Source organism: Rosa rugosa, chromosome 2, assembly GCF_958449725.1.
Source record: "Rosa rugosa chromosome 2, drRosRugo1.1, whole genome shotgun sequence".
In the NCBI taxonomy this organism is placed as follows: Eukaryota; Viridiplantae; Streptophyta; class Magnoliopsida; order Rosales; family Rosaceae; genus Rosa; species Rosa rugosa.
Window position 1 is genome coordinate 45,093,647 of NC_084821.1, and position 70,479 is coordinate 45,164,125.

General features: G+C 38.6%; 7 protein-coding genes and 7 long non-coding RNA genes across 15 annotated transcripts in view; 5 read left to right on the forward strand and 9 right to left on the reverse strand.

The window, feature by feature from the left end:
- Positions 1 to 723, reverse strand: part of LOC133730834 (uncharacterized) — a 2,028-nt gene extending 1,305 nt beyond the window's left edge. Inside the window, exon 1 of the mRNA XM_062158348.1 lies at positions 1 to 723. This exon is cut by the window's left edge and continues 1,305 nt beyond it. Within this exon, the coding sequence (XP_062014332.1) occupies positions 1 to 723 (723 nt within the window).
- A 4,309-nt stretch (positions 724 to 5,032) lies between these two features.
- On the forward strand, positions 5,033 to 9,439 carry LOC133733954 (uncharacterized). The gene is made up of 4 exons (XM_062161612.1): positions 5,033 to 5,143; positions 5,457 to 5,513; positions 8,092 to 8,154; positions 8,883 to 9,439. The coding sequence occupies exons 1-4, from the start codon at positions 5,080 to 5,082 to the stop codon at positions 9,230 to 9,232; spliced, it is 534 nt and encodes a 177-aa protein (XP_062017596.1). The 5' UTR covers positions 5,033 to 5,079; the 3' UTR covers positions 9,233 to 9,439.
- Positions 6,220 to 7,386, forward strand: LOC133728175 (uncharacterized). The gene is made up of 3 exons (XR_009855660.1): positions 6,220 to 6,896; positions 7,023 to 7,096; positions 7,181 to 7,386. It is a non-coding gene; the product is annotated as an uncharacterized LOC133728175 (long non-coding RNA).
- Positions 9,440 to 13,891: 4,452 nt separating the features above from the next.
- On the forward strand, positions 13,892 to 16,793 carry LOC133734475 (uncharacterized). The gene is made up of 3 exons (XR_009858326.1): positions 13,892 to 14,466; positions 15,255 to 15,331; positions 16,401 to 16,793. It is a non-coding gene; the product is annotated as an uncharacterized LOC133734475 (long non-coding RNA).
- Positions 16,794 to 16,947: 154 nt separating this feature from the next.
- On the reverse strand, positions 16,948 to 19,449 carry LOC133734472 (uncharacterized). Of its 2 annotated transcripts, XR_009858323.1 has the most exons (5): positions 19,329 to 19,449; positions 19,176 to 19,241; positions 18,144 to 18,290; positions 17,376 to 17,452; positions 16,948 to 17,194 (listed from the first exon to the last, which is right to left on the reverse strand). It is a non-coding gene; the product is annotated as an uncharacterized LOC133734472 (long non-coding RNA). The 2 variants fall into 2 exon arrangements; XR_009858322.1 differs by having other exon boundaries at positions 17,376 to 18,290.
- A 331-nt stretch (positions 19,450 to 19,780) lies between these two features.
- LOC133734473 (uncharacterized) lies at positions 19,781 to 20,494 on the reverse strand. The gene is made up of 3 exons (XR_009858324.1): positions 20,285 to 20,494; positions 20,074 to 20,143; positions 19,781 to 19,808 (listed from the first exon to the last, which is right to left on the reverse strand). It is a non-coding gene; the product is annotated as an uncharacterized LOC133734473 (long non-coding RNA).
- Positions 20,495 to 20,556: 62 nt separating this feature from the next.
- LOC133734474 (uncharacterized) lies at positions 20,557 to 21,475 on the reverse strand. Its single transcript, XR_009858325.1, has 3 exons — positions 21,037 to 21,475; positions 20,849 to 20,909; positions 20,557 to 20,633 (listed from the first exon to the last, which is right to left on the reverse strand). It is a non-coding gene; the product is annotated as an uncharacterized LOC133734474 (long non-coding RNA).
- Positions 21,476 to 22,117: 642 nt separating this feature from the next.
- LOC133730835 (uncharacterized) lies at positions 22,118 to 24,151 on the reverse strand. The gene has a single exon (XM_062158349.1). It carries the CDS (start codon positions 24,149 to 24,151, stop codon positions 22,118 to 22,120), a length of 2,034 nt encoding a protein of 677 aa, XP_062014333.1.
- Positions 24,152 to 31,999: 7,848 nt separating this feature from the next.
- Positions 32,000 to 54,824, forward strand: LOC133730836 (SNARE-interacting protein KEULE-like). Its single transcript, XM_062158350.1, has 21 exons — positions 32,000 to 32,075; positions 32,701 to 32,759; positions 33,219 to 33,300; positions 33,556 to 33,634; positions 45,056 to 45,106; positions 45,199 to 45,295; positions 45,396 to 45,428; positions 46,354 to 46,479; positions 46,569 to 46,760; positions 46,857 to 46,940; positions 47,030 to 47,128; positions 47,223 to 47,293; positions 48,068 to 48,170; positions 48,675 to 48,800; positions 48,876 to 48,977; positions 49,064 to 49,174; positions 49,255 to 49,326; positions 50,167 to 50,303; positions 53,966 to 54,041; positions 54,153 to 54,242; positions 54,324 to 54,824. The coding sequence occupies exons 1-21, from the start codon at positions 32,000 to 32,002 to the stop codon at positions 54,381 to 54,383; spliced, it is 1,926 nt and encodes a 641-aa protein (XP_062014334.1). The 3' UTR covers positions 54,384 to 54,824.
- Positions 34,192 to 36,684, reverse strand: LOC133730121 (uncharacterized). The gene is made up of 3 exons (XR_009856608.1): positions 36,422 to 36,684; positions 35,672 to 35,747; positions 34,192 to 34,474 (listed from the first exon to the last, which is right to left on the reverse strand). It is a non-coding gene; the product is annotated as an uncharacterized LOC133730121 (long non-coding RNA).
- On the forward strand, positions 38,961 to 39,868 carry LOC133728761 (protein WUSCHEL-like). Its single transcript, XM_062156191.1, has 2 exons — positions 38,961 to 39,488; positions 39,578 to 39,868. Exons 1-2 carry the CDS (start codon positions 38,963 to 38,965, stop codon positions 39,793 to 39,795), a joined length of 744 nt encoding a protein of 247 aa, XP_062012175.1. The 5' UTR covers positions 38,961 to 38,962; the 3' UTR covers positions 39,796 to 39,868.
- LOC133730172 (uncharacterized) lies at positions 41,456 to 43,932 on the reverse strand. The gene is made up of 3 exons (XR_009856654.1): positions 43,670 to 43,932; positions 42,920 to 42,995; positions 41,456 to 41,722 (listed from the first exon to the last, which is right to left on the reverse strand). It is a non-coding gene; the product is annotated as an uncharacterized LOC133730172 (long non-coding RNA).
- Positions 54,825 to 64,417: 9,593 nt separating the features above from the next.
- LOC133730837 (uncharacterized) lies at positions 64,418 to 66,268 on the reverse strand. Its single transcript, XM_062158351.1, has one exon. It carries the CDS (start codon positions 66,266 to 66,268, stop codon positions 64,418 to 64,420), a length of 1,851 nt encoding a protein of 616 aa, XP_062014335.1.
- A 1,990-nt stretch (positions 66,269 to 68,258) lies between these two features.
- Positions 68,259 to 70,479, reverse strand: part of LOC133732513 (uncharacterized) — a 2,822-nt gene continuing 601 nt past the window's right edge. The window contains exon 1 of the mRNA XM_062160071.1: positions 68,259 to 70,479. This exon is cut by the window's right edge and continues 601 nt beyond it. Coding sequence (XP_062016055.1) covers positions 68,516 to 70,479 — 1,964 coding nt within the window. The 3' untranslated portion in view covers positions 68,259 to 68,515.

The window sequence follows — 70,479 nt, forward strand, 5'->3', positions numbered from 1 at the left end:
AAGAGTCGTTTTTAAGATACTCAATTCTTTGTAAATGCTGGCTAGAACAGCCGGTGCAAGCGCAATTCGAATCCCCCTAGCTAAACGAATTGCAATAGAAATCACAGCCTCTTTTACCATATTATGATGGTTGAAAACATACCTGGCCAACCAAAAGACAAGAAATGCTTCGTGCTCGAGTTCACTCCCACTATTCATGAATTTCTCCATCCATAATCTTGTGAGAACAGTCGTGCAAGTGTAGAGTCCCAGTCGCTTCTGCTCAAGTTTCTCTTCTACTTCCTTCAGCTCTGTGCTTTTAAGAGGGCAGAAAACAGAGTCACCCAGAACCGAAAAGCCTCCCAAAACCATAACATCCTCCAATGTGATGGTTGCTTCACCCCAAGGAAAGATGAATGTGTTGGTCTCACAACACCATTTCTCTGCAAACCCACAAACCAAATCCTTTTTCCTTTTGATTTCGTACGTGGAACTGAAGATGGCTTCATAAATACCAGCTTTCTTCCATGTCCATTGGTGAATGGGGGCCAAGCGTTCGACCCAAGTCTGCAAATCGTAGTGGTCGAGACGCCAACCGGTAAAATGAAGCTTCAATGGGCAGCCTTTTGGGTCAAAACGGGAAGGGAGGGAGGAAAAACAGAGAGGGAGCAGTTGAAAGTAGCCTTTTGAAAGGAGGTTCATCAATGGAGGAATAAGGGACAATGGGTTTGAAAAAGTAGGCATTTTTGCGAAATGGGTGTCCACCAGTTGAAGAAACCATGGCCGCGTCTTCTTGCTCTTCGACCGTCGCGGTGGAGTCTCCTTGAACAGAGAAAGCTTTGGCCTTTTGGACTGAGAGGAATGCTGGAACATTTCGCCGGAAAACTTTTGGGTTCAAAGAGAGGGTTTTAGTTGTCAAAAAAAAGAGAGAGAGGGTTTTGAGTTTGGAAAAGGTGGAAACTTGAAACTAGGGATGAAGTCTAAAAGAAACCAATTCGGGGTAAGCTGAAGATTGAAGACCCCTTTGTCCCTTTGCTATTGCTATTATAGTTTTGGTCCCAACTTAACAGCGCCCATGGGGAAGGTTTGATTTGTTTACATACCAAATTATTTGTTCATCGTACATTTGTACATACTCTTTCACCCTCTTTATATATTTTTGAATTTAAATTTTCTTTGTTTACCCATTTATACTTCTAGAATTGTCTTTTGGCGTAAAATTTCGTTACAACTCAAAAAAAAAATTGTCTTTTTTGTTCAATAAATTAATGCGATGTTTGGTAGCACCCTACAAAATAAACCCTTAGAGTTCAGTAAATGTTCAACAAGTGAATCTACAATGATAAAATCATCCAAAATGTTTGGCAAAACCACCAAATAATACAAAAAAGTTGGGTAGACTTCTACTGAATATTGTCATAACATTTGATGAAGTATTACCGAACAAAATGCAAGCTATAATATATTACGATTCAATAATCACAAAACACTGAAATTTTATGATGAATGTGAGAAAGATGGTAGAGTTTTAACATGAATAATGAGATTGAGAATGAATACTTAATGTAGGTGCGAATGTTTCTTAGATGTTATAGGCAAAATCTAATGTAATATTAACAAATTATTGCCCTTAATTATAATTTTATATTATGGTGTGGTAGCATTTTAATAAATGAAGCAAAGTAGGGTGACAGTAGCCGCACCATATTTTTTTTGACGAAAGGGAGGGCAATCTCACCCTACCTCAGTTTATTATTGGAATAGAAGCATTATGCCGCAGAGGGGACATATAACCTATACTCCGGGCTACATTGGAAGCCTTACAATTATCCTTATAGAGTGCATCCTGAATAATAGCAGGAGCCTCATCTAACCAAAACTCATCAACATATGAAAAACTAGCAAGATGCGCTAACCTGTTGGCTACTCCATTTGCTTCCCGGTAAATGTGTCGCACTTGTACAAAATTGAAAGCAGTAAAGTAAGACTTACAATCTTCCACAATGCGACCCACCTCAGAGAGATCATCTTCAGTACATGCAATTGCTGCTGCAAGAACCGCACAATCACATTCTATATCAACGTCATTCCATTCTTGGTGGATAGCAATAAGCAATCCAGCCCTTAAAGCTTCTGCCTCCATGTGTATAGCAGAAGCAACATAGCTGAAAGGCCTAGCCAACGCTGCCATGCAAGTACCTCTCTCATCCCTTACAACTACACCAATTCCACCTCTTCCATTATCACCCTGGAAAGCCCCATCCACATTAATCTTCAGCCTCCCACTTGGAGGGAATTTCCAGTGTGTTAATGGCCTTCGACCCTTGCTGCCTACAGGCTTATGAACTGCCTGGTAATCACCGAGTCAGCGTGTAGCCCAGTCAGCCACAGACCAAGGGCAGAAGACTTCATTCTTCCACACCACCTTGTTCCGCTCTCCCCACACCGCTCACAACATCACAAAGAAAACCTCCCTCTGATGTTTTAAGAGGGAGTCCATCAACTCAAAAATCCAATCACACACAGAAGCAGCCGGGTGATCGACACTATGCATAGCTAATGGACTGCTTAGCCATAGTTGCGACACCAACTTGCAGTATTTAAACAGATGCAGCTCATCTTCCACATGCTTATGACAAAAAGCACAACTCACCTCATTCAAAGGGACACGCTTATTCAGAGCTTTCCGTGTAGGAAGGATACCTTTTGGAAGCCTCCAAACAAATATACGCACCTTAGGAGGTACTTGAGTCTTCCAAACCCCCTTCCAATATCTCCCAAGAACATTACCAGACGAACTAGAAGCAGCTGTTATAGCCCTCCCCTCTTTCAAGTCCATCGTTCTAGCCATGTGATACCAACTTTTGACACTAAAGCAGCCCTTCAGATCATAGTGCCAAATATACCAGTCAACTGGAGTTCGTAGACTTAAAGGAATACTCAAAATGACATCCGCTTCCTCCCTTGTGAATAGTTCACGTATAATGTCTTCCATCCAATCATGCGACTTCGGATCAATTAAGTCCTCCACAAGCCATTGCTCAGTTCCTTCCATGGGCATAGAAAAAGGTTTAAAACTATGCGGTAGTGGCAACCAAGGGTCGTGCCAAACCCGCATGGCGCTGCCACAGCCAATCTAATACCGCAACCCCAACTTAAGGAGCTCCCTCCCCGACATGATGCTCCTCCATGTGTAGGACGAGCCCGGCATAAGTTCAGCGTCCAAGAAGCCTGATCTAGGATGATACTTGGCCCGAAACAGTTGTGCAATCAATGAATTGGGTCTTTGAATAAGTCGCCATCCTTGTTTTGCAAGGAGTGACAGGTTGAAGAGGTACATATTCCTGAACCCCAATCCTCCTTCAGCCTTAGGTACACAAAGCCTCTCCCACGCAAGCCAGTGTATCTTACCATCATCCATACTGTCCCCCCACCAAAACTTAGCCATCAAACGGTGCATTTCGTTACACAAATGCTCTGGGAGCTCAAAACAATTCATAACATAATTCGGGATGGCCTGGGCAACAGCTTTAATTAACACCTCCTTTCCCGCAACGCTTAGGGTTTTCTCACGCCATCCTTGAGTCTTCTTGCGCACACGTTCAGTTAATTAGGAAACTAAACGCTTCAGTCTTCGAATAGCTGAGTTCAGTTGGAAGCCCTAGGTATTTGTCATGCTTATCAACCTTAGCAACACCCAGAACTGCAGCTATACAATCCTGCCTCAAGCATGGAACATTTTTGCTAAACGAAATGCAGCTCTTGTCAAAATTGATGCATTGCCCGGATGCTTCCTCAAAGCTCCTGAATATATTTTTCTTTCTTAATATACTTAAGTTTATATATTGAATTTCCAGTATCATTTGGTCTAGTGTCATAAGTCTCCTCTTTATAAGTGAGAGGTTGTGAGTTCAACTCACAAGAGGATAGTTGTTGATATGAAAAAAAAAAAACAAAAGTTTATATATTGACTAATATATTTTAAAAACGACAAATCTTGAGTTTTTAAATGTTTGCAAAGAATTTCCTTTAGAGTCTTCTAGAACCATTCTCCTTGACTGCTTAGAGTCGGCTTGTCGTAGAGGTTTTTTATATTTTGTCTTTTATAGTCTTTTCTTATAAATAAAGAATCATATTTTGGCTTTATATTAGTCCAAACTTAGGTAGTAAGTTGATTTCGTACTCAGTCATGCTCGATTTTAGTTAGAATTCTCATTATTCTCCACCCTTAAATTCAATTCCAAACACAACTGATTACAAATGAATTAACTACCAGAACATGACCCAGCTTGAGGTTGAGTCTGGGTTTAAGAGCAACTCCAAATATAGGGTTCAAAACCAGATTTTGTTGAATTATAGGACTTTTCATCTCCAACAATGTTCCTTAGGGGGAGTTGGTCCTAAAATTATAGGACTTGGGTTCATCCCAAGTCTCATATTTGAGACTTTTCCAAGACCAAGACTTGGATACTGTTCATGAGGCCCAGCAAAAGGGTTATTATTTGCTTTTACTCAAATTGGCCCTATTTAATCTGACGACGGCTCAGATTTGAGCAAAATAAATGTGATCAATGGTTCTTATTAAATCAAGGGTTATTATTTCTATTTTGTTCCAAAATTTTTTTTAAAATTACCAAAAAATTGAGGGAAAAAAAATATACCCGTTGGAACAGTAAATTGTGGGAAATTCTATAAATACCAACCCATTTTTTTCTATTTCCTCACACCAAATATCCTCCATCTCCTTCAAAATTTTTCATTCATTCACCCATCTCATTCACACCAAATATCCTCCATATTCATTTAATAAAAAATTAATTAAATGAAAAGAATAATTTTTAAATATTATGATAAAATTAAAATTAAATTTTTTTTTTACCTTATTTAACTATATTAACATGCCCTAAGAGGCTATGTCCATTGTCCAATTCTTCAATATCGAGTCCAATCTAAAGATCCATTCCATTTTTACCAGCCCTATTCGGGTTCCGAATAATAGGAAGTAAATAACACCGACATAAGAAAAGAAAAAAAAAAAGTATATAAGAAACCGAAGGTTTTTCTTTTCTTTTGAGAAGAAAGAAAACGAAGGGTTTCGGCATGTCTCTCTGTGAGGATTTTACAGCTTACGAACGGCTTGGGGCCGACGGCCGCCACCCCGATGGTACGGTATGCATTTCGTTTTCTGTTTCTGTGTTTGAATCGTTTTAGTTACATTTGATTTTTGGTCCGGTGAGGAAAATTTTCTTGGGTTGAATTGGTTGACACTATTCACAACATTTGTTATTATTCAATGCCATTTTTGACTGTATTTTTGTTTGCTGGAATTTGCTTGAACTAATTTTCGAGGGGATGAACATAGATCATTTTGCATTGCAGCTCCTCATGCTTCATCAAACATTCACTTTTTTCTCTTCTTGTGGTTATTCAGTATCTCACCCAATTGTTTTCTTTTGTCTTTCCTTTTATCTGAACAGTTGCCGGCTTCCTGAAATCACGTGGCATTGTTATGGCAGACACTGGTGGTTCTCCTGGTATGCGTTTGATTTTTTGTTATTGCTTACCTGAAATTGACTTGGGATGTGTGTGTGTGTGTGTGTTATGTAGGAAACAAAATGTTAATGTTTTCGAAAACCTACAAACTATCCCAACTGTTAGCTTACTGACTTGGGACATTTTGACAGTTGCGAGTCAAATCTTTTTAAAGCATATAAAAACGTGGGGTGAATTGCAGTCTATTGCCCGACAGTTTTACACTCTTGTTTCCCATTTAATTAAACTGCCCCTCATGCTTTGCAATCTCTTGCAATCCTTTCTATTGTTAGAGAATCCATCCATAGTCTCCGTCATGGGTTCTAGAGTGAACAGAATATTTATATGAGAAGTGTCTTGCAGACATTAAGAAAGTCAGCATGCAAAACCTTGGTTTTTACAATGCTCCTAAATTTTTTTAGGGCAAATTACTGGTCACTCCCTCAACTTTTGGGGCGTCGACAGTTCAGTCCCTCGTATCATAATTTTAACAAATAACTCCCTGAACATTCAAATTTCACACAATTTAGTCCAAAATGACCATTTTACCCCTCACTTCCTTTTTTTTTTTTTTTAAATTCTTCTCTCTCTTTTTTTTTCTGGTTATTTTTTCTGCTTCTCCGCCCCCCTTCTCAGCTCAGAAAGACGATGCCGTCTCTCTCTCTCTCTCTCTCTCTCTCTCTCTCTCTCTCTCTCTCTCTCTCTCTCTCTCTCTCTCTCTCTCTCTCTCGCCAACTCGCCTGAGCCTCCCTCGTCGTCCCGCTGCCAACTTGATGCCAGAAGATCCCAGCGAAGCTGCCACCCGATCTTGCCACACCAACTCAAACCAATCACGGGGCCGTTTGTGACCCAGTCGAGCATAGGATGACTCCGATCTTGCTTGCCTGCTCTGTAGCCAGGCAGCCACCATTGCCCTTCATCGTCGGAATCTTCAAACAAATTAGAAAGCCTCATCATCGCCCCGCATCCTCTTCTTCGACTAGACTCATTGTTAGACTGGTATGTCTTTCATTGGCCTTGTTTGGTTTTCATTTATGCTGGTAGTGATCTAGTTTTCTTCTTTCCTCTAATAAGGACATTTCTTGATCCTTACTTTTTGCTATATATGCTGTTTATTGAGCAGAGCATAGTAGAAAGTTAAAAAATGAAGAGGACTTGTTATGATCATATGGTAGCAATTTAGATGGGTATTTCTCTTCTGCTATATAGGGAAAAGACTTATATATAGAATGGTATAAGCACACACGTCTTCTGATTAATCAGGGCCAAACACACTAACATTTTTTTTCCTACTGCAGGGAAGCAATTGGGAAAATTCTTGCACGTGGTCATAGTAGAGTCCCTGTCTATTCTGGAAATCCCAAAACATAATCGGCCTCTTACTGGTGGGTTAAAAACTATGACCCATCTTAAGTTCTTTTTTTTTGTGTGCAGGAAGTATGATCCTTGTTATCGGTAACAGCTGTTTCTAAGTGATGATTCATTTGGTAATTTTGTTGTGCTGAACATAGGTGAAAAGTCTCCTCACAGTACGAGCAGAAACAGAGACTCCAGTTAGTGCAGTTTCCATTCGTAGAATGCCTAGGTTTATCATTTTCCTCCTCTTCTCTTCTCTTCTATATCTGTTCTCTTTAGGAAAACATTAAAATCATATGCATGGATATCCCAGGGTTCCAGCCGATATGCCTTTATATGATATACTTAATGAGTTTCAAAAAGGAAGCAGTCACCTGGCTGCTGTAGTGAAGATCAAAGGAAAAACCAAGAATCCTCTACTTTTTGCTGATAGAGAGAAACTTGAGGAGGCCAGACCAACCAATGGATGTGTTGCCATTGATGTTGATAAACGTCCAAGGTCTCTGACAAACATGCCAACTGTTCTGGCATCAAGTTGGCAGCGGGACGACGAGGGAGGCTAGGCGAGTTGGCGAGAGAGAGAGAGAGAGAGAGAGAGAGAGAGAGAGAGAGAGAGAGAGAGAGAGAGAGAGAGAGAGAGAGAGAGAGAGAGAGAGAGAGACGGCATCGTCTTTCTGAGCTGAGAAGGGGGGCGGAGAAGCAGAAAAAATAACCAGAAAAAAAAAGAGAGAGAAGAATTTAAAAAAAAAAAAAAAGGAAGTGAGGGGTAAAATGGTCATTTTGGACTAAATTGTGTGAAATTTGAATGTTCAGGGAGTTATTTGTTAAAATTATGATACGAGGGACTGAACTGTCGACGCCCCAAAAGTTGAGGGAGTGACCAGTAATTTGCCCATTTTTTTATCAGCGGACTTTCAGCTAACATGCACAAGAAGCTGAAATTCTTTATACGAAAAAGCCTCGACAAACTACTGCACCACTAACTCCTGTTACATGGTGCAGATAATAGAAATCTGCTTCTATCATTCATTTCATTGCATCTGCAATCTTGTATTTATTTAATCTGAAATTCATTTTTCCTTTTCCTATGACACAACATTGATACATCTGTTACCATCTAGAGTCTTGTAGTTACAGTGATGTGTTGGGTTTTCACACACATATATGATATGTATTAGGTATAACATATTTAACAATACCAGTGAACTTTTGCTCTCTTTGCAGGACCAAACAGCACTCGCAGTTTGTCACGCATCATTCAGAAGTGGTATACAGTCGGCCCCCCTGGTATGATTGTGATTTTTGTTTCTGGTTACCTATAATCTGCTTGCCATGTGTTATTAATTTTTTTTATATACTTTTAATGTAAACTACATATAACTACCCCATGTTTTGGGGGGTTGTTTTCACGTAACTACCTGAAGTGTGGTATTTCCAAAAACCTACAAACTACCCCTACTGTTAGCTTGATTGACTTGGGATGTTGTCACAATTCTGAATCCAATCTTTTAGGCCTACATGAATTTCCAAAGTGCACAAGGTGAATGGAGTTATAGTAAGTTAAAAAGTTGCTCACCATTTTAAAAATCAGGGCGACCATGCTTTGCATTTCATGCAATGCTCTGTGTTGTTATAGAATCCATCCATAGTTTCTGTTGCATGCTGATGTGGCTAATGTGGACTCTCTTTATTTTCATGGCTTGGGTCTTAGAGTGAACATAATATGATTTAAAAGTGTCTTTAAGATGTTCAAAAAACTAGTGTGTTTCTGGTAACATGCAAAACCTTGGTGTTTATCATGCAAACATCTGACAGATTTCATCAAGGAACATACAGCTAACATGTATAATATACTATTCATATCCCCTATAATTTTTGCTGCTCTTGTGACATAGATAATTTGGTCGTATTCAATGTTCAGTGTGCTCTCACAGTACTGATATTTTGGGTTTGTCTTCTGCATGAATCATTTTTATTGCTATTATTTGTTTTTTAACGGATTTGCAAACTGCCAGAGGATAGATGTTTGATTTGTTGCTTGGATGAACACACTTCATTTCTATGCCCGTACAATGTTGAAGTCCCAAAGAATGCAATTGTAGGCAGCGGCTGTGACGTAATTTGTAAGGTTTGTGATCGTTTGTTCTTTGGGCGCTGTTGTAACCAAGATACAGGACGTGCTAAGCTCAAGTTTTGTGATATCTGTTTCAAGTATGGCGAACACTGGATGCTGCAGTGCCCACGCAAGCCTGAATGTGATCTCAGTAAAATCGGGGATTCTTCTGATCACTTAATTGCATGTGCAGCTACAGGTCGTCCTCCAATTGTAAATGTGAGGAAGAAAAAGAAGATAAATGCTGTGTAATCGGGGTTTGCTTCTGCTGTATTCTGAGGAAAAAATGATGTGTTTTATGCTATGTGAGATGTATAATGTGGAGATGAATTTTTAGTGTAAAGTTTTCTTGTTTGTTTCTTTTGATAACCAAAATTTCCTCGTGGCCGGTTACATCTCTGCATTTGAATGTGCTATATCTTTATACTGGAGGAAATAAAGTTTGCTTCTTCTGTGTTCCTAACTGAATTAATTAGAAGATGTTATTTTGTGACATTTTTTTTGACAATGTCATTTTTTTTTCCTTGCATTGCGTATCAACTCACATACACTCAAGAATAGAACAACACACGCAATCACGATTGCTGCAATGAGATAACCTTTGTGCTCTTTGTCAGCATAAAATTCCACTGCACCTAGTGACACTTCCAATCCAAACTTCATAACAAAGATCATCCAATCCCAAAAGCTCTCATTCTCTCCAAGCCTTTCAGTTCATAATTCATCATTAGTTCTCCTAAGCTCTTCTCCTGCATTGTTGTAATCGGTCTGCACTGCTTGAACATTTTGCTGATATGAGTACTCCAGATTTTGGACAATGTCATAGTGCTCTTGCTGCATTACTTGAATAGCCTCTTGATTAGTGTATTCAAGACTTTGGAGCTGTGCAATATGATGGGTCATCTGACTTTGGAGCTCTTGTTGGTGATCCTCTAGTATAACTTCAATAGCTTTTTCATGAGTTTGGTGGATAATATTCTGAGTCTGTTCATAGTGATCCCTTTGCATCATTTGACAAGCTTGCTAAGCAGTGAAGTCGAGAGTCTGCACCTCTAAGGTATGCTTGTTCATCAGCTCGTCCACAACAACTTGTAATTTTCCTTTGCACTCATTCTCCAAAGTTTACTTAAGAATTTCCAAATTTTTGTTATGAGTCGCAACTTCTATTTCATGTTTTCCCCTAACTTCCTCCACTTCCTTGTTTAGTTCCTCAATTCTTTTCTCACCTACAGAGGATTCAATTCATTTCAATATAAGAAAATTCAGTTTGAACAATAAACTAAAATGTAAGATGTGACGAGAAAAGTCAATTGAGCAATAAACTGAAATGTGAGATAACTTGCATTGACGAAGCTACACAAGATATGTGTCCCTCTCCTTCTTAGCTTTGTCCAATTTATTTTGAACATTCTGCTCAGTTTCCCTGATTCCTTTGCAATAAGGCAAAACACAATTATATCAGCAAAAGGGTAAGGATATGAAACTTCATGGAGCTATTAAAACTCAGGACCATATGAATGAAACTTCATAGATAGAGCTATTAAAAGAAGGCACATAGGAATGAAACTTCATAGAGCATGCATGTAAGTATTAGACAAGAAGGTAAGCAGAACACAATTACGTACAACTTCATCATAATCTCCATGATTCCTCTGTAACGTTTCAAAAACTCAAACAATAAGGTGAGGATGAAACCTCATACAGCTTGTAAAAATCAGGCATATACGAATAATATTAGGGTCCTTGACCAATAGCACCAAAAAAAGCCAAAATTATCCCATTTACCCCAGCAACATATTTTTGTTCTCACTAACCCCATTTAACATAAAAAGACAATTTTACCCTTAGTCAAATTAAATAATTACATACATGCCACTCTCTTCTCTCTCTGTCCAGCACATCGGCGCGCACACTCTCTCTCCCCCCTCCCCCCAAACGTGGCCGGCATCTGCACTCTCTCCGGTCAGAGCTCCCTCGTCACAGCGCCATCTTTCTCTCTCTCCTCCGCTCCGCGTCGATCTGCACTTTCTCTCCTCTCCGTCTCCTCCGCGCCGATCTGCACTCTCTCTCTCTGCTCTCTGTCTCCTCTGCGCTAATCTGCACACTTTCTCCTCGGTCGGAGCAAATTCGACTGGTGCAGGTCAGGAACTGCGCCGGGTCTCCAAGCCATTGAAGCCCGGGTTTCGTTCTGATCTGTAAGTTGCGTCTTTTCTTCTCAAATCCTACTTCGACGTCTCGTTTGCTGAATTGCCCACCAACTGTTCGACGAAATGCCTAGGAAGAACATGGCCGCGTGGAACACAATGCTTTCGGGGTATAAGAGTTTGGGGGATGTACAGAAAGCACGCTCAGTGTTTGATCAAATGAAGCCGCGAGGTGTTAATTCATGGTGTTGCATGATCGATGCGAATGTGAAGAAATGGCGAAAATAAGTGTGGCGCAACGCTCTTTCGGAATATGGTGATTGAGGAAGGTATAAAGCCATTTGCGATGCATTTCCGTAGGTTCATTTACGAGTCTTTCTTGTCTGTTTGTTTGTTGTCATCATGGTTGGCGTTGCGCTATGTAGATACACATTGCATTGGATGTGAATGTGGACAGGGCAGAGCATGTGCTTCTATGTGCCCTTTTTTTTTTTTTTTTTTTAAGTAATGGGACAGAAGGAAAGAAAAAAAAAGTTTTGAATGTCTATTGGGGGGCAATAGACGTCTATTGAAGGGCAATAGACGTTTTTAAATTGATATAATCTCTTCTTTTTTTCTTTAATCAAAGTTTTATTTGTCTAATTTTAGGGATATTAGTTCCAATTCCGGCTACCAAAAGTTCTATTGAGGGGCAATAGGCGTTTATTGGGGGGCAATAGAAGTTTATTGCCCCTCTATTGGGGGGCAGTAGACGTCTATTGGGGGGCAATAGACAATACCCTCTATTGGGGGCCAATAGACGTCTATTGGGGGCAATAGAGATTTTTAGAAAAGTCCGGTGAGCGGCGGCCGGTGACCGGAATCCGGCGAAAGTTGGCCGGAATCCGGCGGCCGGTGACCGGATTCCGGCGGCCGGTGACCTGCTCCGGCGATGTCTCATATGGTTTCTCTCTCTTCCATTTTCTCTCTCTCTCTCTAAGTAACAAAGGGGTAAGGGGTAAAATGGTATTAAAAAAAAATAAAAAACAAAAAAAAAATCTTAATTGGGTATTAGGGAAGACTCTCTTAGAGTGTATTGGGTAAGAGAGAATTAAAAAAACTTAATGGGGTTAGTGGGAAAAAAATTCCTAAAAATGGGGTAAATGGACAAAAACCCATAATATTATCTCCTAAAAAAACTAAAATCCCAAATGCATTTCCCCGTTCTTGGTATACCCTGCTACCAACCTTTTCCCTAAACATTTCATCAAAAAACTATAGCAGCAACAAAAGAAGACACTTCTACAAGCATAACAAGATATGTACTACAACTCAAAACAATAAGAGAATTCAGCATGAAACTTCATAGAGCCATAAGATCGAGCTCGTAAAAATTAGGGAATGCAAATAATATTATCTGTAAAATGAAAAACGGCATTTTTTTCCCCGAAACATTTCATCAAATAACTACAACAGCAAAAAAAGAAGAAACGTTTTGTCAAACAACTATAGCAGTAACGAAAGAAGAAACATTTCATCAAACAACTATAGCAGCTAGAAAAGAAGACACTTCTACAAGCATAACAAGATATGAACTAAAACTCAATAGCTTTTTCATGAGTTTGGTGGATAATCTGAGTATGTTCATAGTGATCCCTTTGCATCATTTGACCAGCTTGCTGAGCAGTGAAGTCGAGAGTCTGCACCTCTAAGGTATGCTTGTTCATCAGCTCGTCCACAACAGCTTGTAATTTTCCTTTGTACTCATTCTCCAAAGTTTTCTTAAGAATTTCCAAATTTTTGTTATGAGTCGCAACTTCTGTTCATGTTTTCCCCTGACTTCCTCCACTTCCTTATAAAAGCTAACTTCTTTTTCATTTTTTTTGTGCTACGACGTGTAAGACTTTGATCTATATATACTCAATCATCCACTAGCTATTGAGTTTTGTTTCTATATATATCTTCCTTAAACAACTAACAACAAAAACGAAAAATCTTGTTTCAAATTAAGAAACCGAATATACTTGACCATATTGGTAATGGTCAATATTTATGCTCGTTTGATTGTTGATAGAGACGATCATTTTTCCGATTAAATGAACAAGTACCATGACCTATATTTGGTGTAATTATTAAAGAAACGATATTTGATTAGACAACGGATCAAGCTTTTATCAGTAACGTACTATTAACTTTTCCTTTGAGTTACTGACATTAGTGATTAGAACGTTCCAGATTCTATTTGTTGATCTATAATTTTCCTTTTATTAGTTTTTTTGCTCTTGAAATTAAAGCGAAATGGTTACAATTACCGGGATCCCGTGTGGAGTTCAAGAACGGGAATCAGCAAACGATCACCAATGGTTAAAACATAAAGATGACAGCCCTGCTGATCATCGACATCGACATGGGAAGACGCAGTGTGTAAATTTTATCCTTGTAATACCCCGAAAAATCCAAATTAAATTCCGTGGATTTTTAGAAATGATTTCACGATAGTGGGAGCGAGTACGAGGCTTGGAGAAGTTGTGGAATTAGTTCGAACGATTTTATTTTCGAAAACGAACGTTATTTAGGGGGTCTCAAAAAGTGACTTTTTATACGTACAGAATTTGGGAAAACTTTCTTCATGAAAGTTGTAGAGCTCGTCGATACGATCGCGTGCATATGCGGAACGTAAAAATCTGAGTTCGTATGAATTAGTTATGATTTTTTGAAAACGTTTCCAATTTGGTATAAAGCTTCCATTTTTGGAAATTTCCAAAAATAAAATCAGATTTTACAAAAATGGAAAATCTGGGCAGCAGCCCGATTCTCGCCGGAAATCGCCTTGATTTTTCGTCCGGCCATATCTTCCTCCTCCGGCCACCGATCCTCACCAAACTTCTTCCATTGGCTTCGTATGGTCCTTGCGCACCTGTCTGTGGCAACATTTCACGGCGGCGCGGCCCGTAACTGCGGCGGCAAGATTGGTCCGATTTGAGCTCGATTTTGAGTCAACGCCGATATCTTGAGTTTCCGGCCACTTTTCTTTGTGATTCTTGGCTTGATGAACTCGTCTTGAGTTTCTGAACCAGTCTCCAGAAGGAATCGAAGCGAGTGGTGGACGTTTTCACGTTGATCGGAGATCGCGCCGGATTCTGCAAATTTTCCGACCACCGAAGCTTTCGATCGGTATATCTCGAGCTACAGACCATATTTTTCTGTGATTCTTGAACCAATGAGTTCGTCTTGAGTTTCTTAACAACTCTCTAGAAGGAATCGAAGCCTGAAATTGAAGTTTTGACGTCGAAATCAAGCCTTGCCGGATTCTGCAAATTTCGCCGGATTCTGGAAATTTTCCGGCCACCTCGACTGTTCTAGGTAATTTCCGACCACTTCCTTTCGTTTTCAGACTTCATGCTAGTTATGAAAGTGGATCAACTCGTCATTTTGAACAAGTTTGTAGTTGACGACTTTTGCATCGGAGGTGGTTGACCGCCGCGTTGACCTCCGTTGACCGCCCACTGACCGCCGCTTGTGGCGGCGTATTCGACCATATTTTGAGTTTTTATTATCTAGGTGATGATCTACGCATCCTTACGAGCGTTTTGATATATTACAAGGTCATTTTAGAAAACGTTGATAAATAGTGAATTTATGTTTTGACGTTACTATTTAACGTTTTTACGTTTTATCTTCGGTTTACGATCTGCGAGGATCTGACCATCGGTTTTACTTCAAATTTGGATATGATGATCTTATGACTGTCCCAGTGGCTTTGTGTGGTCATGGGCGAAGATCCGACCGTTGGATCTTCGTATAAATGTAAAACAGTGATTCGGAAGGCGATTCGTGAGAATCCGACCGTTAGATTTTTGTATAATTTTATGGAGATGTTTGTTAGAGTGATTCAAGAAGATCTGACCGTTGGATATTTGTGATAATTTTGGAGGATGATCCTAAGGGCGATCCGTGAGGATCCGACCGTTGGATCATCGTATAATTTCGATCCGACCGTTGGATCATCGTATAATTAGAATCCGACCGTTGGATCATCGTATAATTTCGATCTGACCGTTGGATCATCATTAAATTAGAATCCGACCGTTGGATTTCCGTATATGTGTGCTTTTGAGTTGTTGACTAAGTTAAGATCATTATTGGATTAGGTGATCGATGGATTTATTTGGCGGACGATTCGTGAGATTGTTAATGGAGCTGTTAAGAAGACGCAGCTGGATTAGAGGTGAGTAAACCTCACGTGGTTCATATTACGAACCGAGCACTTTTAATTACTTTATTTTAGTTGTAATTGTGTGAAAATATTTATGGAATAAATATTTGTTTTAAATCATACGGACTTGATCAACGACGGTCCATAGGTAAGTAAAATGATTTTAATTATACAAAATGAATTTCACGATTTTCTTGTGTGAACTATAGTTGGTATTAGTGGTCATTCCTGAGTGGGTGATTACGTATATATATATTTACGTGATTATATGTGGAATGGTGTGACATTGAAGAGTGTGGAATTTGGGATGATTAAATTACTATGAATTGAAATTTGACTTACCATATTTATATGTGATGATCATGATTGATGAGTTCTTGTTACAATTCATGATTTACATTGGAGGATGTATAGAGTTGGAGAATGTAGGATTCTGAGGACGAGGTGTCCGAAGTTTGACGGTTATGGATAACCGGAGTGTTTGTGTGCTGAGGACGGGGATGTCCAAAGTGCGACGGTTTATTACTAACCGAAGTTGTGTACTGAGGACGGGGATGTCCAAAGTGCGACGGTTTATTATTAACCGAAGTTGTGTACTGAGGACGGGGATGTCCAAAGTGCGACGGTTTATTATTAACCGAAGTTGTGTACTGAGGACGGGGATGTCCAAAGTGCGACGGTTTATTATTAACCGAAGTTGTGTGCTGAGGACGGGGATGTCCAAAGTGCGACGGTTTATTATTAACCGAAGTATGTCGTATTACTTGCACCTAGGCCAAGGTGACTGGTAGCGATGTAGTTAGAGCTCTAACGTGTTGTTGGGATGGACCAAAGTGGTGTTATGTGGGTTGGGTGTTTGCAGGACCAGTGTGGTGTATTGTGATTTGAGGATTGTGAAAATGTATTCCTTGTGGTTTTCCATGAGTGGTTTGATGTCTCTTTGCAGACGTAATACTGTTGAATTTTACTTGAATTGTAATTTAATAAATCAACAGTTCTTTCTTGTTTACTCATACGAGCTGTCAAAAGCTTACCGGGTTTGGTGTTGTTGCAATCCCGGTACACTATTCAAATTGTGTAGCGGGTAATCTTACAGGTCAGGAAAATCAGGGCAGTGATCGTGCGGGTTAGAGTATTTGTTATAGTTTTACAGCAATTGTAATAGTGAGGTGAGTTAAGCTCATTTGAGCCTTACAATTTGATTTGGTGAGAGTGTCTGTAATAAATAACTTGAGGATTTGGCTTATTGTATATTGAGAGGTGTGAAGTGTGGTTGTTTGTGAGAAAAAAATTCAGGACGTTATTTGTTATTGATGTTAATCATGTTTCGGAACTTGAATCATTTATTCAAAATTCGGGGCGTGACAATCCTAATGCAATTAGGATGTTAATTCCAACCCCTCTGCAAACGTTCATCCTGCACTACTTTTTTTTATGTATTTTATAACAGTAACAAGAATACTACGTTTTGACTTAAAAGACGGTAAAACTTGTCCCTTCACTTGTGGCATAGTGGGTACTAGAAAAGGTGCCCGCGCTTTGCTGCGGGACTTATTGTTACATGGTGGAGATTATGATTGATCTTGTAACATTACATAGTACCAATTGTCTTTGTTGAAATTTACAGATTTTGTTTGGTTTGAACTTATTACTGATTCTGATGGAGAAATCAAACTTGGTATACATAGTTTAATGAAGGAATAAACAGAATACAATAATGAGAAGTGTTTGATGGATGTTGCATAATGATACACGATCTGCATGGATATTCATCTCATGCTGCTGTTCCTCAGTCTAAGCTGTTATTGCCACATCACCTTGCTGATGAAAAGCTTTTCATTTTTTCATTAGGCACTCTATCCATGCTTCAGATGCCTGATATAACAATGCACATGAAGAAGTGGTTAGAACAACTGCGACAGAAGTCGAGCTCTCAGTTGGTATATGAATCACAATAGAATTTGAAGATTTTCCTACATGTACTCAAATTAAACGCTAGCTTAATATAAGAAGCAAGAAAATACAGAGCAACCAAAACTTGAACCACAAAGCTTACTTTGAATGGGTTCCCTCAGTTATTCATGTCGCATTGACTTCTGTTCTCTTCATCTAAAAGCAATTTCTCACTTGACCCTGACATCAAGATACTACAGTCAATCTCTTAATGTCATTATGGTCAGAACAGCTTAAGCACACATGACGACATATCACGTTAAAACAGAGCATGATTTCAATTATAACATGTTATTGCTATTAACTCATTCACAAAATACAAAATAGAAAGCATAAATGCACGTCAAATTATTGAAAGTGAGCACATGGAAGAAATTTTAAACTCTCAACAAATCATTTTTGTAAGGTGAACATGAAAGAAAAAACCATACTGCTGTGAGTTTAAAGCAGTGAAGAAGTATAAACATCAGATAAGGAGTTTAGATATGAATAAAAGCATCCCTTTGTAGAATTCTGAAGTTGCATTTTCTGCTAAAAGTTTATTGATTGTAGTTCCCTGTAAACAAATTTTTTTTCTAAGCTGAAGATCAAATAGAAAAGAAAACTGCTGCAAGTTTTTAGGTTGTGATAAGTGGATGCTATCAGTTTGGAACATTTGCATCAAAAAGAGTAACCTGTAAAAATTAAAACATTTGGTAACAAACTGTAGACTTTTGAATCCCATAAGCAAATTTAGACCAACATATTGGTGAAGAATGAGCTATCTCTGGTTCAAGGGAATCAATTATCTCATCACCTTCAGACCTGTTACTGATTTTAAGCTTTTAAAAGTAGTTATTAACTCACTTTAAGTTTCTAATATCACCATTACCTCTTTTAGCTGTTTATCTTCTACTGTGCTAAAATAGTGAACATGAATAACAGTCTGCTAACCCCAAACATGTTCACCATTGTGAATCGCATTTTTCCATTCTTCCGCCTTACCATCTTCCCATTGTTGTTCAAATTCAGTTTCAACCTGCCACAGAACCACCATGATTTAAATATTTGAAATTCATGCCTAGCATCTGAAGAGAGTGATTCACTTAGTTACATATAAACTCTTGCTGAAATAAAGATCAGCCTAAACCAATAGAAAAAAAAAAATTGTAGTAATTCATAAGAAACCAATGATCACATGGTAAATATAAGCAAATCTATCAAACATATCATAAGAATCCAAAATTTGGGAATATGACCAAGTATGCATTCTGCATGGGATGTACAGAGCATGTTTTACGTGATAATATAGGAAGACAAAAATTAAGTCAGTAAGTTCCAGGTGTAGATATTGCATACATTTGGACATATTACTGTGGAAACTCCTCTTAGAGCTCTCCATAGAAATGGCTTGTCCTTTGACTTTTCCAGTCAATGACTTTCTAAACGAAAACCACAACCATGGAATGAGTGTTTAAAGTAGAAAAAAATTGATTCAATTAAGGAACTTATAGCAGCCTTACAATCTGTCTCTCATTTTATAGAGGCTGTGCCTTGAGATCTTATAGAGGCTGTCCTTAATCGGATCAATTTTTTTGGTGCTTTAAAGTGCCCCACCATCTGTCTCTCATTTGATTCGGTTAAGGAACTTATAACAGTACAAAGCTGTGGTTAAGTGTCCCTAGCATACATGACAGTAGCCCAACAATTTTTTAACAAACAACCAGCAAAACACACAAAACAAAGAAACAAACAACGTACGTAAAACAAATACAGCCTCTATTCCAGAAAACAAAAAAGTTGTGCTAATATTAAGTAAACGGCTTAATATTAGACCATGCATATTTTACATTGCAAGGAATATAAGTTTTCAAAAGAAATATCTAGCCTTATTCTCTTTCGGGATTATGAAGTGTGAACTTACAGCTTCAAGCCAATGTTGAAGAGCTAACTTTTGTGCTTTCTCATCCTTAGACAAACCTTTTCCAATCTGAAATAACAAAGCAAGAGTTAGAAATGAATGTCCAATAAGCTATGGAAACATGAGAAAGTAGTATGTATAAGAAAAAGAACAAACCTTCGCAGCCTAGTCCTAGCCCTTGCCCACCACAAAGAGGCAGTTTCCGGCTTCTCAACATCGAAGAATGTCACAGAACTCTGCTTGAGAGCTGCAGAATCTAAAATTTTTCCATCTGAAGCATTTGAAAATAGCCAAATCAATCAAACCATTTCCATAAAAAAAAAAACAATAATAAATAAATAAATAAAACAAAATCAAATTCAAGTACAATTTCAGTGGTGAGAGATAATAATCAAGTGCTTAGATAATTACCATAGCTCTTTAGTCCCAGCTGGAGAACCTAAACCATTTGAAAATAACCAAATTAACCAAACCATTTTGTATCAAAACAAACTTAAATTGAAGCATACCAAGCAAGTAACAAAATAATTATCATACCTCCTCAGCCACCACTGCACGATCTGCAAGGTTTCTTCGAGTTCGATATACAAAACTTTCTGAACTTTGACTGCTGCATCATCAAGCTCCTTAACCGGTCTAGGCAAAAACATGAAATCCGGTTGAGACAGAGCAAAAGTCGGCATTGGTTTATGCTTCAACAGATTTTTACCTCTACAATCTTCTGTCCCCAACGTTTCCTTAAACGAAAGGTTCCTATCCAACATTACATTTTCAGGCTTAAAAAAAGGTTCCTATCCAAAATTACATTTTCAGGCTTGCAATCCTTTAACCGACTCGAATTTTAAAAGCCACCTAACTTGTTAGATCAATCAATCTTATAAATCAAAATATTGCCATGTACCTTTTCCAGAACGAACCCAAACTGATTTGTTGTCTTCTCTTTCGTATCTTAGTGCTTGACCTTTTATAGACTGCAAATCACAGAAAAAAAAAATTTCAAATCAATAGTTTTTAGAAGGATGATAAAACTAACATTTATCAACATAAAGATCAATAGTTGGAACTCTGTAAATAAATTGATTCAATAACACTGAGCATAACTCTTTACATACCTGAATTCAAAGCACTTCCAAAATTTGATCGCACACTGTTCCCAATATCTGCTGAACAAAACCAAACAAACCATCTATTACAACTATATAAACCACCATAACAGAAACAAATTCTATCCTCCAAATACAACAACGGCCAAATAAACCATCTCTATACAATCAACCATAACATTGCATACCCTCTATCAAATATACCCCCCTGCCCAGTAATCACAAAAATACCTGAACATTCAATAATCTAAAGACAAAAGTTAGATACCTGAATCACAACAGGACACCCAACTAACAGCAATTAACAAAACCAGAAACAGCGGCAAAAGAACAATCCAGATACTCCTTTGCATAAAACCTACAGAGTAAAAACAAAACAGTCATTACCACTCAAAGACAAAGAAAACACCCAAACCTCTGTAATCACCGAAAAACCCAGATCAATGCCCTAAAACATGAACCACCGATTCAAAACGACAAAACCATCGATAACAAACCAAGTTTCAATCACACAAAGCAAAAGGAACAAACTTTAATCAAATTCCCAAAAGGAAAAAAGGTTTAAAAGTTTACCACTGTTAAGGGGATTAGAATTGGCAGTCAAGAAATTCAGAGAAGAAAACCCATTCGTGCCCTGAATAAAGAAATTACTAATTAATGAAAAAAACCACATAAAAAAACCATTTGAGCTTATAAACGATAAGTAGAACCTCAAAAAAGAAAAAGAAAAAATAAAAATAGTAGGCATACAATTGTCTTACGTTGCAGGCTCTGTTCGATGTGAACACAAAATCTATAACAAAGGCAATGCAAAAGAAACAGATGAACCCAAAGCACAGACCACTTTAAATGGCAATCGATTAGAATAAACTATCAAAGCCAAACTCAGGACGATGATCAGTTCACTCAATTTCTGTTCGAATCGACCATCAACTTCTTCCCGTCTCCCTCTTCTTCAGTCTCAAACTCTCTCTCTCTATCCCCAGATAGATAGAACGCAGCTTGGAGCTCTCTCTCTCTCTCTCTCTCTCTCTCTCTCTCTCACTCTCTCTTTCTCTCGCGCTATTTCTCTCTCAAACTGAAGCTCTCTGTCTATCTACCTCTCGGTGGAGTGAGGTATCATAGATTCATAGACACGATTGCTGAGCAGCACCCCAGGTGTCAAAGCAAGAGAGACACACAACTGTGAAGCGAAGAACAGAGACACGAAAGCTTTTAAACGATAAACAGGGACAACATCGTCTTTTCAGCTACGACCGGCTCGGCTGGAGCCGGTACTGTTTATAAGTCGATGAACAGTTAACTGAGAATTAGAAGTTTATAAATTTCAATCATACTGATAGTAATCTTAAACAGCAAAAAGAAATATGCAAAAACGAGTGACATAAAAATTGAGTATCTAGTTGAACTGCAAATAAAGAAATGCAGGGTTGATTTCTTATCCATAAAATCATAAATAAATTGTTTGAAGAAGGGGACTAGTGGAAGAGCAAAGAGGACACCGTGACAGCCAACAAGCCATATTATCAACAAGAGGTAACATCAAGTTAAACAGATAAAAAAATAAAAAATAAAAAACTACAGTTTCATCAGAAACGATTGTCCAAAATTAATCCAACACACGGTGTCCCATTAGATTTTTACATCCTAGCTAGAGGTAACAAACTAATTAATCTAGGATTAACAGTACAGAGTTCATAGTAATCAAAACAAGAAAGGAGAAAGAAAAACAGCAGAGTTCATATTTCTCTTGTACAAGCAACAAAGATTTCTCTGCACTTCGATCTACAACACTGAAATAGAGTGGACTTTATATCAATCCACAACCTAATAACTTTCATCCTATGTCCTAGATTTTAACACCTCAACTATCTTTTCAAGCATTGTAACCTTAGATTTAAGTTGTGACACCCGTTTTTCAAATGAACTGCTGCTAGCATATTCTGGTTTCTCAAATACAGACCTGCTGCAAGCGTATTCCGGTCTCTCAAATGAAGCGCTGAGGCTAGCGCATTCCTGTTCCTCAACTGGAGAGGTGCTACTAGGACATTCATTGCCAATAATGATGCTTACCTTTCTCAGCTTCCTCCTACCCTTACCACCCCAAGTCACAACTTTACCCAATGTAATGTCATTCTCAAATATTTCTGATGTCATAGTATTAACAGAATATTCATCTACAATTGAAGATGCCAAGATTTGATCATGATCAGCTGATAACTTCTCACAGTCGCTACCTTTTCTAGTTTCAACAGTTTTATGCTTCTTCCTAATTTTCAAAGCCTCTGATATAGTTAGGTCATCATCATCCATAGGATCTCCAACTTCCAGCCTATACCTTTTGGGAGGGAATCCGGGAGGCACAAGGGAATCATTACCTTTGTATACATTCCTTCCTGCAGAAACCTGCACCACTTCTTCTGCCTTTTTTGGAGAATGGATACAAGGAATGGTGACATCATAAATTTCATTGACAGCTTCCTTTGCTTTCTTTTGTGGTGACATACTTCTGTGTTTGAGGCCTGCCATGGATTCCTTCCACCACTTTAAGTATCTTGTGCTAGCATCCGCCTCAGAAAGCCTCGATGGTATATATAATATCACATACTCAAGTTCTTTCAAGTACTGCTTCCAGGTCATATTAGTATTGTGAATCAATGGAGCAACAAAACCTGGGATGTCCTGATCGTAACCAAATTGCATAGCCACTCGGTGCGGAAGGTACTGCTGTTTAGTACCAAATCCAACCAACTCATCCACCCTCAGGCATATCGAAAATGACAGCAATTCATCATCATTCAAACTGGGACCAACCACCACCCACTTCTCCTTCTCCACAAAATACTTGGGAAGTTTCCAGTTCTCAATGGCAATGGCATAAGGGCGCCACAAGAAACCTTCTCCCGCTGAATCCAAAACGCTCCTCAAGTTTCCAACATTTAGACCAAGTACTTTATCCCATCGAGCCAATCTCGGCTCAGCATTTCTGATACCATTTGGCCTTGGCCGAAGTTCCAGAAATCTCTCCCAAGCCCAAACCTGAACCAAATGGAATGGCGACTTGATCGTCACTTTCAACTCATTCGAAGCTGCAATACTCCTCTTCAACATACCCAAATCTCTATAAATGTTTGCAAGAACAGCAGGCGCAAGAGCAATCCGAGTCCCTCTAGCTAAACGAATTGCAATGGAAAACACAGCCTTGTTCACTGAATTACGAGCATCATGAAAAACATACCTAGACAACCAGAACACAAGAAATGCCTCATGCTCCAAATCACTCCCACCTTTCATGAATTCCTTCATCCACAAATCAGTGTAGGCAACTCCCCAGCCTTGATCACCTCTTTTATTTTGAAATCCCTTCCGCACTTCCTCAAGTCTATCCACCACTTCTCTTAGTTCTCTGCTTTCAAGAGGACTGAAAACAGAGTCTCCCAAAACAGAAAACCCTCCCAATACCATCACATCTTCCAAAGAAATAGTTGCTTCACCCCAATCAAAAATGAACGTGTTGGTGTCACAGCACCATTTCTCTCCAAGCCCACGAACCAAATCATTCTTCTTTCGGATTTCGCACATGGAATTGAAGATGGCATCATAGATTCCAGCTCTCCTCCATGTACCTTGGTGAGTTAAAGCCAAGTGCTCCACCCAAGTCTTCAAATCTTTGTGGTCCAGACGCCATCCACGGATTTCAAGAACCAATTTCTTGGGCTCAAAACCTGATGAGAGGGAGGTAAAACACTGGGAAAGCTCAGGAGGAGGTTCATCAATGGAGGAAGCAACAATGGGTTTGAGAAAGTAGGCTCTTTTCCGAAATGGGTCTCCTCCAGTTGGTGAAACCATGGCCACATCTTCTTGCACTTCAATCATGGTGTCTGTGGTTCTGTCCTGCATCAGTGGATTGGGGACTGGAGTAAGAAATGGGTGGTACTGGTGTTTCTTTCCTGAGAATCAGAGAAAGGGTTTTGGAATTAGGGGGATTTGGGGAAATGCTTGGGTTTTTTCTTACTTTTGTTGTAATTCTTGAAATCAAAAATGTCTGGGATTTCCATTAGTGGGAATGAAGCCAGAAGCCGCGTTAAACGGCAAAGAATATGAAAAGAAAGACGACGTCGGGTCATAGTGAACGTCTGGCCAATTCTTTGTACTCTGTTACCCACTTTTTGGTGCCATCTGAATTTTGACTCAATTATGCTAGTTGAGTTATGATAACATGCTCAATTAATTGCTTACTCAGTTATACTTAATTTCTTTTGATCTAAAATTGACTGAAGAGACTGATAAGGCAATCACAATTAATTTAATGATCTCATTATTACCCACCTCCTAGTAGAATTTTGGTAAATATTAATGTTTAATTTAATTTTTTTTTTTTTTTTTTATCCTTACACCCTCCATGATGATGGTTTTACAAATAACCAACCGGTCATAGCTCACCAACAACGAAATAAAATGTGTCTTCTTATGTTTTTGATAACTTATTAGCATGGCCCACCCACTATGTGTGTGGAGAGAAATTAAAGGTAGTGGAGAAGCTTTTCATACAACTACCTAGTTTTCTACTATTTTTTTTTATTCTTTTGTTTTCTATTATGTAATTTACTATATTATTCTTATTGATTAATTATATTTCATAGTTTTTTAATATATAAGGGTTAAATGGGTAAAAAATTTCAATTTTGGAGAACAAACTCTCTTTACTTAATAATGGTATAGACTAGCATGGCTCACCCACTTGTGGAGAGAAGTTAAAGGTAGTGGAGAAGTTTTTCATGTACCACATTTTCTAATATTTTTTTTAAATTTTTATTCTTTTGGTTGCTATTATATAATTTACTATATTATCTTTATTGATTTATTATATTTCATAGTTTTTTAATATGTAAGGGTTAATTTGGTAAAAATTTCAATTTTGGAGAACAAACTCTCTTTATTTAATAATAGACTAGACCCAAAACACACACACTGTGTGTGGGTTTTTAAATTAACAAAATAATAATCATTGGAGAAAATGTGGGGGGTTTTTTTTAGAAGAAGAAATTGCATATTATTAAGCAATTGAGATAGGTACATCAGATATAAGTACATCGGATAGCCAATAAGGTCTATCCATTACCCCAATTTGGAATGCAGGAAACAAAAGAGCTACCTAACTAAACATGCGCTGCCTGAATACATTTCCTAGGGCCTATGTACAAATAACTGTAGGGAAGAAGCGGAAAAAGGTCATCGCTTCTTCTATTACAACAATTACAATTCAACATAGATTTAACTTGATTGTAAAGAACTAGCAGTGTCAACAGTATAGTGGTAACAACAGGAGAAGACTTCACTGGTAGATTCATATCGGAGGGAGATCCACAAGTAACGGAATTAAAGACCAAATACCATCCAAGTTTACCCTCTTAGATGACTCCATAGACTACATGATCATGTCATTTTTTAAAACAGGTCTGCCGAGTCGAACCCAAAGGTGTCTTCCCTTTATAAATAGCTCCTGAAGTAGAACTTACTTTGATTTTATGCTTGGAGGCTTGAGAGGAAGCCACATCTAAGAAAATGTGGGGAGTTTGGAAGTTTTTATTATTTTTTTTCTTTTTTCCTCTTTTGCTGGGGATTGAAGTGGGAAGTTATAGAGAGAGATTTCTAGGGAAAAATAAATTAGAATTTTTTATGTTATTTTTTTATTACGATTATGTCCTCTATTTATTAAAAGATGTTTTTAGATAATCTATGATCTAAGGATTTAGTCGTCTTTTCACGCTCACTTTGACTGACAAAATGGGTTCTGTTAAATATAGTATAGATTAAGAACCATTTTTTAACCAAATGTTCTCAAGTAACCACCCGGTCCTTTGGTAGTTATCTTCCACCATTTAGGCTAATAGCCACCCACTAGCTACTTTGGTGGTTAGCTTAAGCAAACCACATCTTAGATACCTCGAAAACAAGTCAAACTCATCAACGGACTCTCTAACCCTCCCTTTCCATATAATAGATTTATGTTCATTTATAGGATAACTAGATAGTTAGAAGCTGATCCAATCGCTCTTTTGATTTTGAAAAAAAAAAAAAAAAACTTAAGAAAACCACATCCTCCTAAATGCTCTTTTGTTTGCAACTACTTAGTAACCATACTTCACTTTTGTTTAGCTTTTCTGGATAAATAAATAAATTAAACAAAACCGAAGTATGGTTGTTCACAAAATCACTTAGTTTTTTTTTTTTCAATGTTTTCTTTTGTTCAATTGTTATATTGTTGCGAGTGCATTTTCACTCACATACAATATTAATGTATCCTCATATTCTCTTTTAAAATTATTTTATCACCCATAATTTTACACCTAAAATCGTTTGTGCCCCCGAACTTCTAATTTGATCATTTGCCCCTGAACTTCTAATTTGATCATTTGTGCCCTTCTACTTTTCAATTTGATTGATGGATTAATTCTTGTTTACCTACCTGAACTTTAAGTTAATCTTCATGTTAGTCCCTATTCTTCTAATTTCATCAAGCTTACCCTTGCACTCTTAATTTTCATCAGTCATGTCCAATTCTTGAAGCTCCATACAAATATTCCGTCAAGTGATGACGTGCCAGAAGACAGAGTTGCTAAATTTCTATAATACCCCTTGTCAAACCTAAATGAAAAAAAAAAAAAACTTTTTCTTTAATTTTCTAATCTCACCCATCTCTCCATTCTTGACAAACTCATTTGATCCTTCCTCCCTCTCTTACCTCTAGATCTTGACTCTCTAATCCAACTTGTACGTTCTCCAGCTCACTCACTCCATCCATCACTAAGCTCAAGTCTTTAGGATCCCTACACATTTCCCAAATTTTCTTAACAGGATATTTCTCCCAAAACTCCATGATTTCTTTATCCAATTTGAGAAGGCTCAATTTCTCCCAAGCTCCAAAGCGTAACTCACTATCTGGGCCCTTCTCGAAATCATCTTTTGACAGGTTGACTCAGTTGGAGGTGATGAAACCACCATTAGCATCTGCACACATCCAAAAATTAACCAACAACACCCAGAAACTGAATTCCTCGTAAATTCAGAAACCATGGCTGAGAGTGGTTCATCTCCATCCTAAAAACCCATGCAATCCACAAACCCCAATAGCATTAAAGCATCAATAGCAGCCACCCTAAACATTATAATTAGCCAAAACCCATCAAACTCTACCTCAAACCCACCAATTCCATCCCCTCAACCTCTCTCACAATTGGTTTAAATCTCATCTCCACCCCTCACTCCACTGCCCAACATCTCTCTCCCTCAATTTGTGGTCGATTCACTCTCTATTGACGGCTCTGATTTCGAGATTCTGTATGGCCTCAATCTCCGGCAGAGACCCGAATCTGAGGAGGTGGTGCTTTAGAAATTGAAAAAAGAATTGAAGGTGTTGCCGAAGATTAGGGTGATGGAGGAGTTTGATGAGAATCCGGTGGAGGGATTCAGAGCCCCGGGAGTTCGAGGCTTCAGGTGGCCTGCGGAGGAGGATGAGTGAGAGGAGTTTCGAGGTTGAGATCTTGGTCGATGAAGAACCTGAAGCCACTACGGCGTGTGGTGGCGGATTGTCTGGTGTCGTCGGTGGCCAGCTCGCACCATGCCAGCAGTTCATCCTCTTTGCTGTTATCTGAAGCTTCGATAATTCTGAGGGTGAGTGAATTGTGCATGTGTGATTTTGTGGTTTGTGATTTCATTTTTTTAATCTTTGAAATGCTGGCTTGGTTTGTGGAATTAGGTCTTACTGTGTGTGTGATTTGGTTTTGCATTTGTGGCATGATGGTGCTCCTTCATTAGTAAGAGATTTGAAGCTGTTCCCCCAAATGATGCAGGCTCTGAGGGATTTGGGTTTTGGGGGTCAGTGTGGTCAACAAAGATGGAGGAGGAAGAAATAGTGAGGCGTGGGGCAGATGAAATATGAATTGTCAATTTTACCCCTCCTTGTGGGCCCAACACCAAAAAAAATTGAACTTTGACTTGTGCCATGCCATCAATTGACGGACATTTTGGATGGAGTTAGAATAATTGGACATGGCTGATGAAAATTGAGAGTGCAAGGGTAATCTTGATGAAATTAGAAGAATATGGACTAACATGAAGATTGGCCTAAAGTACAGGTAGGTAAACAAGAATTAATCCTTGATTGATTATGGCCAATCCTGAACTAGTTCATCAATTTCTTCATATAGTGTTGTCCGGTTAAACTAGATTTTGGCATTCAATCATGCAAAAAACATACCATTAGCATGGCCAAGGCTAAAAGTTGACTCTAAGGGACTCTCATCGTCACCAATTTATAAAGAAATTGATGAATAAGTTTACTAATGGCTATGGTTGATCATATTGGAGAGTAAAAGAGTATATTTGATTAAATAAGAAGTTCAAGAGCACAAATGATTTTAGGTGTAAAATTCAAGGAGGTAAAATGAATTTAACTTTAAATTAAATTGCTAAAAATTAACTAGTCATATGTTCACCTACTCAATCAATTTTCTTCTAAGTTGTGCTTAACTACCTTTGGATCAAATCCAATGGTGAAGAATAATGAGGAATCTATTTACCTCATTATTTTCCACTTTTAGTTTTACATCTAACCGCAGTTAGCCACAACATGCGTATGAAAGTAATTGATTATTACCAACCAAATCATATGCAAACAAGAAAAATACAAATTCATTTTTATATCTTCCATCAATTAAGAATTCATTCAAAAATCATATAGATAAGAGAGTAGATCGAACATAGCATACTAACCTTAAGGAAGATAAGACTGCGAAGTACTAGAGCTTGGTCAAAGGCAGAGCTTAACTATGAAGAAGACTGTGAAACACAAAACAAGGTCGGAGGCGGCACTGTCTAGTTAGGTTTTCAATTGGGGGAAAAAGAAGAAGCCCAATAGAGCCTTTAAATATATTTTAAAAAGAAATAATTAAGTTTCCTTTTTAACCATTCCTATAATAAAACGACGTCGTTTTAATGAAAGAAATAAAAAAGGTAGCCCCTTCAACCTCTCACTCTTATGTGGTGAGTTTGTGAAAGACGAGCCCCAATGCCCTAGATGAATAAATTTCCCTCAACCTGCCTTTTTTTTTAAGCGCTCCAATATTGCATTTTTCAAGTCGCCTTACACCAAAGCGCGCCTGGGGTTCGTCTCAAATTTAAGTTTAATAATGTTGTTGGAAATTGTTTGATATTGAAACTTATTTACTTTTATAATTTGTTTCATGATTTCCTTAAATTGCTAAAAATTAACTAGTCATGTTCCCTACTTATTTAGGGAGGTAAGAAGAGTTTTTTTTTCTTTCTTTTTTTCTTTTTTCTCTCTTTGTCCTTATTTGTCTTTTCATATGACTTGACAAAGTCTATTAATAATTGAAAAAAATTGGAGGTCCGAATATCAAATTTGGAGGTCTAACTAGAACCACCCTACATTGAATTGGTTGTGACAATGTGAAAAAGGTCAAGTTGTGGTTGGGTGCCCTTAGTATTTAGGGTACACCTCAATTAAAAATGGAATAAGGTTGGGTGTCCATATAGTAATTCCATCGAATTACTATGCGACGAATATACTAAGAGAATAAGAATCGGACAATATTTCAAATTCAAATGATAAGTCCGGAAATTGGTCGATATTCTAATTTCAAGAGTGTCAAGTGTGTTGGACTAATTGTGAATGTATTAGTGATTGGTCAAACTCGGTAAAATTTGGTCAAATTTTGTCAAAGTGGTCAATCCTAGTCAAACTAGAAAAAGTTGGTTGGACGATTTGTTAATCGTCAAGATTTCAAGGATTGTTAAATAGATTATTAACGATCGAAATGTCGGAACTTATGACTCCAGTTACCCGAGGAACGGAAGGTTTGTGACACTCGAAGCACGTGAAGACAAGTATCGGAATCCAGGTAGGGGATTCGAGACTCTCCTCGATATGTGCGTTTATTAATGTAAGTTGTTTTAAAGTTATGCATGTTATGTTGTGTGGCTTGGTTAAGTTAAAATGCGAAGCATACTAACCAAACCGTATGAGAAATGTGATGTCTTAAGAATGAAGGGTGGCACTGACTTCCTTGGGTTTGTCTGGAGGGTTAGCTACACCAGTCGGGCAGGGAGTGATCGCAATGACGACTTGATTCCGTGTGTGTAGCTGGGTAGCAGACACTCTTGCTACACATACCTGGTTTATAAATTAGTTGAGGTAAAGTCATGTAGTGGGTCCACAGGACCGGCCATCGAGTAAGATTCAACGTGCGTATTTGAGTATCTTGCGTCAATTTTCGAGTTAGAAAGCATTTTTAAAAGTTTGTCGTTCCTTGAAATATTTGTTTTAAGCATTTTTCTAAGGTACATTTTATTTTATAAATGAAATCATATCGATTTATCATTAAACTCAAGCTAAATTGGGCCATTACATATCCTCTCTCTACCGACAAAAGGTAGATAAATAGTTTGTGGTTGTACCACTGCGATACATAGATTAGATCAACTCATTCAACAGTTCCATGCTCACTTATTTAAGTAAACCTACTTACACATTAAGAAACGTACACTATGACATAGTGAATAGGTAAAGTAAAGAAAGGCCCAAAAACCCCATCCCATCCCCAAGAGGAACAAATTTGACACCAGCAGTACAGCGCCGTATAGTCGCGCTCCTGGACAGCGCCTTGTTACGATCCCCCGAATCGTAGCCATGAAATAACATAGCTGCAAAAGCTAATGAAGAAAAAACTAAGTAAATAGAAAAACAGATTTTTCATCGATATCCTTTTCCTCAAGCAGACAATGGATATATAGGCAGCTGACAGACACGAGTAACCCTAGTAACCATAGGTTACTTTACCTAACATATTCCATCGAGTACCCTATTCCATCTACAATGTTGAAACGGGGCGCAGCACCAAAACAAGTGAAATGATCCGTTTAGAAAATAGATAGGAAGACTCCTAGTAACAGAAGAATTCTAACAGTTGGTTTTCTAAAACAAGCCTACTTCTTCCGCCGGAAAAGCTCTTCTTATCCTAAAATTCATTCCTTCGCGCGGGGCTCTTCACGCCCTTAGGACTAACTTCCTTTTGGGTCGAGTTCCACCAGACGCTGCTACGACCACCGCCATACGTACTCAACCTGTTAAGCCACCCGCTCTCGGATCTAGCCCGAAAGCAGATACTTCTCAGACCAAGCAGATCCACGCTCAATGGACGATAAGATTCTTCCTCGAATCCTTGACACGGATACATCCCGCAGAGCAAACCACCACCACCAGATATGGTCGGAAACATTCTAGCCAAGAAGGCGGCTTTTGAAGGAGCAGCGCTAGGACGGGTTAGAACCAGCCTGTTGCCACTTGCCAGAAGAAGAGGCCCCTCGACCTCCTTGGATGTTCTTTCAAACGTAACCGTTGGGTGGCGTAGAAGAACGCCATGGATTCCAGCGCACAGCACGCAGACCAGAAATAGGCATAGGGCAAGCACACAGCGGTGACTTTGATAGCCTGGCCATTGACGGCTAGGGTTCGTTGCGTGAGAGCGTTTCATTGATATAAATGTCTTTTTTCAAAGGTACATAATCAAGTTCAGACCAAAAAAAAAGGGTACATAATCAAGTCCAGTCCAATAGAAAACGAAAAAGGGTGTCTTTGCTCTACACCAACGCCGTCTCTCCGAATTCCAATCTCGACTCTGACAAAGAGAAAGAGCTCGAAAGATGTCATCCGGCTCCGGTTCCGGTTTGTCATCAACTTCGAACAACTACAGGAATTTTAAAGAAGTCACGCGCCACCGTGAGTGTTCTCCCCCCTTTCGCTTTCCTTTCTCAATTTCGCGATCGAATCTGATAACTAGTGGGACGCTCTAGGTAAATCTTGTATTCTAATTAGATCAAGATGAATTTTTCCTAGTAAAATCGCAGAATGACTTTTGAAGTTAGTCATATGATAAGCGACTACACTTCCTAATCGAGAAAACTCCACTGGTTATGGTCAGCTTATGATTGATTGTGAACTATAGGATCAGCCAGGAAAACCAGTCGTTATGTGTATAGTGTGAGAGCAGCACTGATCTGCTGCGTGCAATGTATACACCACCAACCGAAATTTGTAGGTTTTTATTTTTTGTATTATTATAATCGATCTGTTTGCGTCAGATTTTTATTATAATTTTTCATATGTTTTTTTTTAAAAGAAATATAATTTTTCATATACATCTTTTATCACTGTATTTGCTAGGATTGTTATTATTATACATCTATAATTGCTGGCTATTACTGAGACATTTCTTGTTTTATATCATTTGCATTTCTTGTTTTATATCATTGGCGAGCTTTGTGGCATGATCTTTTGCTGACTAATTTGCCCGGTGATTGACCTGTTTTCTTCTTTCTTTAATTAACCCATATATGATGTTTAGGATTATTGCATGAAATGCTTCGGTCTTGCAAAACCGGGAACTCAAAATCAACATGGAAGGTTCAAAATATGATCTATGTTTTTGTTTTTGCGGTGTTTTGGAGTAGTCATGCCTCTCTCTCTCTCTCTCTCTCTCTCTCTCTCTCTCTACAAGTACTGATTCCCCTTGTTATACAAGTGAAAAGATTGTTATGTGTCATGGATATTTTCTAGGTCTGTGATACATCTTATTGGTTGCTATTGTCTATAATTGACAATTATAACATGGACTGTTTTTGGTTCATAAATTTCAAGTTTTTCAGAATGGATTTAGTCAAGTCTTGATAGTACACTCTGTAATTGGTGGGGATGGGGAAATGCGAAATGGTGCTTTTTAGGAGTTGTCGTAGCTAATTTTCTTATTTTGTAAACCCACTCACATATGCATTTACTTTTCTTGCACTGATTAAAATAATGTAAACTCTTGATATTGTTTACATGCAATTTTCTTTGTTGTCCTTGAATCCTATATTTCTGCAGGTACTCATTATGGACGAATTTACTATCAAGATAATGTCTTACGCATGCACACTCCTTGATACTACAAATGAAGGTGTTTTATGTAAGAATCAAAAGGATCTCCTCTGCTAAGTTATTTATCATTAAAAAAAATTTCCTTTGGTGTTGCCTTGGTATCAGCTTTCTGCCTAATCTTTGGAAAAAAAAACATTGTTGCCATTTTAAGCTAGTGATTACCTCTTAATTGTTGTGTTAAGTCTATCTATTATATTAATAAGCATCAATTGTCGTTTTTTCTTTCTTTTTTTCTTTCTTTTTTTCTTACAAGTTACTACAATGAATTCATATTTCTCTGCAGTGCTAGAGCGCATAGATAAGGAAAGGCAGCGATTTGCCTCCATGGATGCAATATATTTTATCCGGCCTTCTAAAGAGAAGTAATGCTTTTCACACTTTTTGGGTTTTTTTTGCTATAATGTTACTAAGTAATTGATATTTGCTGTTTTAAAAACTGCAATGGTAGTCAAGTTCTTCCTTTCTACCCAGCTAACTTACCATTTAGTTTTCACTCCTATCCACTGTTACAATTTAGTTTCTCTTTAATTTTCTTTATTTATTTTCATATTATTAGGGGTCGTTATGAGAGCTAAACCTTAGAATCTAAGCAATGGGATTACAAGGAAAAGTTGCAATCTTAGAAGTACAGTTTGTAAATGTGTCACAGTTGCATAATTAACTGTCCATGGGGCCAAAATAGAGGGGGGGGGGGGGGGGGGGGGGGGGGGGGGGAGGTGGAAAATGCAAAACAAGCTGGGGTAATTAGAGGATCCTAAAAGACTTTGACATTAGCACCAATCCCTTCTCTATTCCCCATTCATGTAAGAACTTAGTACCTATCCCTGTGATCTCATGCCAAGCATACATTGTGATAAATAAACCCTCAAGAATGCTAGGATTTATTCATTTGATCCAATCCCTTCGTAGTATCTCATGTCACGCCCCGAATTTTGAATAACAAATTCAAATCCGAAACATGAATTAATACAACTCACATAAATACAACCTGAATTTTTTTCTCAAAACAACCACACCTCACATCGCTCGATATTACATAAACCAAATCTCAAATTTGTTTATTACAGCACACTCTCACCAAATTATATTGTAAGGCTCAAATGAGCATAACTCACCTCACAATTACAATTGCTGTAAACTAAAACAAATTCTCTAACCCGCACGATCACCGTCCTGATTCTCCTGACCTGTAGGATTACCCGCTACACAATTTGAATAGTGTATCGGGATTGCAACAACACAAACCCGGTAAGCTTTTGACAGCCCGTATGAGTAAACAAGGAATTGCACGATTTTAAAGTAACAATTCAATTTCAGTATCTCTTAGCATAATAATTGAAGTGCACAACGTCACTTCAAGCATCAATCAACACATGTCTCATCATGACTACTCAAAAACAAACAACTGTTTACTCAATATATACTCACAGGCTTATGATTAAATATATTAATCATCCCATACCGTATATTATACTCACGTCTCAACATAACTACGCAAAAACAAACAACTGTTTACTCAATATATACTCACAGGCTTATGATTTATTTATATAAATCATCCCATGCAGTATATTATACTTACAGGCTTATGATTAAATATATTAATCATCCCATACCGTATATTATACTCACGTCTCAACATAACTACGCAAAAACAAACAACTGTTTACTCAATATATACTCACAGGCTTATGATTTATTTATATAAATCATCCCATGCAGTATATTATACTTACAGGCTTATGATTAATTATATTAATCACCCCATTCAGTATATCATACTTACAGGCTTATGATTAAATATATTTATCACCCCATTCAGTACGTATATCATACTTACAGGCTTATGATTAAATATATTAATCACCCCATTCAGTATGATGGCAGACAGACTAGAGCTCTAACTGAATCGTAGAGTGTCACCTTGGCCAAGGTTCACCCTTACGAAAATATTTGCCTCAAATCACTCGACTCCTCATTTAACTCATCTCAACGACTCAACTATAGCACTTTACTCAATTACTCTTTATCACACTCAACTCAACCTATAAGATAAATTATATCTTCTAGAGAGTAATGCTCAAATTGTAAATCAATCGCATCAATTCCACACTTCACCAAATACCACACATCCAATATATATTCCACGTAAATATATATATATACGTAGTCACCCACACAAGAATGACCACTAATACCAACTATAGTTCACATGCATTAAAATCAGGAAATTCATTTTTATAGTTTAAATACATTTTACTTACCTATGGACCGTAGTCGATCAAGTCCATATAATTTAAAACAAATATTGATTTTCTTAAAACAGTTTCCACAAAATCACTATAGAATTCAATCACTGAATTTCGGTTCGTAAATGAACCATGTGCGATTTTACTCACCTCGATATTCCCGCTGCGTCTTCAATTCAACACAATACACACCGAAATCGCTCACCCAAGGGAGACCGTCAATCACCTAATCACACATGACCTTAACTTAGCCAATAACTCAAAAACATATTCAAACGACAATCCAACGGTCGGATCGAAATTAAATGATGATCCAACGGTCGGATCCTCACGGATCGCCCTTAGGATCACCCTCCAAAAATCATCACGAAAATCCAACGGTCGGATCTTCCTGAATCGTCCTTACTAACATCTTCACAAATTTATACGAAAATCCGACGGACGGATTCTCACGAATCGCCTCCCTAATCACTGTTTTGCATTTCTACGAAGATCCAACGGTCGGATCTTCGCCCATGACTACACAAAGCCACTGGGACAGTCATAAGATCATCATATCAAAACTACAAGTCCATCGGACGGTACGATCTCCACAGATCACAAATCGAACGATTGAAATCGATCGAAATCGTAAAATTCATAACTTAATCATACGATATCCAAAAATTGCGTATAATATATCAAAATGATCGTATTGAAATATAGAATCTGAAAATGTACAGAAACCATATTTTTGATCCCCGGAGGTGGCCGGAAAGGGCCGCCGGAGTTAGTGGCAGAGTTGCCGCCGACCACCACCAATGGTGTCGGGGCCGGGCTGCTCCTCTTCATCTCAACAAGCCTAACCATTTTCCTAACTAGCATGAAGTCTGAAAACGAAAGGAAGTGGTCGGACATTACCTAGAACACACGGTTTTGCCGGAAATTTTCCAGAATCCGGTGAGAGCTCCGTTCAACGTAAAAACTTCAACAACTCGCTTCGATCCCTTCATGAAATTTGTTCAGATCCTTAATCTGAGTTCACCAGTCCAAGAATCTTGAAGATTGGTGGCCTAGAACTCGAGATATCGGCGTTGACTCAAAATCGAACTCAAATCGGACCAAGCTTGCCGCCGCCGCTACAGGCCGCGCCGTCGTGCAAGGCTTCCACAGACGTGTGCGCAAGGACCATACGAAGCCAATGGAAGAAGTTTGGTGAGGATCGGTGGCCGGAGGAGGAAGATATGGCCAAACGAAAATCGGAGGCGATTTCCGGCGGGGACGAGGGCTGCAGCAGCTTTTTTCTATTTTTGTAAATTCTGAAACTATTTTCGGAAATTTCCAAAAATGGAAGCTTTATACTAAATTGGAAATTTTTTCAAAAAATCATAACTAATTCATACGAACTCCGATTTTTGCGTTCCGCATATGCCCGCGATAGTATCGACGAGCTCTACAACTTTCATGAAGGAAGTTTTCCCAAATTTTGAACGTATAAAAAGTCAACTTTCGCGAGCCGCTAAATAACGTTCGTTTTCGAAAATTAATCGTTCGAACTAATTCCACAACTTCTCCAAGCCTCGTACTCGCTCCCACTATCGTGAAATCATTTCTAAAAATCCACGGAATTTAATTTAGATTTTTCGGGGTATTACAATCCACCCTCCTTAAAGAAATTTCGTCCCGAAATTTAAGCGTAAGTTAATTGCTCTCGATTACGGTTAACCTAACCATCGAATCTCCATCTTTCCCAAAACTGTAGTAATCTACAAAGCCACAGCCCTTTGTATAAAAATACATTCCTATGGCCACTAAATCCTTTCATCACAAACGTAAACTCACACAACAAGAATTCACAAATGAAATCTTCATTCCCACTTAAGTCATCAACATGACATTCCTTCACCGCATCATTTCTCAAAATTACAACACAACAATTGCCTCAACACAACAATATAGCTGTTTTCACACTGATCGTCATCCTGTACAGGCATACAATCACAATAAACACTCCCACAAAGCGTTTCGCTACTCAATTAGCATCACTCACAACAAATCATTCTCAAAAGCACGCCAATAAAACATGTCACCCAGTGATGATGACTTGGGCTAAGCATTAGGGCTGACCAATTGGGCCGAAGGAACCGAACCATCCACATTTCGAACCGGCCCGAACCAATTTGGGTTTAACATTTGGGCCTACCATTCGGGCCGAACAATTGGGCTTACTATTTGGGCCTACCAATCGGCCGAACAATTGGGCTTACCATTTGGGCTTACTATTTGGGCCTACCAATCGGCCGAACAATTGGGCTTACCATTTGGGCCTACCAATCGGCCCACCGACTTCCAGCTCGGCTACGGTATGAAATTGTACATACCGTAGGTATACCGTATATATGTATGCATACCGTACAGACCGTATATACGTATGCATATCGTACAAATGTATATACGTATGCATACCGTACAGACCATATATACATATGTATACCGTACATACCGTATATACGTCCGTATATCAAGTATATACGTCCGTATATCAAGCATATACGGGATCCAAAAATATTTGTAAGAGGTAAGGTTCGAACTCCCGACCTCGAACACGAAGGTTTTGCTCCCAACCACTGAAGCAAGAGCTGCCTTCATTAATATATGCTCACGTGTTATATTTATTATGTCATAAGCGACATAAATAAAATAACGAGGGAGGCAAGGTTCGAAACCTCAACCTGCTGCACGAAACCTTTGTCCCCAACCACTGGAGCACAAGCTGTGCTTAATATAATGTGTACAAATGTTATACTTATTATGTCATAAGCGAACATAATAAAAATAAACGAGAGGCAAGGTTCGAACCTCTGACCTCTTGTACAAGAGCTTTGCTCTTCAACCACTAGAGCACCAGCTGCTCTCGTTACTATCTATGCAACTCCTTTTATTTATTCTATCATAAGCGATAGAATAAAAACAAACTGTCGGTACACTCCACGTGCCACGACACGTCTCTTCCGTGATTTACGGAAAGCAGATCACTTTCGGCGAAAGCTGTCTGCCACAGCGTCTCGAGATTCGCTCGGTCCCCTTACACGCTCTCCACGCGCCAACAGCTTTTCCGTGTTTTCGGGTGACTTTAATCCAACGCGTAGATTGAATCTCAGAGATCGTCCATCCAACGGTGGAGATCTGCTCACCTTGTTCTATAAATAGGTGCATTCTGGAAAAAAACTGTTCACACAAAAGAAAAGAAATTTCTCCAGAGTTTTAGCCTTTCTCTCTCAAATTTCCAGTCCTTCCCTCACCAATCTTCAATCCTTCTCTCTCAGATCTTCAGCCCTTCTTTCATCTGAGAAGTTCAGATCTCCAACACCACTTCATCAACTTCAATCCTTCGAACAACAATCTCCCTCAAACACTCAACATCATCGTTCTTCAATTTTCACTTCCTCTCAACCCATCACCATGGAACCACGAACTCTGCAACTAATGGAGCTACAAACCCAGCAACAAATCGAGGATGGAGGAAACAACCAAGCAGCCGGGAGTAGTGCCAACACGGATTTCTGGCGAAGCCGTACCAGGTGGATTCCTACTCCAGATCAAATAAGAATCCTCAAGGATCTTTACTACGACAAGGGAGTTAAGACCCCAACTACAGAGCATATTCACGAGATCTGTCTCCAGCTGCAACAGTATGGACAGGTTGAGGGCAAGAACATTTACTTTTGGTTCCAGAACGTCAGGGCTCGAGAGAAGCAGATGAAGAGGTGCAATCAGGCTGCTCAAGTGCCCATGGGAACTAGTTCTCCTGGTACTGGTGGATCCATTGATCTCAATTTTGGGTCCACTGGTTCTACTGGTGCTGGTGGATCCATCGACATCAATTTTGGGCCAGCTGGTGGATCCATTGACATCAATTTTGGGTCCACTAGTTCTACTGGTGCTGGTGGATCCATTGATCTCAATTTTGGTTCCACTGCTTCTACTGGTAATGAAGGATTTATTTACTTAAATTTTGTTTCATAATCTTCCTCACCCTTCAATACTAATACCAGTACAACTCTTTTGGCACAACAGGAGGACAATCTTCCATGGAACAACGAGGAGGAGTTCGCCAGGAGTTTGAAACTCTTCCTCTGTTCCCCGTGCACGGCGAGGACGTCTATGGTAACCCGAAGACTACTTCCGAGGAAGGTAGCGCATATGATTACTATTTCGGTGGCTCAGGCGGTTACAACCGTGGATCTCCAGTTTCTCTTGAGCTCAGCCTCAACCCATCCGGAGCTACTGATTAGGCTTAGTATAGCGTAGTTCCAATTTCCTTTTTGTAATATTAAATCAATAAGATGGTGTGCATGTTTTCTTTTCTTTTTGTTTAACCAACAACAACACCAAGGATCGAACCTTGGTCACCCAATACTATTTTCAAAACCATAAACAACTCTACTGCACACATCTTTCATAATGATGCAATAAAAACAATCACTCAAAAAGAATCCAACAATCAATTAAGTCGCATCGAGGTCTAGCTAGTATCCTCTGAGTCAAACCAAACACAAACAATTTCATCGATAGGATTAGGGATTTATAAAGCTAAACACATCCTGAGTTAGCTAGGAAAAACCCACGTCTTTAGAGTTACTCTTACAACTCTTATAGAATCTCGATAATTCCATCTATCAATTGCTTCAACAAAAACTCACCACAATTCAATCCCTAACATTTAGCGATTCAGAAATCGAATCAAACTCCATATCACATATATAGTAATTCACTTGAACCACTATGGATACCTAACAAAGTCACTAAAATCAATATCCGAAATTGCGTTTAACTATATCACCTAAAATCAATCACCAAAGGCACACACTCTCACCCAACATCATTCACAAGAACTGATTCTAACTCTCCCAATTAATTACACCAAAATCAACTCCATTGCAAAACTTTAAGTGTCCCGCCTACTTAAACTTAAAACACACAACAACTTCAAATTCACTGCAGTCCATCTCCATACTACGATCCAAAACTTAAGAAAACTAGTTCACCACACAAAGGCCACAAAATTCAATTTCATTCACTTGAACAAAACTATATTCACAAGTCACGGTCAGGTCATCAACCCATGGTGTTCAAATGAATAAATTTCAAATCCAGTTTTCCTTGTGAATCGTAACGTATCGTTCCAAAATGATGCAAGCAACATCAACCACGTATATAAGACACATCTCGCGAACTCAATTCAAATTCCGAATCACCAAAACTACTACTAATTCCAATTCTACCAACAATCCTGATTCTGAAGGAATTATAGTACTCAACGACAACCCAAAACAATGGTCTCTCATCTCTAACCATCGAGCACAAAATAAAATTCTTGTCTCGCACCTTAAACCCTGCTTAACAACTTACAAGCACAAGGAAGAAGTAACCACAATAATTTCTTCCCTAACCTCAACCCTACTAACAAACTCCACAAGGACATCTCATTACAAAACAAGATATTTAATCCTTGATACGTACATCCCATCCAAACATCTGTACGTGCAACTTAAGAAGACAAAATTTATAACAATTCATACTCGTATCCACACTAGGTACGTGCATAGGTCAACATCATGCCTTCAACCAAACACTTCAACATCCAAAAGGACCTCACTTCCATAAAACAAATCTCACCGACTCATCAGAGTTAAATCTAGAGGTCTCTATTCCTCGAAGATTACAACCTGCGGAAACTAAACTTATTCTAATACGAACTTAGAAGACAACTCTACAGTCCTACAGACATACACGCTGTCTAGACCCCATACTAAGACATACCCAATGATTATACCAGTACCGAAGAGTATATGATGGGGATCCGCTGCAGACGGGCCATCACTCGGGGAGTACTGATTATCACCAAATATGTACCTTACGCTCTGATACCAAACTGTCACACCCCGAATTTTGAATAACAAATTCAAATCCGAAACATGAATTAATACAACTCACATAAATACAACCTGAATTTTTTTCTCAAAACAACCACACCTCACATCGCTCGATATTACATAAACCAAATCTCAAATTTGTTTATTACAGCACACTCTCACCAAATTATATTGTAAGGCTCAAATGAGCATAACTCACCTCACAATTACAATTGCTGTAAACTAAAACAAATTCTCTAACCCGCACGATCACCGTCCTGATTCTCCTGACCTGTAGGATTACCCGCTACACAATTTGAATAGTGTATCGGGATTGCAACAACACAAACCCGGTAAGCTTTTGACAGCCCGTATGAGTAAACAAGGAATTGCACGATTTTAAAGTAACAATTCAATTTCAGTATCTCTTAGCATAATAATTGAAGTGCACAACGTCACTTCAAGCATCAATCAACACACGTCTCATCATGACTACTCAAAAACAAACAACTGTTTACTCAATATATACTCACAGGCTTATGATTAAATATATTAATCATCCCATACCGTATATTATACTCACGTCTCAACATAACTACGCAAAAACAAACAACTGTTTACTCAATATATACTCACAGGCTTATGATTTATTTATATAAATCATCCCATGCAGTATATTATACTTACAGGCTTATGATTAAATATATTAATCATCCCATACCGTATATTATACTCACGTCTCAACATAACTACGCAAAAACAAACAACTGTTTACTCAATATATACTCACAGGCTTATGATTTATTTATATAAATCATCCCATGCAGTATATTATACTTACAGGCTTATGATTAATTATATTAATCACCCCATTCAGTATATCATACTTACAGGCTTATGATTAAATATATTTATCACCCCATTCAGTACGTATATCATACTTACAGGCTTATGATTAAATATATTAATCACCCCATTCAGTATGATGGCAGACAGACTAGAGCTCTAACTGAATCGTAGAGTGTCACCTTGGCCAAGGTTCACCCTTACGAAAATATTTGCCTCAAATCACTCGACTCCTCATTTAACTCATCTCAACGACTCAACTATAGCACTTTACTCAATTACTCTTTATCACACTCAACTCAACCTATAAGATAAATTATATCTTCTAGAGAGTAATGCTCAAATTGTAAATCAATCGCATCAATTCCACACTTCACCAAATACCACACATCCAATATATATTCCACGTAAATATATATATATACGTAGTCACCCACACAAGAATGACCACTAATACCAACTATAGTTCACATGCATTAAAATCAGGAAATTCATTTTTATAGTTTAAATACATTTTACTTACCTATGGACCGTAGTCGATCAAGTCCATATAATTTAAAACAAATATTGATTTTCTTAAAACAGTTTCCACAAAATCACTATAGAATTCAATCACTGAATTTCGGTTCGTAAATGAACCATGTGCGATTTTACTCACCTCGATATTCCCGCTGCGTCTTCAATTCAACACAATACACACCGAAATCGCTCACCCAAGGGAGACCGTCAATCACCTAATCACACATGACCTTAACTTAGCCAATAACTCAAAAACATATTCAAACGACAATCCAACGGTCGGATCGAAATTAAATGATGATCCAACGGTCGGATCCTCACGGATCGCCCTTAGGATCACCCTCCAAAAATCATCACGAAAATCCAACGGTCGGATCTTCCTGAATCGTCCTTACTAACATCTTCACAAATTTATACGAAAATCCGACGGACGGATTCTCACGAATCGCCTCCCTAATCACTGTTTTGCATTTCTACGAAGATCCAACGGTCGGATCTTCGCCCATGACTACACAAAGCCACTGGGACAGTCATAAGATCATCATATCAAAACTACAAGTCCATCGGACGGTACGATCTCCACAGATCACAAATCGAACGATTGAAATCGATCGAAATCGTAAAATTCATAACTTAATCATACGATATCCAAAAATTGCGTATAATATATCAAAATGATCGTATTGAAATATAGAATCTGAAAATGTACAGAAACCATATTTTTGATCCCCGGAGGTGGCCGGAAAGGGCCGCCGGAGTTAGTGGCAGAGTTGCCGCCGACCACCACCAATGGTGTCGGGGCCGGGCTGCTCCTCTTCATCTCAACAAGCCTAACCATTTTCCTAACTAGCATGAAGTCTGAAAACGAAAGGAAGTGGTCGGACATTACCTAGAACACACGGTTTTGCCGGAAATTTTCCAGAATCCGGTGAGAGCTCCGTTCAACGTAAAAACTTCAACAACTCGCTTCGATCCCTTCATGAAATTTGTTCAGATCCTTAATCTGAGTTCACCAGTCCAAGAATCTTGAAGATTGGTGGCCTAGAACTCGAGATATCGGCGTTGACTCAAAATCGAACTCAAATCGGACCAAGCTTGCCGCCGCCGCTACAGGCCGCGCCGTCGTGCAAGGCTTCCACAGACGTGTGCGCAAGGACCATACGAAGCCAATGGAAGAAGTTTGGTGAGGATCGGTGGCCGGAGGAGGAAGATATGGCCAAACGAAAATCGGAGGCGATTTCCGGCGGGGACGAGGGCTGCAGCAGCTTTTTTCTATTTTTGTAAATTCTGAAACTATTTTCGGAAATTTCCAAAAATGGAAGCTTTATACTAAATTGGAAATTTTTTCAAAAAATCATAACTAATTCATACGAACTCCGATTTTTGCGTTCCGCATATGCCCGCGATAGTATCGACGAGCTCTACAACTTTCATGAAGGAAGTTTTCCCAAATTTTGAACGTATAAAAAGTCAACTTTCGCGAGCCGCTAAATAACGTTCGTTTTCGAAAATTAATCGTTCGAACTAATTCCACAACTTCTCCAAGCCTCGTACTCGCTCCCACTATCGTGAAATCATTTCTAAAAATCCACGGAATTTAATTTAGATTTTTCGGGGTATTACATCTCATAAGTATGCCACCAATTTGGTGCGTGAACGCGCAATTGTGTGTGAGTGAGAGAGTGCACTTTGGATTTTAGTATGCTGTCTATCTATGCTTTTGATTTGTTATTCTCATAATGTTGCTAGTATGGTTTGCTCATGGATCTTGCTACAGAATTAAATAATTGCTGGCCGACATCCTAAAAACTTAAGCTTTTGGGAACATTGGTTACTAATAAAAGTTATTCATACATCTCTAGAACATTAACCTCCCAATATATGCTGAATTCCGTGATTGCTTTTTTAATGGAGAGGCACACATGTCAGATATGTATTAGAATATAAAATCAATATTGGTGCACATCCTAACAACTTAAGCTTTATTGAAGGGTGCTGCACTAACAAAGTTTATCAAATCACAAATCTTAAACGTAATTACTTTAGCAATTTCACTAGAATGATGCTTCTGTAGTAATTTGTTGTTCTTATGGTTGGATGTGTACCCCTTAAATATGTGCTTCCTTACTTTCTTTTTGAAACAACTAGTGCTCATGCTTATTCCGTTCTGTGAGTAGAATGTGAAGTAAGAAATTTCTTGGTTGAAATAATGTTGTCATATTGGAATATGAAGTAAACATTTTTAATCTTCCCTCTTTCTGGTTGTAATTTGCAGTGTTAGATTCTTCTTGTCAGACATGTCAGGAAGTGCACCTTTATATAGGAAGTATGTGCATGAATATCAGTCATTTTGGTTGTACTAGTTTGTTTATTTTCTCATAAGAGATAATAAAATAAATCTTTCTTTTGTCTTGGAAGGGCGTTTGTTTTTTTCACATCACCTATATCGAAAGATTTGGTTGGGCAGATAAAGGGGGATGGAAGTCTAACAAGTCGCATATCTGCATTGAGTGAGGTTGTAATTCTTTCCCTCGGCAAATATTTTGTTTTAGATTGAGAACTCTGCAGAGGGTTATGTATCAGCCAGTTAATTCCTTCTTTTCTTAAACATGCAGATGAATTTGGAGTATTATGCTATAGACAGCCAGGTATGTGTAGTCAATTTGTTTAGTCCCATATGCATTATTTGCAGTTTTTTTTCTTGTAAATATTTTAGCAATTTAGGGTTTGGGACTATCACTCACCGAATAAGATTTAAGTGGTTTAAGTTAGAGGATGACTGTTCAATCTGGCTCTTCTGTGGCACCTTACATTTCCAACTTTTTGTGATCATTTTGGAATTTCAGTGCAGACGTAGATTAAATGATTAATGATGTTTTCTGCTCATTAGAGTTCTTTTATCACCCTGATTATAATAGTTCCTTTTTCTTGTGTAGCTCAATGTTGTACAGTATTTTGTGGTTCTGAAGTAATGCACAAGTTCTCTTTCTTTGTCGAGCATACCTTGGTTGGCAGCCACCTCCCCAGATTACATAGAGTTCAAAATATACTTTCCCCTAAATATTTTAACTGATTAAAAAGAAAGAAAATTTCCCGTATTAAAAAATAATAATATAAAGAAAATTTATGTATGAATTTCTAATGTGTAAACTGAATCCACCTACTCGACTCATGCATCTATACAATTTAGTTGAGAGAAGTGAAGATGATACGTACATTATTTTGTGAGTTAGATTGGTAGTCACCTGAGTAGTTCATATCTCGTCAAAAAGACATGCATGTCTTGTTAGAGACATAATATTGTAAGTACCACCAATTGTAAAGTTGATATAAATTCATTTCATATAAATAAAAAAAGATTTGACATAAGTCTCATAGGAAATTGAAATTTATGTAGTTAGAATATGTTCTGGAATAGACATACGTTACGCTTATTATTTCCACTCTATATTTCATAATTTATGTCTGCGGCAATTATCTTCATAGTATGCTTAAGCTGGATCAAATATGCTGTGTCTGACTATTTTTGATAGGTTCCTTTCTTTTTCCTGATGTCTGCTTTTCCTTGCAAAGGGTTTTGTTACCAATAATGAGAGAGCTTTAGCGCAGCTTTATGGGGACGAGGACGATTCACGCGAAGCCGAAGCTTGTTTGAGTGAGATGGCTGCACGTGTAGCCACAGTCTTTGCTTCTTTAAGGGTAGATGTGATAATGATTTTAAATGTTGATTGAAGATTTCATGAAAAATGTTCTGAACTGCACAACTATTCATTTTTTCAATTTCTTAGGAATTTCCTATTGTTCGCTACCGAGCTGCCAATAGGATTGATGCCACCATGGAGACCACTTTTCGTGATTTAATTCCTACAAAGCTTGCTGCTGCTGTCTGGGATTGTCTCATGCATTACAAAAGAACAATTCCAAATTTCCCTCAGATAGAAACATGCGAGTTACTTATCCTTGACAGATCTGTGGATCAGGTCTTTAGCTATATGCCTGTCTTTTTTATAAACACATCATACTCAATGCGCCCTTGTCTTTATTAAGAAATACCCATCCTCATCTGAAATTTTCAGATTGCGCCAATCATCCATGAGTGGACATACGATGCCTTGTGTCATGACTTGTTAGATATGGAAGGAAATAAATATGTGCATGAGGCAAGTAGTAACAATTCCCCTTATGGCATTTCTTTCGAAGTTTATGATCTTACAAATTTGGATAGTGTAACATAGAGTTGTACATACAGGTTGCGAGCATAAACGGTGGTCTTCCTGACAAGAAGGATGTTCTTCTAGAGGAGCGTGATCCTGTCTGGCTTGAACTTCGCGATCATCATTTAGGATTTGTAAGTCCTGTGCCTACACATATCTTTTTGGATTTTCTTATGCATAAAACCATATCTCTTTGTTTTCTTAGTCGCAAATAATTGACCTTTCCAGGCCTTGGAATGGTTGAATTCGAAACTTTCCAATCTTAAGCAGAACAAGGCTGCACAATTCGAAAATTCAAGGTTTGTGTATAGTTACTCTTAGATAGTTGCTACAATCAGCAGACCAGCCTTATTGTGGAAGATAGCTTCAATTGTGCAATGGTTCTCAAATTTGACTTGTGCTTTATTGCAAGTACTTTTGTTCATAAATGGTTTGCATCTATTTCTCGAATTGTCAATTACTAACAAGGACTATAGTGAAGTAGATCATCACTAAGATAGCTACGCATGCAATGTTGTAAAATTGGTCGTTGTCAAGAAACTTATATTGAAAGTAAAATAGAGAGCAAGCTCGGCTGGAGTTTTCTTTTTCATTTTATCTGGGGACATGTATTTGAAAGACATACTATATGGCACATGTTAGTCCTTAATTGTGCGAGGTATTGTTACATGACCCAGGTATGTGCCTCATCTGATGCATTTGGATGGTGCTAGGAATATCTCTTTGGTCTGCCAACCCTTTGTAACTTATATGTGATCAATACTGAGTTAAGCATATATATACATTATTACACAAAGTGTGATAACTACAAGGCTTTAGTCCATTAATCAATTTTAGGGACCAATGGGGCATGCTTCATAAAAGTAGTTTGGCTAGCAGACTAAACTTTGACTTTTTTTTCTTTCTAAATATTCACTGCTTAGGAGTCACTTTTCTTATCTGGTGGCTAGTGACTGCTTTTGACATCTTCCTTGAACAAACCGATAAGCTGAATCTTGGGTAGTCTTATTACTAATTTTTTTATTATTATACCAGAATGTTGAAATTAATGTTTGGTAAAACATGTTAAATAGAGATGGGCAATGTCCTGAGCTATCTTCAAGGGAATTGAAAGAGTTAACTGAAGCATTGCCACAGTATGTTGAACTAAAAGAAAAGCTCTCCCTTCATATAGAGGTTAGTTCTTTATAGAGTATCTAATTTTAAGTGTCTGATTAGTAAAGTTCAAATGTGTTAAAATTTAAAATGTTTTGTTTAAAAAGATTTAAATTGCTGCTAAGTATTTACGATGACAGCATAGTTTACGATGATTTGTAAATTCAATTATCTGTGAAGGTCCCTTAGGTAAGAACATGCTTCTGAAGCTGTTAAATAAATTGTGGATATATGGTTTCTTTTCGAAAAAGAAATAAAATAAAATTATGGATTATTTATATGCATTGAGATATGTCACTGAAGTCGCTTGTCTGCAATCTTTCTCAAAAGCATATCTATTCTAGTCTTAAAATTGCCAAGCCCATTGGAAAGTATAATGGAATACTAAATTATGGTATCATGAGATGGAGTACCGTTGACATCGGAATGATGGCATATTGAATAGCCAAGAAATTTATACTTTGGCTCTGAGCATAGCAACAGTGGCCTAAGGAAAATATATAATTTATTTTTTTTCTTCTCCAGATTGCATCGAAACTAAACAGAATTGTCAGGAACCTTGAGCTCCCATTCCTTTCGGAGCTGGAGCAGGGTCTTGTTTTTGGAGATGCAAGAATAAAAGAGGTGATCATGTTTCTGAGAATACATGGGGTAAGGAATCTTGGAACTACTAAATTTGAGCGCACCAGACACCTCTTTCTATTTTGTATAACACCATTTGTTTAGCCGTATATTACTCGCGAACATAAGCTGCGCTTGTTGATGATTCTTGCTGCCATCTATCCTGAGAAATTTGAGGATGAAGAAGATCTACATATGATGATGAAGGTTAGTAGTAGACGAGTTCAGTTTGCCTATCTAGTCTTATTAGTTTTAGTCAGGTGTAAATTTGTGGTACTGATCTTTGTTTTCAGTACGCATATTTACTACCCCAGGATATGACTGTTGTGAGGAATATGAAGTTGATTGGGGAGAGCAGAGAAGGCTCATCTGGAATTTTTCCTCTGAAGTTTGGTATTGCTAAGGTGAATGTATTTAACAGATACTTTTTTGAACCCGTTCAGTTTGCTGATCAATATCTGACAAGCAGTTATGCAATAATCAGAGAAAATGTTATAGGAAAGAGCGTCCAAGAGAAGATGAATGGCTTTATTCACGCTTTTTTCCGATGATAGAGGTACCTTTTAGCTGGCTTTCATTTGTACAGTTCTAAGCTTATAAGTAACACTTGTGTAAGCTGGTTTATGGTAATGTTTCCATGGTGCTCGGGGACGATAAAAACAAAATACAAATCAGGGTCTTGTTGGTTAATTCAATGACCACGATGCTTTGGAGATTGTGCAATTTCAAATCATAGAACAAGTTTGGAGTTTCTGATACACACATGTAGTTGACTACCTTTATGTTATTTGGGGTTAATTCAACCTCAAACAACTTAATTTTCACCCTTGCTTACGTGTTTAATACTTTAATTTATAGAACCTTAATGAGAAGACAACTAATTGCTGAATTCTCTTAATAGGACGTTTCTATCTTCCTCATGCTTTCTCTGTGAGCAAATTTTTTAAGTAATTTGTATACTTCTGTTTTAGGATGTGCAGGGCATTGCTTTATAGTAGTGCCGTTATTGTTAGAATATTACTGATGAGGACTTGGACTTTTGGAACTGCTACTTATGAGTTATAATGTCACTGTTTTCTAGGCTCTGCTTCATTATATATATATATATATATATATATATATATATATATATATTGTTTTTTTTTTTTATTTTTTTTTTCCAGTTATGTCTTCTTGGTATACAAATTAATGAAGCATTCATGTAGTTCAATTACTATTCACTTTACATGAAGAAAGTTTCATATATAGTCAGCATCATCTATAGAAAGACGACAATGAAGGGCCCAATCTTAACTTTATAAACAGTGATTAATGAGTATCATGCAACTCAATTCCAATGCATTAAGCCACTGTTTTTGTAATTTACTATATCCTATCAAATCTTCTCTTCTTTCAGGAACTTATAGAAAAGCTTAGCAATGGTGCACTGTCAGAGGAATTATATCCATGTGTGAATCCCAACGCTCGTTTACTGAGATCGAGGAGGACACCAATGTGGGCCCACCGTCGGAATTCCGAGAATGGGCTTTCAAGGTATATTATCTTACTCGATCTTCTTCTGCTGTTCACCCACCCAGGTCTTCTATTTAGTTCACTTGATGATTTTGTATTTTAACCTTCATCGTTAACCTTTCAAAGGGTTGCACTTTTATTCCTTTATTCTTAAATCCAAGGCCCTGCATGGTCCCAAAACCCTATCAATATAATCAGAACTTGTGGGACTCGTGCATTTTGGAAATCTTCCATAATTAGAGCAAGTTCACCCGTTGGGTCACCAGGTCACCCACTATTCACTACTTTTTAGTGTTAATTTCACCCTCTGGGTCACGGGCACATTGTATTTCGTGCCCTGGGTCACCCTGTACAGTGTTCTAGGTCACCATGGTGACCTGCACAGTGTATTTTGTGCCCTGGGTCACGAGCACAGTGTATTTCGTGACCCAGAGAATGAAAATATACTGTCACGCCCCGAATTTTGAATAATCAATTCAAATCCGAAACATGAATAATAACAAATTACAACTAACATCCTGAATTTTTTTCTCACAAACAACCACACTTCACAACTCTCAAATTTACAATAACCCAAATCCTCAAGTTATTTATTACAGCACACTCCCACCAAATCAAATTGTAAGGCTCAAATGAGCTTAACTCGCCTCACTATTACAATTGCTGTAAAACTATAACCATTGCTCTAACCGCACGATCACCGTCCTGGTTCTCCTGTCCTGTAGGATTACCCGCTACACAATTTGAATAGTGTACCGGGAGTTGCAACAACACAAAACCCGGTAAGCTTTTTACAGCCAGTATGAGTAAACAAGAAAGAACTGTTGATTTATTAAATTACAATTCAAGTAAAATTCAACAGTATTACGTCTGCAAAGAGACATCAAACCACTCATGGAAAACCACAAGGAATACATTTTCACAATCCTCAAATCACAATACACCACACTGGTCCTGCAAACACCCAACCCACATAACACCACTCTGGTCCATCCCAATAACACGTTAGAGCTCTAACTGCCTCGTTACCTCTGACACCTTGGCCTAGGGTCAAGCAACGGCAAAAATACTTCGGTTAACACTATAACCGTCGCGCTTTGGACATCCCCATCCTCAGCACCATATACTTCGGTTAATAATAAACCGTCGCACTTTGGACATCCCCGTCCTCGGTACACAACTTCGGTTAATAATAAACCGTCGCACTTTGGACATCCCCGTCCTCAGTACACAACTTCGGTTAATAATAAACCGTCGCACTTTGGACATCCCCGTCCTCAGTACACAAACACTCCGGTTATCCATAACCGTCAAACTTCGGACACCTCGTCCTCAGAATCCTACATTCTCCAACTCTATACATACTCCAATGTAAATCATGAATATTAACAAGAACTCATCAATCATTATCATCACATATAAATATGATAAGTCAAATTTCAAACCATAATAAATAAATCATCACAATTCCACACTCTTCAATGTCACACCATTCCACATATAATCACGTAAATATATATATATATACGTAATCACCCACTCAGGAATGACCACTAATACCAACTATAGTTCACACAAGAAAATCATGAAATTCATTTTGTATAATTAAATCATTTTACTTACCTATGGACCGTAGTTGATCAAGTCCATATGATTTAAAACAAATATTTATTCCATAAATATTTTCACACAATTACTACAGAAAATAAAGTAATTAAAGGTACTCGGTTCGTAATATGAACCACGTGAGGTTTACTCACCTCTAAATTCCCGCTGCGTCTTCTTAACAGCTCAAAATACAATTTCACGAATCGTCCGCCAAATCAAACCGTCGATCACCTAATCAAACATGACCTTAACTTAGCCAATAACTCAAAAACATAATCAAACGACAATCCAACGGTCGGATTGAAATTACATGATGATCCAACGGTCGGATCCTCACGGATCGCCTTCCTAATCACTGTTTTGCATTTATACGAAGATCCAACGGTCGGATCTTCGCCCATGACCACACAAAGCCACTGGGACAGTCATAAGATCATCATATCAAAACTACAAGTCCATCTGACGGTCCTAACTTCACAGATCACAAATCTAACGATCGAAATCGATCTAAACTTAAAAATTCATAACTTAATCATACGATATCCAAAAATTGCGTATAATATATCGAAATGATCGTATTGAAATATAGAATCTGAAAATGTACAGAAACCATATTTTTGATCCCCGGAGGTGGCCGGAAAGGGCCGCCGTAGTTAGTGGCAGAGCCGCCGCCGACCACCACCAATGGTGTCGGGGCCGGGCTGCTCTTCTTCCTCTCATCATGCTTGACAACTTTCATAACTAGCACGAAGTCTGAAAATGACCGGAAGGGGTCGAAAATTACCTTGAACAGTATGAAGGTGGCCGGAATTTTCCAGAAACCGGCGAGAAACTGCAGAAAACGGCGAGCTCCAATTCGACGTAAAAACGTCAATTTAAGGCTTCGATTCCTTCTGAAGAGTTGTTAAGAAACTCAAGAAGAACTCACTGGTTCAAGAATCACAGAAAAATATGGTCTGTAGCTCGAGATATACCGATCGAAAGCTTCGGTGGTCGGAAAAATTCCAGAATTTTGCAGAATCCGGCAAGGCTCGATTTCGACGTCAAAGCTTCAATTTCAGGCCTCGATGCCTTCTAGAGAGTTGTTAATAACATCAAGGGGAACCCACTGGAAAAAGAATCAATCAAAACGATGCACTACAGCTCGAGATATCTTGATCGATAGCTCCGGTCTCGTTCTTGGTTGGGTTTGACTTGCAGCCACTGCTACGGGCCACGCCGCCGTGTGAGGCTGCTTCTGGGAGTTTCAGGAAGTTGAGGCGAGCTTGTGGATGGATTTTGGTGAGGATTGGTGACCGGTAGCTTGAGATATCAAGCTTGTTTCCAAAACGAGCTCAAACCGGGCGGAGCTTCCCGCTGCCGCTGGTGGCCGTGTCACGGTGCAAGGCTGCCTCTGGCAGCTGCGCAAGGCTGAGACGAAGCAAAAGGAAGTGGTTCGACGCCGTTTGGTGGCCGGTGGAGGTAGAGAGAGACCGAAGAGCCTTTGCTCTGTTTTCGGTTTCGGTCGAGCGAGAGAGAGAAAGAAGAAAAAAAAAGAGAAAAAGAAAAAGAAGGAAGGAGACCCGGAGGAAAGGAAAAGGAAAAGGAAAAGGAAGAAAAAGAAATTTCTAAAAGAGAATCCGAGGAAAAGAGATTATAAAAAGAATCTCATATTTCCAAAATTCGTAACATAATCGTACGAACTCCAAAAATTTCGTTCGACATATGCACGCGATCATATCGACGAGCTCTACAACTTTTATGAAGGAAGTTTTTCCCAAATTCCGTACGTAGAAAAGTCGATTTTTCTTGAATCGCACAATTCGAGCTTTTGTTAAAACGAATATTTCGAAACTTCGATAATTCAAAAAGTTGAATTATTTCGGGTAATATTCGTGCAAAAGCACTTTAATCAATTCGCACAATTTCACGAGACGAAATGGAAAATTGCGGGTATTACATATACACTAAAAAGCAGTGAATAGTAGGTGACCTGGTGACCCAACGGGTGAACTTACTCTTAAAGCAGCTACTTGTGTCCTTTCAGTGACTATTCTTTTTGTTTTGTTCTCTCTTTTTCCCTGCTGTGTATTAAGGGATGCATCTACTGATTTCGAAAAGATGGGCCGACGCATATTTGTAGTTATAGTAGGTGGAGCTACTAGATCAGAGGTATGAAAGTGTTCCCTTTCTTCTCATTTGAGAAAGTTGTGGATACTTGTTCTCTTATTTTATTTTCAATGCGAATGAAAATTTGTTGAGCTTGTAATTAAATGTTTTCAGCTTAGGGTTTGTCGGAAACTCACAGCAAAGCTCAAAAGGGAAGTTATTCTGGGCTCCTCATCTCTTGACGATCCTGCAACTTTTGTTACGGTAAACTATTATCAAAATTTTGATCTTCAAAAAGCTTGATGATACTTCTGCTGTCCTCAAACAAGCTGGTTTGATATGCAGAATCTGAAAATGATCACAGCAGACGACCAACCGCTCACGTTGGATGATATCCAGATCTGATTGTGGAAGTTCAACAATTTTTTCAGTTAAGTCTTTATGTATTCAATTCAACGCATGATTTGTGAAGATCAATAGTAACTGGCTGTCGTCCAAAAGCATCAATATCTCATTCGAAACATATGTTAATGGACCACTTGTAGAACACTGTCTCCTGATCCCATTAATTACTTGTAGCATCTACTGATATGTCGTTTGACCATAAATCTGTCAGCTGTTTGCTCAGTATCCCATTAAGCACTTCTTCAGATTCTATTCTGCACCCAAGAACAAAAGCACAGTCAAAGTTTGCTCTTGCATGTGACGGGACATTGGCAAGAAAAATTTTCAATCAAATAGGACAAGAGAGAGCATATTGAATTCCTGATTTCAATTTTCAATTTACCAAAGCTTTTGTCATTTTTAATTTTATTTATTGTTTCCGAACAAGTCTTTGCATTTTAATCTTTTATAGGGCCGCATTCACGACCCTGTTTTGCCAAACCCTTGGTTGGCCTTGTTCGTCTTGACACTGGCCGGTATTAGTTATTTTTTTTTTTTTAAGAGAAATAGTCAACTAATATTGAAGTTTAGCAAAAATTACACATAATAACCCGCTCGTAAAAGTTGTCAAATAGAGTCATTAGCAAAGTAATTCGACTATTTTAGCTAAGAAGCTCAAACACATCCAGAGATACACTCAACACTACCCAAGAAGGAATAAAATAGCAAAGATACTATAGGGGCTCGATCTGGTGACATTCTTCAACTCTTCGTGCTCATACCAACTCCTTCCCAAAAAGAGAAGGAAACATAACAACACAAAAATAAAAGTAAAAATAAATTATTAAAACTTCAGCTCAATCTTTACGAATTATTACTTGTGAGCCTGATTTAATTATCTATATGACATAAACATGCTTGCCAAAAATTCAAAAAGAAAAAAAAAAAAGTATGAACTGAAGTAGATGTTTTATTATTATTCTCAACATTCAACTTAAGCATGTCAAATAATATGGCTCTGCTAGGGTTGCGCTCCAGCCGCCCTTGGCCTCTCCTCCATCACAGATGGAGATCTATTCCGATCTCCTTTTCATCGGACCTATTGCGCGTGCCTGCTGCTATCTCCTCCAAGAGACCAAGGCCAAGGCTAGACTTTTCACCTATCTCCTTGTTCTTTCACTCTCAATCTGCTTATGGAGCTCCAAGTGTTTCGCTGAGGACTGCAGATCGATCCTTGTCGTGGTGGACTGAGGCGTCAAGGAGAGGTAGATGTTCTTACCCAAATAGAGCCCGCTTGAAATCGTCGCTGTCGACCAAAGATTTGGGCTCCATGGAGGCTGTGCAGATGAGAGACTTTGCTTGGGCGCTGCCGGCGGTGAAGCAAGAAGAGGCCAGCCTGCGATCTGTAGCTCTGGTGATGAGCGGCTGTGCTCATAGCTGGAGGAATACGGCGGCGGCAGGGGTCACGCTATCGGCGCCGGAGTTTGCTGGTTTGGCGGATCAGATTCCTCCTCCAACCTTATCGTTGATCTGGTTCCGACCAGTTTCAACGTTCCATGGCATGGGCTGGGGAGTCCTAATGGTGCAACTGACCTTGTGGTTGCACTTGAAGCTTTTCGATATGGTGGTCATCGTAGCGGCCGGTGGCGGGGCAGTCCGTGGCATGGGGCTGCTGGGTCATGACTGCGCGACGCCAAGATTAGCTGGGCCTTTTGGGCTTGCTTACTCCTTTTGGGGCTGGGATGAGGTCTTTGGGCCTTGTCTTGGGCCTCATGAGAAGTGGGTCAGCCTTCTAGGGTCGGGTCTCATTTAAGTTTTTATGTACTTAGCCTATTTACTTGTCTTTGGTAACATAGTTTATAGGCTTTCTTGAATAAGTGAGCATTGGTACCGTCAAATGATCGGATCTAATCTATGTATCGCTGTGGTATACCACAAACTCTTTATCTACCCTGAGATGGTAGAGGGAGGATATGTAATGGTCCTTTCTGGCCTGAGTTTATTAATATATCAACATGATATTCTTCAAAAAAAAAAAAACTTAAGCATGTCAAATATTCACATTAAACTGCCCTATATAAGAGATAGAAAAACCCTAGCTCCACAAAACTCGGACTGTTTCTTGGTCTTGAGTTTGCAAAGTTTTCTTCTTGTCCGGTGGCGCCCATGGGCGGCGGTGGCTCGCCTCGCTGGCTAGTGGCTGCTGCCGGACGGGAAATAGAATACTAGCGGCCTGGGTGCTTCTTGGAGAGAGGTTCTGGCTTGGTTTCAAACTGGATGGCTTTGGCGACATGCTCCGGACAAGGTCTTGGGCTCGGTGGGCAGCGGTACAACGTGGGTCGAGCGACGTCAAGGCACCTCCCTGCTGGATGATGGTGATGGAGGAACTGAACGGTGGCAGCGGTGGCTAGTTGGCCTGCATCAGACTGGTTTTGGTTTCAGCTGGCTTGCTCGGACTTCGCTGGGTGGCAGCGGGATTTGGGCGAGGGGTTGAGGCGGCGAGGTCTGGCTGTAGGTGGCGGCGGCGGGGGCTAGCGTTTGGTTTTTGCGGCGGCGGCAGTCGGCTTCGGGTTGAGGCAGTTGACCATTGACGCTGAGGATGGTCTGGGCTGGAGTCAAACCCTCCTTTGTTTGGGCCGGTGTTTGGGCTTCTTTCTTGGGGCTGTTTGGTCTGCTATGTTGGGCTTGGTTTTTTTTGACCTAGGCCCAACTCTATGTTAGTAGCTTTGTTTACTTTCAATAATTCCCTAAGTTTTTTAGGGAGCTCTATTTCCTTTGTTTTTAGGGTAACTGTAAGTTTTTGGGCTTGCTTATTTACTATGTTTTTTGATAGTCTGTAGGCTTGCTTGGATAAGTGAGCATGGGTACCGTCAAATGATCGGACCTAATCTATGTATCGCTGTGATTTTTCACAAACTCTTTATCTACTCAGAGATGGTAGAGGGAGAATATGTAATGGTCCTTTCTGGCCTGAGTATTAATATATATCGACATGATATTCTTCAAAAAAAAAAAAAAAAACTTAAGCATGTCAAATACACTTTTTTTATATACTATTAGTCAGATTTGATCGTCTATTTTAGACTAGCATTATTAAGAAGAAAACAAGACATCAAATTTTTTTTTTCTCATGGAGGGCGTATGCAACATATCCTTTAGAGTATCAGCCTATATATCAAATGTAAATTTGACTTCCTTCACGGTTACAAGCACATGAGTTGTACGTAAATATTCAAGCATATATATATAAATTATATATGAGTAGCACGCGTTCTAGCTTTTTTTTTCTTTTTTCTCTGCTCTGAGTTTATTAATTAATTGATCGTCGGAGGGTCTTTGTTCAATACCACACCGAATTTGAATTCTGTTTTATAGGTTGCATGCGATCATACACTGAGAGGCAAGTTCCAATCTTTTACAAGTACCAATAGTTCTTCAATAACATGAGCTTGAGGAATGAACTCACATTTTTGATATTTACCATTTTGAGGATTAACCCACTTTTATCACAAAGTAACAACATACTTAACCACATACTTGTTATATCCCACATATAGTTATTACAACGCTGTTCAAATCTAACTCAGGTGGTTGTATCACACATACATGTAAATTTCTACATGTAAAAATCCAAATGTAGTATTTAGATATAGGAAAACAACGAATGAATTTCTATGGAAAATAATTTTTTAAACATCATTCGTTAACATACTAAAAATCAAGTAAAGTTAAAAGCACCTAAATTTAGAGGAAACAATATACATACTAGGTTTTAGAATGCCAAATTAGAGTGATCTTTCTTTCATTAGCTTTTTGTACAATTATTCCCAAAGGTCTTTGCTTTCATCCCCTCGACCACCTTTTTAAGCCGGTTAACATCAGCTTTAAGCTCGAACACTCGTTTTTCATATGAAGAGATGCAGCTAGACCCTTCCGGTTTCTCAAATAAAGAGCTGCTTTTTGCCTTGCTTCTCATTATATTTCTGATTTTCCTCTTACCCTTACCTCCCCAAATCAAAGCTTTAATCAAAAGAACCTCTGTCTCCAATGTTTCCGTCTTCTTAATATTTACAGACGTGCCTTCATCTGCAATTGAAGATGACAAGATTTGATGTTGACTTGGTAACTTCTCACTGTCGCTGTCTTTTCTGGTTTCGACAGTTTTATGCTTCTTCCTCTTCTTCAGAGCTTCAGCTATAGTTAGGTCCTCTTCATCCACAGGATCATCAGCTTCTTGCCTATTCCTTTTGGGAGGAAATCCGGGAGGCACAAGGGAATCATTACCTTCATTCCTTCTTGTAGAAACATGCACCAATTCGTCTGAATTCCTTGGAAAACATATACGTGGAATGCTGGTATCATGATTCATGAATATTCATCTTCTCCCTTACTTTGGAACACTCTTTTGCTTTCTCTGCTTTGCTTTTCCGTGGCGTACTTTTCATTTTGAGCCCTGCCACTGATTCCTTCCACCACTTCAAGTATCTCGTGCTAGCATTTCCCTCAGAAAGCCTGGATGGAATATACAATTTTACATTCTCAAATTCCTTGAAGTAATGCTCCAACGCTATATCAGTACTTTGAATGGGCTGAACAACGATGGAGGGATATTCTCAAAAAAAAGAAAAAAAAAAAAAAAAAAAGGACGATGGAGGGAATTTCCTGATCGTATCCAAATTGAATTGCCACTCGATGCGGAAGGTATTGCTCTGTAGTGTCAAATCCATCAAACTGATTTACATCAGGCATATGCAAAATGAAAATAATTCATCATCATTTAAAGATTTTAAACCATGGCCTCATCTTCTTTCTCTTCAATCATGGTGCGTGTTGTAGTCTGCTCCATGAAGGAAGGTCAAGATTGAGCACAAGAGTGAAAAATGGTGGATGTTCTTTTTGTTCCTGATAAATAGAGAGAGGGTTTTGGCGTTAGGGGGAGGGCAGAAATGTTAGGGATGAGTCCCACTAATGTGCATGCACAGCTAACAGGGTGAAACAGCAGTCAATATATACATATAACAAAAGGAAGAATGACGTCGAAGTCTCCGGTCCTATTCTCCAAATATCCTGTTTTAGTTTCCCATAAAACATTATTAATATACTTGTGTTATGGAGAGTCATCTGAGCTTTAATGGTTCTACACATTTGGGTGTAGATTAAAAGTTGGTATGATTCATGAATGAAGATTAAATGAACAAGATTCATGAATAGTGAAATAATGAAGTATTTTGAAAACTTCAACCTATATTTAAACATTCTTGAATCAAATTAGGTTTCTTCTGTGGTTAGAGCACCCACTATCTAAGATTGAGGTCATGGGTTCGAGTCACCATATGGGTAGGAGTGAAATCCTTTGATCCTCTTTTAAAATAAAATAAAAAATAGGGGCTGTGACCAGTTACCCATTTTTAGCCCAAAAAATGCCCACTTACTCCACCAAGAGTTTTTTAACCCCATTTACCCAATCTTACATCTATTGACATTTTAGCCCCTGTTAATTAAATTAAAACTCATCCATCTCTTATCAGTCTCTCTCTCCTTCCCAAACTCTCTCTCTCTCCCCCCGATCTCCACCTCCACTCTCTCTCTCTCTCTCTCTCTCTCTCTCTCTCTCTCTCTCTCTCTCTCCTCCCCATGATCTCCACCTCCGGTCTGTCTCTCTCTCTCTGATCGCCGCGCCGAAGATGCAGTCCAAATCTGAACACGACGATGAAGCTCCAGTCGGCGATCCAACGTTCTCGTCGCCGTTCGATTGATCGGCGATCCAGCCACTCCAACGTCCTCGTCGCAGTTCATCGGCAATGTGTCTACTGCCCCTAACGCTGCCCCTAAACCCTAAACTTAACACGAAGACATTATTTGGGGGCAGTAATGTGTCTACTGCCCCCCACTAAACCATTATTACTGCCCCCCACTAAACCATTAAAACTTGCCCCAGTTTTGTGAAGGGTTCTGACTTCGTATGAAGACATTATTTGGGGGCAGTAATGTGTCTACTGCCCCCCACTAAACCATTAAAACTTGCACCAGTTAAGTGAAGGGTTCTGACTTCGTATGAAGACATTATTTGGGGGCAGTAATGTGTCTACTGCCCCCCACTAAACCATTAAAACTTGCACCAGTTTCAAGGATTCACAGTGTATTGCACTTTATCACAAACAAATCAACAAGAGATGATTACTGTCTCCTAAGAAAGACATTATTGGGTGGCACTAATGTGTCTACTGCCCCCCAATAGACCATCAAACATTACACCGCTTCCTATGTTTCGCAGATTATACAAGTTATTCACACTCAAAACAACAGATAATGTCTAAAAACCCACATTATGAGGGTCAATATTCTGTCTACTGCCCCCCACTAGACTGACACAAACAACACAATTTTTTTCATTTATCAACTACTGCAATTTAACACTACATTTACTTTGGAATAGCAGTTTTCAGTCCGTCAATAAATAAAGCAGTCATCATTGGCCCCCAATACAAAGTCTACTGGGGGGCACTAATGTTACAACTTTTATGGTTATGACTGCACAATAGCAGATAGCCATTTTCAGTCCGTCGTCGATTCCTTCAGAAGGTCAACCCCGGCCTCGCCGAGCTTCTCAGCGACGAGGACCGTCGGCTTGGCGTCGAGCCTGGCAGCGGAGAGCACGACGACGAGTTTCGGCGCGGCGATGGCTAGAGCAGGCGTCGTGGGCGACCTGCCGGAGGGATGGAGGGAGGGAGAGAGAGATCCGACGTCTTCTGGAGAGAGAGAGAGAGAGAGAGAGAGAGAGAGAGAGAGAGAGAGAGAGATAGAGAAATCGGTGAGGGGGGAGGAGAGAGAAATCGGTGAGGGGGAGAGAGAGAGAGAGAGAGAGAAACTGAGAGTAGAGAGATTGAAGGAGAGGGCAAAAAAGTCCCAAAAATTAATAAAAAGAATTAATTGGGTAAAGGGGAAATAATCCCTTAGAGTGTTTTGGGTAAATGGGGTTTAAAAACTCTTAGTCGGGCAAGTAGGCACATTTTAAGCTAAAATTGGGTAAATGAGCATTTTCCCTAAAAAATATAAGGGAGAGTTCATTCTATTAATTTCTTTCTAATTCTTTTTCAATAAACTTCGTTAGAGTCAATTACAAGACCTTGTGGCTTTGTGTCATTCCTATTGTTGCACTCAGAACTTACAAGGTTATGTTCCATCATCACACTGTTGCATTAGTTGATTTTACACTAGTTGCAAGGTTTAAAATTGAATGTTTCTATACATGACTTCATATTTGGTATTTGGAGTTGGGTGGGACTTGTGCTCCACATTGTTTCCCTCCAAGAATATGCGTCCCTTATTTGATTAAAAAAAAAAATTGGAGTTCCCTCTTTACATTTTTACCCCAACACCTTACCTCCTCCACCTCCAACCCCGACAGTAGAGAGAGACTTGTTTCGCTGCAAATTATATATGTAGTCGAACCCAAACATTTTAGTCCATGAACAGTGGAACAATGTTGCGTTGGTCTTGTTCCTGAGCATAATTCAATTTTATAGTAATTAGAGAGCATAATTCACCAATTTTCAAAACAAACCGACGATATCAGAGAGAGAGAGAGAGAGGGATTATAGGATGCATGTGTGATAGAAATTTCAGTATTTTGGATTTATAGAAATTTTTGTTGAAATTTCGACTTCCGACTGTCGAGTAATTATTTTGTGGTTTCAGATTACCACGTAACATTGTAATGTGATGGTCTGAACCAATAATATTACCTAAATTTAGTAGGAACCATTGTATGGGTGAAGAAAAAAAAAAAAAAAAAATTACGACAGAACCAATCAGGAACAAGTACATGTAATATATACGAATGAAATTAGCCTGGACCACCACGTGTACTATGATCGATCCAAAACCATAGAATAATTTTTCTCGAATGTCGAATGAAATTTTGACAAAGATTGGATGTTATTGGTACTAATCTAATTTCAATTTTTTTTTTGGTCAAATATTGATAAGCTTAAATTATGAAAATTTCAACATTATTCATAATTGGTGGATCTGTATAACCTAATAGAAGGCCCAAATTTACGGGAAAACCAAATTAATGAAGTTTAATGCCTGGACCCAGAAGTTATGTTAAAGCTTAAAATTGGTTACCCATTTTGTTCAAAGCCAACATTTTTCTCCGGAAACCCACCAAAAACATCTACCTGAAAGGTTTTTCATACCGAATGGCAATGGATTGAGAGGCTAGCAGGAACTCCAAATATCACATTAACGTGTGAATTGTTCTATCATAATGGGTCTTCAACAAGCCCCTGAGGACATAGGAATGAATTGAGAGGTTGCAGGAAATATTGTTCAATTTTGATACGAACAAAGGAACTGAGAAGATTTACCGTCAGATGTATGAAATCCAGTTCTGTAACAGGGAAATTGTGACTGGGGTAGCCGAGTTTTCGTCCTCAGAGGCCGACAGTTTTGTTTTTCCTTTGGGGAGAAGCAACAATGATTACTGTTGAAGATTTAATGGTTCTTGGTAGATGTTCAGCCCCTAACAAATTGGCTAATTATTGAATTTTGAAGGAAACAGGGGAAGAGTTGGAGAAGAAGAGGATAGATATTTGAGTAACAACCAAGGCGAAGAAAGCTTGGCAATTTAAATCAGTGAATCATTTCATAGGAGAAAAAAGTAACATTACTTTTAGCACTCAATGACACCAAAATGGGATCTTGAATACTGTTCAACAATTGGAATTAGCAGACAATCAGAGATCGGTTAAACCAAAAGGACGACAACTCTGTGGATCTCAATATCCCCAAGGAAGGAATCTGGTAGCACATATTGGGGGGTACTGATACAAAAAGCAATATTAAACAGCAAACAGAGCAATGGAAAAAGCAGTAACAGAGAAACTGAGAAACTAGTTTTCCTCATGCTAGTTTGCATAAGGCATAGCTATAGATCTACAATTCAGCAAGCAGTATTATCAATGTATATAATCGGTCCGGCCAGTCAGTAATGTAAAATTGGATATCATACATGGTCAATATTTGTACTGTCCCCAATGGACACCATTACATAAAAGAAACTTCTTCGGTTGCAAATGCAGATTGTCAATATGTTCACATGATTGATGATTATTTGCTAAAGACGTTACATGGTTAACAAGAGATTCCAACTGCATTACAAGAAATCCATAGAATATGTATAAAATACAAGCTTTCCAATGTTGGCAGATTTAGGTTCTTGCCCACCTTTTTGTTGCATCAAAAAAGAAAAAGCTTCACTAACAGTTTAGTAGTTAAGTTCAAACAAATCTATTAGCAAACAATAATTATAACAAACAGAAGTTGTATAGACTATAGAATACATGGACAATTTGAATTTGTAAATACAAGATTGCAAGAACCTAACGACTTCAGGTTTCTCAATATACTTCACAAGCTTAGACAATTAGTTACAAAACTCTGTTATAAGCCAGATTTCATACTCTATGTTATTCAGAATACTCTCCGATAAGACAGATCACAATATAGTTATGCCTGTATCAAGTTCAATTCACTTTGAGCATAATCATAGCACTATGCACCTTTCCAAAGAAAAAAAAAATAGCACTGCATAGTAAACAATCATTTTAGTAGTGATAAGTTAACCTAAATTGCTTCCTTGTTAACTTGGCATCAGAGATTAAAATTTTTCTGAATGTACATTTCCATTCCACTTAAGAAGTGGGCTCAACCGACTCATCCAGACAGATAATATCATAATCCATATTTAAATAGCAGGAAATATAAAAATAAAAAATAAAAAAAAGGAGTCAAATATAAAACAAGAGATTTGATGCATAAAAAGACATACTTCGGTTTCAAATCTTGCAATATTAAATGATGGAGGACAACAAAAGCAGTACTCATTCGTGATAACGAAGCAGAAGTACAGTAACAACAACCAGGATTTAGAAACCAACTCAGTTCATTAGCTTTTCCTAAACCTTATTTTCTTTTAACTCAGCAGAAACAGCCTTTTAACCCTCGTTTCAAAAAACAATCTACTGCTAGCACATTCGTTACCAATGGTACTAGCCATGTGATTTTTTGCACCTCTTGTGTTGCTGTCCGCTGCTTTTTGGCAGGTTACACTTAGCCTTAGATGCTCTGGTCAAAGCTTCAGTCTTCAGTACCTTCTTTGTTCCCTCTGACCTCATAGTATTACCGGTACCTTTTTCCACACTTGAATATACCAAATCTTGAACTTGACCAGATAATTTCTCACAGTCACCCCTTTCCTTGGTTTCAACAACAGTTTTATCTATCTTCCTATATTTCAGAACTTCTGATATAGACAGTGCATCTTCATCCATAGGATCTGCAGCATTCATTTCATTACATGTGGGAGGAAATCCTAGAGCTACAAGGTTATCACTATCATCATTCCTTCTTGTAGATACCTGCACTACTTTTTCTGAATTCTTTGGAGAATAATCACAAGCAATGGTGGGCTTAAATATCTTGTTTGCTTCTTTTGACCCCTCTACGGCTTTCGTTGGTTTCTTTTTCAGTGGAATACTCTTCTGCTCGAGGCGTGACTCTGATTCCTGCCACCAGCTCAAGTATCTCATGCTAGTATCTGTCTCAGAAAGCCTGGATGGAACGTACAACTTTGCATTCTCAAAACTGTGGCTGTGTCCAGCAACAGAAGAACATGGAATGTCTTGATTAAATCCAAATTGCCTAGCCACTCGATGAGGGAGGTATTTCTGTCTAGTACCAAATCCAACTAACTCAGCCACCCTCAAAAACATGGCAAATGACATTAGATCATGTTCATCATCCAAGTTTGGACCAACCAACACCCACTTTTCCATTTCAACATAGTATGCAGGAAAAACACAGTTCTTAATGGCCATGGTATAAGGGCGCCGAATGAAACCTTCACCTGCTTTGTCTAAAACGCTCCTCATATTTCCAACATTCAGACAATCTACCTTATCCCATCGAGCCAATCTTGGCTCAGCACAGCTTATAACATTAGGTATAGGCCTAAGTTCCACGAACCTTTCCCATGCCCAAACCTGAACTAAATGAAATGGTGACATGATTGTGGCATCTACAATTTCATTCCTAGCATTCAATCCATTTGAAGCTACAATTGTCATTTTCAGCATACTCAAATCCCTATAAATGTGGGCAAGAACAGCAGGTGCAAGCGCAATTGGGATCCCCCTAGCTAAACGAATCGCAATGGAGAAAACAGCCTTATTGACTGAACTACTAGGAGTATTGTGGAACACATACCTGGACAGCCAAAACACAAGGAATGCTTCATGCTCCAATTCACTCCCACTCTTCATGAATTTCTGCATCCATAACGTTGTGCAAGCATTCCTACACCCAACAGAGTAATCGTAGAGTCCTTTTCGCTCTTTCTCAAGCTTCTCTTCTATTTCTCTCAGTTCTCTGCTTTCAAGAGGACACAAAATAGAGTCCCCCAAAACAGAGAAGCCTCCCAAAACCATAACATCCTCCAATGTGATGGTTGCTTCACCCCATGGAAAAATGAATGTGTTGGTCTCACAACACCATTTCTCAGCAAACCCACAAACCAAATCCTTTTTCCTTTTGATTTGGTACGTGGAATTGAAGATGGCTTCAAAGACACCAGCTTTCTTCCATGTAGATTGGTGAATAGGAGCCAAGTGAGCAACCCAAGTCTGTAAGTCTTGGTGGTCGAGACGCCATCCACGGAATCGAAGCTTCAATGGCCAGTTTTTTGGGTCAAAACGGGGTGGGAGGGAGGTGAAACCCTGAGGGAGCTTGAAAGGTTCATCAAAGGAGGAATTAGGGATAATGGGTTTGAGAAAGTAGGCGTCTTTGCGAAATGGGTCTTCCCCAGTTGGTGAAACCATGGCCATTTCTTTCTCTTCCTTCATGGTGTCGACAGAAACTAAGCACAAGACACAGAATAAGGGAGATGATTTTCACTTTGTAGCAAAAAAAAAAGAGAGAGGGTTTTAGGACAAGATGAAAAGAGAGAGGGTTTTGTGCTTTTGTTGGGGTTTAGGGGATTGGGGCAATGCAAACAGAGCCAAAGTTTTGGACAAAGTTGGGTTTTTCACTTTTTCTTTGGGTGTATCATAGCACAGTAAGATGGTTTAGCTATGAGAAATTGAGAGTCGCAGAGACCTGGTCATGCGAGTCATACAGAGTTACAGACCGGCCCCTCAAGGATGAAAACAGAGCAAATTTTCCTCATTTTTTGTATTTTCTGATCAATTTTTTCCCTCTCTTTAAACATGAAAATAAATAGGACTAAAGGGCATGATAAATTACATTTTTATTCACATTAAATTGAAAATTATAATATATAATTTCTCACGATGCTCCATATGAGTGAAAATTACAAGTATATTTACTAACGAGAGAGTACAAGTAAACAAAATGCATCTCTAAAGATGTGCTTTTGAACTTGAACTTATCACTTTGCCAAAAAAAAGAACTCTAACTTATCGTGATGAACTCCTATCGGATTTTACGTGGTAACGCAGTAAATATATAATTTCAATTGTTCATCATTGGTGTAAATTAATCGAGACAATAGGTCTCCCAAATCTCTAATTCTAATACATTATGGTTCATATGGTTGTGTTCATTTTAGTCCTGAACAATTTCTGAAATCATGAGAGCTCTAAAAAACTAAGTCATATCATTCTCATAGAAGTGACACACTACTACTCTCATAGTTTTAATGATATTTTTTCATATTTTTCTTGATAACAAGATATTAGTATCATATTTTACTTGATAACAAGATATTAGTATCCATTGGATGTAATAAGAAATCCTAAGCACGGTTGCAAAACAACACACATTATTATAGGAATGGAGTTAGTTGCCTGTTCAACTAATTGAACTATTCCCAATAAGGTTGCATATTGCACTTAGATCATAGGATCTCCAAATCAACTCGGTTAAGTTTTTGTCAAGCAAATTCATTGAATAATGGCTCAGCTAATTCTCCTCAATCATCTACTTTCTCTCTAGTCACACCTGAAAACAATTGATCCATGAGATTGACTATAAACTTACAAAAGCAAATTCCATTTGAGAGCAGTAGTTTGACATGTATGTCAAGGGCTCAAGGTTACTAGTAGTGTCTTTCCAATTATAAACAGTATATTAGACACCCCCACCTTTTAGAAGTAAACATGTTTCATCAGTATTATAGAAGTGCAATTTTTTTTTTTTTGGTCTGAAGTGCAATTTAGATTGTAATGCATGGCATCTCCAGTCTCCACAATCCTAATATATGCTCTATCTTCTTTGGATCTCTCATCCACTTTATTGATTGTTGGGTGTTTGAGTCTCTCATTTTGAAGCATTTCTCAAACGCTTTCCTTTTGTCTTTGAACTTTCCGAGTTCCTATAGCTACATCCTATGAACAGTCAGCAAACTATCTAAAAATTGAATGGAGGATAAGGCGATATTAGTCCCTCCATAAATAGGCGATATTACTAATTTTTTTGTATTTTGCATCTGCAATTCACAATACAAATGCATTTGCATTGCTTTCCTATGAAAATTTCACAAAACTTGAATCAAATGCAAGTTTCTACCTTTCTGAAAAAGATTGTGATGGATGGTGGATTACACATGCCGTTTCAAATATCTCCGCATCAAATTTATTGAAGATCATATCTGAATAACAAACTGGTAGATGCCGTTGTCCTGTGATCAATTTGATGGACATGACTCTCTCGTCATACTTAGCAGTTAATTACAACATTTGTTTGCTGCTAAATTACATCCTGGAAACTAGATTAAATAACCATTAGTGATTAGTGCATCATACATATAGATAGGTAATATGCAGAGAATGCAGGTGAACACACTAATTGCATGTATAAACTGCTAACTACAGAAAATTAGGAATCCTTCATTCTCATTTAGCAGGTCTTGCAAAACTATCCATGTCTAACTCCTGGTGTCCATTAGCTTCTTAATCCTAGCTAGAAGTAACAAACAAAACACTAGGATTATCCACAGTCATATTTCTCTTTTACACACAACAAAATTTTGTCTTAGCTAGAAGTACAGGGTTTAGACTGCCAAATTCAAGAAAGAGTTTAGACATTGCTACCAACTCAGAGAAAGCTCCATTTGATTAACTTTCAATGAATCAACTCTTCCCAAAAGTATTTGCTTTCAACACCTGAACCACCTTTTCAAGCCTGTAAACCTTAGCTTTAAGCTCTGAAACACGTTTTTCATATGAAGTCATGCTGCTGCTGCCATCTTCCCATTTCTCAAATAAGGAGCTGCTTCTTGCCTTGCTTCTCATTACATTTTTCATTTTCCTCTTACCCTTACCTCCCCAGATCAAAGCTTTAATCAATGGAACCTCTTTCTCCAATCTTTCAGACTTCTTAGTATTAACAAAAGTACCTTCATCTGCAATTGAAGGGTTGATGCTAGCACATTCCAGTTTTGCAAATAAAGAGCCGCTGCTAGTACATTCTTGTTTCTCAAATAATGAACTGCTGCTAGCACATTCCCGTTTCTCAAATAAAGACATGCTGCAACCACATTCCAATTCATCAGATAAAGAGGTGCTGCTAGGACATTTGTTGCCGACGATGCTCACCATATCATTACTTGGACTTCTTTCCTTACTCATGATTACCTTGTCCAGTTTCCTCGGATCTTTACTTCCCCAAGTCACCACTTCACTACTCAACACAACTTCTTTCTCCAGTATTTTTGACTTCATAATATTCATAGAACTTTCATCTGCAGATGAAGATGCAAAGATTTGATCGGGACTTGATAACTTTGCACTGTCAGTACTTTTTCTAGTTTCAACAGTTTTAAGCTTCTTCCCAAGTTTCAAAGCCTCTGATATAGTTAGATCATCTTCGTCTATAGGATCTCCAGCTTCCATTCTATTCCTTTTGAGAGAAAATCCTGGAGGACCAAAAGAATATTCACCCTCATTCCTTCCTGCAGAAACCCGCACAAGTTCTTCTGAATTCTTTGGAGAACAAATACAAGGAATGGTGGCATCATTTATCAAGTCTACAGATTTCTTAACTTTCTTTTTTGATGGCATATGTCTCTGTTCGAGGCCTGAAACTGATTCCTTCCACCAATTTAAGTATCTAATGCTAACATCTGCCTCAGAAAGCCTGGACGGAAAATACAATTTCACGTTGTCATAATTTTGGCTGTGTCCAGAAACAGAACACGGAAGGTCTTGATCAAATCCAAATTGTCTAGCTACTCTATGTGGAAGGTACTGCTGTATAGTATCAAATCCAACTAACTCAGCCACCCTCAAGCACATGGAAAATGACAATAGTTCATCATCCAAGCCTGCACCAACCAAAACCCACTCTTCCTTTTCAACATAGTATTTAGGAAAATTCCAGTTCTTAATGGCCATGGCATAAGGGCGCCACATGAAACCTTCACCTGCTGAGTCTAAAACCCTCCTCATATCTCCAACATTCAGACAGTCTACTTTATCCCACCGAGCCAATCTCGGCTCACCATAGCATATAACTTTGGGCTTTGGCCTAAGTTCCAGAAATCGTTCCCAAGCCCAAATCTGAACTAATTGAAACTGTGACTTGATTATGAGTTTTACAAAAGCATTCTTGGCATTTAATTCATCTGAAGATGCAATTGTCCCTTTGAGTAGACCCAAATCTCTATAAATGTGAGAAAGAATAGCTGGTGCAAGCGCAACTCGAATCCCCCTAGCTAGACGAATTGCAATGGAGAAAACAGCCTTATTGACTGCATTGAAAGAATTATGGAAAACATACCTGGACAGCCAGAACACAAGGAATGCTTCGTGCTCTAATTCGCTCCCACTCTTCATGAACTTCTTCATCCATAGGTGTGTGTAAGCACCTCTAACCCCACCCTCGCGATTGTAAAGTCCAAATCTCTCTTCCTCAAGTTTGTCTTCTATTTCTTTCAGTTCTCTGCTTTCAATAGGACTTAAAATGGAGTCTCCCAAAACCGAAAAGCCTCCCAAAACCATAACATCCTCCAATGTGATAGTTGCTTCACCCCATGGAAAGATGAAGGTGTTGGTCTCACAACACCATTTCTCTGCAAACCCACAAACCAAATCCT

What these genes read in the sequence shown, in the direction of transcription:
- LOC133730836 (XM_062158350.1), top strand. Translation starts at nt 32,000, where the DNA reads ATGTCATCCGGCTCCGGTTCCGGTTTGTCATCAACTTCGAACAACTAC. An exon ending in ACTCAAAATCAACATGGAAG is followed by an intron (nt 32,760 to 33,218) that starts GTTCAAAATATG and finishes ATATTTCTGCAG; the next exon opens with GTACTCATTATGGACGAATT. An exon ending in TACAAATGAAGGTGTTTTAT is followed by an intron (nt 33,301 to 33,555) that starts GTAAGAATCAAA and finishes ATTTCTCTGCAG; the next exon opens with TGCTAGAGCGCATAGATAAG.
- LOC133730835 (XM_062158349.1), bottom strand. Translation starts at nt 24,151, where the DNA reads ATGATTGAAGTGCAAGAAGATGTGGCCATGGTTTCACCAACTGGAGGA.
- LOC133733954 (XM_062161612.1), top strand. Translation starts at nt 5,080, where the DNA reads ATGTCTCTCTGTGAGGATTTTACAGCTTACGAACGGCTTGGGGCCGAC. An exon ending in CGACGGCCGCCACCCCGATG is followed by an intron (nt 5,144 to 5,456) that starts GTACGGTATGCA and finishes TTATCTGAACAG; the next exon opens with TTGCCGGCTTCCTGAAATCA. An exon ending in AGACACTGGTGGTTCTCCTG is followed by an intron (nt 5,514 to 8,091) that starts GTATGCGTTTGA and finishes CTCTCTTTGCAG; the next exon opens with GACCAAACAGCACTCGCAGT.
- LOC133730837 (XM_062158351.1), bottom strand. Translation starts at nt 66,268, where the DNA reads ATGAAGGAAGAGAAAGAAATGGCCATGGTTTCACCAACTGGGGAAGAC.
- LOC133728761 (XM_062156191.1), top strand. Translation starts at nt 38,963, where the DNA reads ATGGAACCACGAACTCTGCAACTAATGGAGCTACAAACCCAGCAACAA. An exon ending in TGGTTCCACTGCTTCTACTG is followed by an intron (nt 39,489 to 39,577) that starts GTAATGAAGGAT and finishes TTGGCACAACAG; the next exon opens with GAGGACAATCTTCCATGGAA.